The sequence below is a fragment of the Leucopleurus acutus genome, assembly GCF_964270905.1.
Source record: "Leucopleurus acutus genome assembly, chromosome: 12".
In the NCBI taxonomy this organism is placed as follows: Eukaryota; Metazoa; Chordata; class Mammalia; order Artiodactyla; family Delphinidae; genus Leucopleurus; species Leucopleurus acutus.
In genome coordinates this window covers 69520216-69592304 of record NC_139154.1, presented here as the reverse complement: position 1 = coordinate 69592304, position 72089 = coordinate 69520216, and positions in this window count along the sequence as shown.

The window sequence follows — 72089 nt, the reverse complement described above, 5'->3', positions numbered from 1 at the left end:
TAAAATTTTTTTAACATCTTTATTGGAGTATAATTGCTTTACAATGTTGTGTTAGTTTCTGCTTTATAACAAAGTGAATCAGCTATATGTATACATATATCCCCATATCCCCTCCCTGTTGCACCTCCCTCCCACCCTCCCTATCCCACCCCTCTATGTGGTCACAAAGCACTGAGCTGATCTCCCTGTGCCATGCAGCTCCTTCCCATTAGCTATCTATTTCACATTTGGTAGTGTATATATGTCACTGCTACTCTCTCACTTCGTCCCAGCTTACCCTTCTCCCTCCCCATGCCTTCAAGTCCATTCTCTACATCTGCATCTTTATTCCTGTCCTGCCCCTAGGTTCATCAGCACCATTTTATTTTTTTGATTCCATATATATGTGTTAGCATACGGTATTTGTTTTTCTCTTTCTGACTTACTTCACTCTGTATGACAGATTCTAGGTCCATCCACCTCACTAGAAATAACTCAATTTCATTTCTTTTTATGGCTGAGTACTACTCCATTGTATGTATGTGCCACATCTTCTTTATCCATTCATCTGTTGATGGACACTTAGGTTGCTTCCATGTCCTGGCTATTGTAAATAGTGCTGCAATTAACATTATGGTACATGACTCTTTGAATTATGGTTTTCTCAGGGTATATGCCCAGTAGTGGAATTGCTGGGTCATATGGTAGTTCTATTTTTACTTTTTTAAGTAACCTTCATACTGTTCTCCATAGTGGCTGTATCAATTTAGATTCCCACCAACAGTGCAAGAGAGTTCCCTTTTCTCCACATCCTCTCCAGCATTTACGGTTTGTAGAATTTTTGATGATGGCCATTCTGACTGGTGTGAGGTGATACCTCATTGTGGTTTTGATTTGCATTTCTCTAATGATTAGTGATGCTGAGCATCCTTTCATGTGTTTGTTGGCAATCTGTATGTCTTCTTTGGAGAAATGTCTATTTAAGTGTTCCACCCATTATTGGATTGGGTTGTTTGTTTTTCTGATATTGAGCTGCATGAGCTGCTTGTATATGTTAGCCACAGCAATCAGAGAAGAGAAAGAAATAAAAGGAATCCAAATCAGAAAAGAAGAAGTAAAACTATCACTGTATGCAGATGACATGATACTATACATAGAGAATCCTAAAGATGCTACCAGAAAACTACTAGAGCTAAGCAATGAATTTGGTAAAGTAGCAGGATACAACATTAATGCACAGAAATCTCTTGCATTCCTATACACTAATGAAAAATCTGAAAGAGAAATTAAGGAAACACTCCCATTTACCATTGCAACAAAAAGAATAAAATACCTAGGGATAAACCTACCTAAGGAGGCAAAAGGCCTGTATGCAGAAAACTATAAGACACTGATGAAAGAAATTAAAGATACAAACAGATGGAGAGCTATACCATGTTCTTGGATTGGAAGACTCAACATTGTGAAAATGACTATACTACCCAAAGCAATCTACACAATCAATGCAATCCCTATCAAACTACTAATGACATTTTTCACAGAACTAAAACAAAAAAATTCACAATTTGTATGGAAACACAAAAGACCCCGAATAGCCGAAACAATCTTGAGTAAGAAAAGTGGAGCTGGAGGAATCAGACTCCCTGACTTCAGACTATACTACAAAACTACGGTAATCAAGACAGTATGGTACTGGCACAAAACCAGAAATATAGATCAATGGAACAGGATAGAAAGCCCAGAGATAACCCCATGCACATATGGTAACCTTATCTTTGATAAAGGAGGCAAGAATATACAATGGAAGAAAGCCTCTTCAATAAGTGATGCTGGGAAAACTGGACAGCTACATATAAATGAATGAAATTAGAACACTTCCTAACACCATACACAAAAATAAACTCAAGGATTAAAGACCTAAATGTAAGGCCAGACACTATAAAACTCTTAGAGGAAAACGTAGGCAGAACACTCTATGACATAAATCACAGCAAGATCCTTTTTGACCCACCTCCTAGAGAAAGGGAAATAAAAACAAAAATAAACAAATGGGACCTAATGAAACAAATGCTTTTGCACAGCAAAGGAAACCATAAACAAGATGAAAAGACAACCCTCAGAATGGGAGAAAATATTTGCAAACGAAGCAGCTGACAAAGGATTGATCTCCAAAATAACTGTAAATATTTTTATTTATTTCCCTCAGGTAGCAAAACTTAAATTTTATTTTTGCTTTTAATCTGCTTTGTTTATTTACTATCTTGTGATATATTTAACCATGCCACTAAATAAGTATAAAAAACATAGTTTTTAATAACTGCTAGTATACCATTTAATTAATCAATTTTCTCTTGTTAGAAAATTACATTGTTGACATAATTCTATTGTTACAAATAACATTATGTGAAGAATAATTTGTATGTGAATCTTTCAGAAGTTTTATGGGTTTTTTGATTATTTTTAAGTTCAAATATTTAGAACTAGGATTTCTGGGCCAAATTTTATGAATATTTTAATATAGCCTTTAAAATATTCATAAAATTATTGTTATTACTGTTATTCTACAAAATTACAATAACAGGGCTTCCCTGGTGGCACAGTGGTTGAGAGTCCGCCTGCCGATGCAGGGGATATGGGTTTGTGCCCCAATCCGGGAAGATCCCACATGCCACGGAGCGGCTGGGCCCGTGAGCCGTGGCCACTGGACCTGCGCGTCTGGAGCCTGTGCTCTGCAACGGGAGAGGCCACGACGTGAGAGGCCCGCGTACCACACACACAAAAAAAAATTTACAATAACAATTTACCTGTCTAGGAAATTACCTTTTCTCCTTTACACCAGTTAATACTTTTTCTTGGAAATGTCCAGAGAATGCTTTGAGGTGGTTGTGTGTGTGTGTGTGTGTGTGTGTGTGTGTGTGTGTGTTTGTAGGAATGTCATGGCATTTTCCCATCTTTTGCCTTACTTGAAGCCTTTACACACCGAGAATATAATAATCAGTACAGTGTATCAATACAACCATGATAATCCAAAAGAAATTTCAAAAATCTCCTCATTCATTTCCCTCTACTTTACTGAATATAAGATCACCTTATATTGTAGTAGTTCTGCTTATATCTTACTTCCCCAGCAAATAGTAATCAATGAAACCTATCTGTAATCGGTTACATATTCTCTAGATATTAAGTATGTTTTAAGCTGGGAACCACAAGGTCCACATGCCACAGTAACATCCACTGTTACTTGGGTAACCCCATCTTCTAATTGAACCTGCCCATGCTTATTTCTATTTATGATGCCTATTCCAATTAGCTATCAGGCTGTACTTTTCAAGAATCAGTTGATCTGTACTTTTTTAATCTTCTTTCAGGGAAGGGCAACCAAGCTTTGAAAATCTCTATATATACTTTTTTCCCCATCTTATAACAAGGAAAATATCATCAAGAAAGGGAGAAAAGGAAATATAAATCACTGCTTGATTTTTAGCATGATGGCAAATTTGTATCCTATTCTTTCTATACCAATCTAGTAAATGTATTGATATCAAGAATCATTCTCAGGTTTCTAAGAAATTTATACTGTTTGATTTTCTCATAAATGAACTTAGTTTCCAATTAAACATCATTCTATAGAGTGATAGGAGTTGATCAAGTTAGGATTTCCCTTTATTTTTCTTATGATCGTATCTAACTTTGGGAGCTAATATGGTTTCAAAAAAATTAATGTAGAGAGGAGAAAAGACAGTGATGTTTGGTCCTCAGTGTTGTCAGCTTTTTTGATAGAGATAGCTGTGATATCTGCATTTACATCTGGACTTCACTTATTAGTCAAGAGTGGCCACTCTTCTCCTGACCACAAGAACTCTTAGGTTTCTTCATGTCCTGGACCATATCAGTGCCAGTCTGGACAACACTGAAGAGCTCTCACATCTCCTGAGCCACACTAAAGTGTTGTCTCAGGCCCTTTTGTCTAGGCATCCATACCATTTACACATTTCATCTGTTCTTGCCCATGAAGGGAGCCTGAGGTCTTGTCACTACCCTGGGCTTTACAGAGAAATGGAATACAAACTCCTTCTACTCCCAGGTTCCCAAATTTTCCCAGGCATTTCTCTTGCTTTCTCACTTCCAGGCCTCAGTCAGAGGAGGAATGGCCATTTCCAATTTTATTCTCTTCCCCTTTTCTCCAGTTTAGGAAAAACTTACTAGTTTCTAGAGCAGCAAAAACTAACTCTGACATATTTATCAAATCTTTTGTCTTAGATATTTATCAAATCTTTTTGTCTAATCCGCAGTTTTTGAAACTCGGAAGTAAATAATTGGATTCTTTTTATCTCTGTGTTTTTGCTTTGTTATCTCTTCTTCTGGAGAATCCTGGCTGTTGACTGAATGGTGGTGGAAAGAGGGGCAGAAAGAATTGTTCATAGAAATTCTGAGTAGAAAACAATCACATACAATAAAAAATGAAATTTTTATCACACTACATCTTTTTTGACAACATCCTTTTAAACTCTGTTCCTCCGTGAGTTCGATTCTTAGCATAAAGGATTTGGGCAACATTTCAGTCACCTCATCTCTGAAAAGGAGGTAATCACAGAAATTAAGTGCTAAGATCATGATAAACGTTAAATGAGATAATGCTTGCAAATAGAATTTCAAGTTTGAAGCACAGAAGTAAAGGTATTAATGTTAGCTACTGCTATTAGTTAATATTTTGGAATAAACCAAGCTATTTCCCACCTCAATTCCTTACTCTATGATTCTTCACATACTTAGATCTTTCTAATTGCTTCAGGGGCTGAACAATACTAGTTGGATGGATAGGTGAATGAATGAATGAAGAATTAATGACTTACCATTTTACATTTTATTAGTATTAATATTAGCAATAAGCTTTACTAATTTAATATCCAGGATTTTTCACAATTTCTTTTTTAAATATTTAAAGATTATACTCATGAATCATTATTATTTACTCACAAATCTGCCATTGACATAGGAGGAAATTGTAATTGAGTCCATTTTGCCTATGGTAAAACTCATTTATCTCCTTTTCCAAAGGACAATTAATGATGAATAGGGAAACATTACATGCAGAAGAGTCTGTTTTAAAAGTCTTTAAGCAGAATTTTTAAATCTGAAAATAATTCTCAGGCAACATTTCAAAGTGAAAACACTAAAACATTCACTTCAACACTGCAGACCTGACTTTTGCAGCCCTTAGACTGATTCAACAACTGATATTTGACCCAGATGTCTTTGTATGATTTGTCTTTACAAAGGCCGTAAATAAGACTATTCACTATTAAAAAATGAATCATCAAGTAATTATATCTATTTAATGTTTAAAGAAGAATTTGTTGTGGCATTTTGTTTATTTTAATATAGTTACTTATTTTCTATATCTGCCTTATTCAAACAATTCTTTTCTTTTTTTCTTCAAACAATTCTTTAAATCAACTTCTTCAAAATAATATATGAGGATAAATGTGGCATGATTGCAATATCTGGTACAAAATATGGAAAAAGGAAAGGCAAAACATTGTGGTGAAAGAAGCACTAGATTTAAGTACTGATTCTGCTATCAAACAGCTGTTTAAATGTTTGAGAGTCACTCACATTAGGTAACTGAACCTCTGTTTCGATATACTTAAAAGGGCTGTTCTAGTTAGTATAATCTTAGTTGCAACTAATAGAAAATATCACTGAAATTAAGCAGTGTAGAAAGTTTAGTTGTTCATATACCTGTAAATTTCAGCCTTAGCGTATAGCTTCAGATGAGGCTTTTTAAATAGTCAAACAATGGCATGAAACAATGGTTTTCTTATCTTTTTTATGGAAGTAAGGGTAAGACAGTGGTACTTGTAGTTCCACTGAGGTGGTTTCATTGGATTAGGTGTCCTCATAGACTCACAGTGGCAAAAGCAATTTTAGACACTCATTTTCTCACACTACATTATTTAGAATGGAAATTTTTTTCTTTGGAGTATAGACAGTTTCTTTGGACTCAGACAATGATTCTAATCATATTTTTGTAGTTACTTGTTTGCCTACCTGTGGTGGATTAAAGATGGCCACAAGGGCTCCCCTGGTGGCACAGTGGCTGAGAGTCCGCCTGCCGATGCAGGGGATACGGGTTCGTGCCCCAGTCCGGGACGATCCCATATGCCATGAAGCGGCTGGGCCCGTGAGCCATGGCCGCTGAGCCTGGGCGTCCGGAACCTGTGCTCCAGAGCGGGAGAGGCCACAACAGTGAGAGGCCCGCGTACCAAAAAAAAAAAAAAAAAAGATGGCCACAAGCACTTTGACATTGCTTGCACTGAAAAATGGGATTTATATCCTTGTCCCTTAAATCACAAATGGAAGCTCTGTGACTTCTTTGACCAGTAGAATTGTACAACTGATACTGAGCCAATTTCTGATCCCAGTCAAGAAGATACTGGCTGTTTCTACTTCTTACCACTTGTAATACTCACTCTTAGACCTAGCTGCCAAACTATAAGTAAGCCCAATTAGCAAAAGGCCCACATGAAGAGGACCTGAGGGCTGCTGACAGCCTTGACTGAGCTACCAGCCAACCCCCACTAACAGCTTTGCCATGAAATGAGGAAATTATTTTGGAAGTGGATCCTTCAACCCTACTTGAAATGCCCCAGCTACTGCTGTGTGGAACAATGAAAGCCATCTGTTATGAACTTTACCTATATTGCAGATCTGTGGGGAGAATAAATTATTGCTGTTGCTCTAAACACCGCTAGGTTTCGGAATTGCTTGTTTTACAACAACAATTCACCAGAACACCACTGTGTCAATAGCTCAAGCTTCAATATTTATTTTTTTCCTGATTGTATATGCTTCCTCCTGATATATGCTGTAGTAACTTCCCTGAGTGGTGTTAGAATAGCATTTCAATTGTCAGTTTCAATATTTACCGATATAATGTTTGGTAACATTAACTTGTTTTATTTTCAATGAAAGAAACCAAGAGACATTTTTATGTTCACTATGTTTGCTTCAAAATGACCTTGTTGTACCATGTCAGGTATCTTGGATCTATTTTTCAAATGTGTAGAATAAAACATACTGAGAATTGAATTTTTTATATGGCATGTAATTCAGGTTGCCTCTAGGGTATGTGGGACCCCTGACAAAACTTTTTGTAGGGATCTTATCTAATTAAACAATTTGAGCACCTAAATTAATGTCTTCAGCACCATACTGTTGACTCAATCTTACATGATTCCATGAAGAGATATTGTGCTGCAAAGGGGGGTCTGGCTACATGGCCCTGGGACAACTCCAAAGGCATGAGTCTCAAAACTTCCAACAGTATCTGGCCAACATCACACATGAGGCAAGGATTGAAGAGCTCTCCAAGGCCCACATGGGCCCAAGCCCAAATCTGGGACATCCTATCCAGATGGCACCAACAGCCTAGCCTATCCCAGACACCAGAGGGGAACTCAGAAAGTTTCAAGGAAGGTAGTCTAAAACATGGAGTCCCCAGAGTCAAAGGACCTGAGGCAGAGGCCCCACTTGCCCATGTCTCAGAGCAGAACTGCTTATAATCCATACAGCACACATTCTTCCTTTGAAAGACTGTATGGAAGTATGGGTTCTACTGCTTTCTTGCATTTTATATAGTTTTCTGCTCTATCAAATCATTGAAGAATTAGCTGGTCTTGGTAGTGTCATTTCATGTGAACCCTGATTGATCTGTCATTTTTTAAATATCTTGTTTAAGGGAAATTGTTTTATTCACCTATGTAAAATATGGTCTTTTAAAAGTAACTCAGTTTACCTAAAATAAAATAATACTTATACAAACATATTTAGATAAGACAGAACCACAGGGCTTCCCTGGTGGTGCAGTGGTTAAGAATCCGCCTGCCAATGCAGGGGACATGGGTTCGAGTGACCGGGAAGATTCCCACATGCCGCGGAGAAGCTAAGCCTGTGCACGGCAGCTACTGAGCCTGCACTCTAGAGCCTGTGCTCCGCAGAGAAGCCACCACAATGAGAAACCCGCGCACCTCAATGAAGAGTAGCCCCCACTCACCACAACCAGAAAAAAGCCGACGCACAGCAATGAAGACCCAACGCAGCCAAAAGAATAAATAAATAAAATAAAATAAAATAAATTAAAAAAAAAGAAGCAAACACATAAAAGTTCTGAAACCTTATATAACAGTACCTTATTACAGCACATAACAGTAACACTTGTTATTTTACAACAGACCAGTATTCCACCCAAGAACATGCAGCAACAGATGTACATTAATCTTGTCTGGCATCAACTGAGCCTGGAACCAAAGAATGGATCAGTGTCCCTGTTTATGCAGGTTGGAGCACAGATGCATGTTCAAACCTAAGTTTAAAAAATCATTACAGAGCCATAAACGTCTAATTGTTGACCACTTACAAGCCATTTAAAAGTGTGAGCAGAGACGGCAAAACATGTTTATTTCAAGGATTATATTAACATGAGTAAACCTTCTAGTACAATTAGTGCATTTATATTATTCAAATAGGTTAATATTTGGTAACTGGTGTGTATTGGGGAACATGCTTATTAACATTAAAAATTATTAAAATTTGGGCTTCCCTTGTGGCGCAGTGGTTGAGAGTCGGCCTGCCAATGCAGGGGACGCGGGTTCGTGCCCCGGTCCGGGAAGATCCCACATGCCGTGGAGCGGCTGGGCCCGTGAGCCATGGCCGCTGGGCCTGCGCATCCGGAGCCTGTGCTCCGCAACGGGAGAGGCCACAACAGTGAGAGGCCTGCGTACCGCAAAAAAAAAAAAAAAAAAAAAAAAGGTTTTAAAAATGATTAAAATTTATATTTTTTAAAAAATTCAAACTGAACAATTGTATATTGTCCTGTATACCTCTTTACAATTTTCAGAATATACTCTGAATTCTTCTGCAAAAAATAATATCGGATACTATCAGGCTTTAAAAAGACTATTAATCCCTTTGATATGTTGAAGGGCACTAGCATGAAAAACCCTCTTGATTGTCTTCATCTTTCCACTTGCAGTTCATGCAGAGGGAGCACGGATATCTCCACAAAATATCATTCAGAGAGAAAATTCTGCAAACCATAAAAATAGTCTAATGTCAGGAGTTCTAATTTCTAAGTTTCATTACAAATATGATGAAAATGATTCAATTCTGGAAATATTTGTGCCTGAGCAAGATGTTGAATTCGATAGCATTCTGGTTGCGATTTACAGCAGTTAATAGGAATTATCCTATTTAGATGTTTAAGAGCCTTTTCTCATTTCCTTCATCAGGTTCAATCATAAATGGCTTAATCATTCAGAAGACATTACTGAATTAGATTGCATTAACAGCATAATAACAGAAAAAAAAAGGGGGGGCAATATGGAAACAAACTGAAATGCTGTTAGGAAGGAACTAAGTTCATTCCCTTTAATTCCTTTGTTGATTTGTTGAAATTGTTGATGTGACCTCAATCAGAATTTTTGTTCTGTTTTGTTCACCAGTTTTTCTTCACTTTACGAAACATACATTTATATTTTTGAAAGAGAAATATAAGGGTTATACATATGTTAGGACAGGGATTCCAGGTAACTATGGGAGTTTAGAACTTAGGTCAGGTTTAAACTTTGATATAAGGGACCAAAAAAACAAATATATGGTTATATAGTAGGCATAGAATTATTTTCTTTGTCTTAATACCAGCCATGAACAGGAAGATGCCATTTTATGGAGAAAGGGAGGAGTAAAACAGTTGATAAACATTAATGACATAAAAGAAGTGACAATCTGCAAGGATGGTTAAGAGTAGACAGAAGAACCATCATCATTTATTTGAAATATTAGTTTTTGCAGGGAGTAACAGTGGAACAGTGCTAGACTGATATATTTATGTTTCTAATTTTAAAGCAGAAAAGGAACCTAGAAATCACCTATTCAAATGCTCATTCTTTATAAATATGTCTACATTCCTAAAGTGACATATTCAAAATCACTTGGTTTGTGTCCAGCAGGGCCAAACCCATATTCCCAGGTCTTGTGGCTTCTGGTGTAACCGATGTTCTTTGCACCTCTCTTTGTTTCTTCTAAAATGAACACCTTACAGCTGAATCATTCTTTATCTTATTTGAAGTTATTTTAACATCTATTATTTGATGCTCACCGGTAACACCATGACCCTCATTTCCCTCAGCTTATTTCTCTAACATTATCTTGCATTACTCTCCCTCTCCACTCCCTGCTTCATCCAAGCTAAATTCCCTTTGGTTTTTCATACTCACCATATACTTTCTCATCTCTCCTGTCTCCAGAAAAGGCCTTTGTAAATGCTTCTCCTGCTTGGGACACCTCTTTCCTTCCCTTTGCTCCATTACCCTCTTAGATTTTTACTGTTCCTTTTGGTATCATAAAATTAAAGGAGTAGGATGCTTCTCAGTTCAAAATGCTTCATATTCTGGGGTTATAAAAATCTGGAGTGTGCTCTGCATCTCTTCACTTGAGACATTTGGTAGTTGTTGTCATAGACTTACTTTTTCTCTTTACCTTTTTCAAAATAATATTAATGGAAAATCCCTCTAAGAAAATTTAGGGCAGAATAAAAATCAATAAACAAATAAGATGATTACAGATTGTGATGTGTACCATGAATGTGATAAAGGAGGTGGCAAGCTAGAAGAAACTGGGAAGCCACTTTGTATGCATAGTCAAGGAAGACATTGCTGAGGAGGTAATATTTAAATTGAGATCTAACTTTTGAGAAGGATCCAGCTATGGAAAGGGCTAAAGAAAGGACATTCCAGGCAAAGAAGCAATGAATGCATAAGTTCCAAGAAGTGAAAAGAATTGATACAAAGCACAGAAATCCAGTGAGGCTATAGGACAGTGTATGGAAGAGTGTTAGATAGGTTTGGTAAGGTAGCTGGATATCAAATCACATAGATCATTGTAGGCAGGATAAAGAGTTATTTTGTTGTAAGCATCAAAGGATGTCAGCATCATATTTGAAACTGCAGAGGACTATTTGGCTTACATTATTTCCTTATTCCAAAGAATAGATTAGGAGTTTAACAATTAATGGGCTTAGATGGAGACAGAGTAACAGTAAAATATGTAGTACATATTGAGAAATTATCATGGTGACTCAGTCTGAAAAAACAATAAAAGGTAACTACCAAATCTTAAAACTTTGAGATGGGAAAGAATTAGAAAGGGAGGCATCAAATTGATATATAATGTCATTTTTTACTTTCTGGTAAAAGTTTTATATTTCTTTACATATAAGAGTATATATCCATACATGTATATCTATATAGTAACTGTGCCATTCATATAACTATTTTTCATATAACTTTTTCTATATGAGTAAAGCAATAGAAATATGTCTTTACTTCCTAATTATTTTCTTATTAACATGAAAAATGACATCAGGCAATTCCAAGTTATAAATTTACACAGCCTATATTCCTTCAACTTATTGATCCAAAGCGTATGGCATGTTAGAAGTATTAGGTGAGAATAATCATTTTGTGTGGCAGAGGAAATCATTTTAGCATAGAAATTGGAGGTGGATAAAACATCCATCTAAATCAGTCATATAAGCATATAGATGGAAGTGTTTAGGAAACTCTGGCGAGCATTAAATATTCCTAGTTCTAAGTTTACTTGCATTGCCAGAAACTGGTTTTCTATTCATAACCCTCTTTTCTGAAACTAAATATTTTTTTCTATTGTCACTAGCTAATCAGAGTGTGGGAAAGCATAATATAATTGTGGTAATTTCAATCGTATCAGGTAATAGTCATTGAAATGCTCATAAGACCATATGTTGTAAAGAAGACAATCAAACCTAATTGTCTTCACTTTTGACTTTCTCCTTGCATTATTTATATACTAGTTTGGGAGAACAGTTTGTCAATATAAGACTATGGAAGAAAAATACACTTTCTGTTTAGAGAAAGATCAGGGTCAGTGGTGTTATATTGTAGAGCAAGCCACAAGTTTTGTTTGTTTTGATATTCACTTCAGTTATTTAGGAAGCAAAGGACGCATTGTATCACATTTACAAAGGTCTGTAAGTAAAATAGAAGTTTTGTACAGGTATTGATATAAGCATCAAAAAGTTAAATAAAAGACAACTTTCCATTGCATCATTTTGTTTTGCCTCAAGGTATATCTTCTGTAGGAATCCTTTGCTAATTTAAATCACTTATGGTCAGTTCAAGTCAAATCAACAGCAATCAGTGTAGCACTCTGTTCTGCTTTGTGAATCTATGTATATAAAACTTAGACTACATACTTATAACGAAGGTTATCTCATAACTGTTTGTTTTCCTATTTAATTAGTGTTAGAAGGTTGCAAGTGAACTGAAATACCTTAGCACGTTGTGTGTCACATAATATGCTCTCTACTCCCTCCTTGCATTTACTCATTCCTCTTTCCCTGCATTCTTCTCTCCCTCATTTCCTTCTCCATTCTTCTTTAGTTCCCTCCTTCCCTTTCATCTTAAATCTAAGCTGCTCAAGATCAAGGACTTTTACCCTATGGTACGGCCCACAATGCCTAGCCTAGTGCAAAAGTAGGAATTCAATAACTGCTTGTCCGTGGCTTTGGGAAAAAATAATATCTCTGTTCAGCCTAAAACTTTACCTTCCAATTTCCCCACAGAGAGGCACAAAAAAGTGACATTTTCTGAGTCTCTTTCTATATCTATTTAAAGTACTTCCGTCTGTATACTCCTGGATCTCTTCAATCTGAGTCATTCTATCCTATGTCTTTGTTGTACACACCTAACCACTGTTACTCAACTAAGCTTTTCCTTCTCCCTTCTTTTCCCTTTCCCTCTCCCTCCCTCTCTTTCTTTTTTTCTTTCTTTTCCTTCCACCTTCTCTCCCTCTTCTTTTAGCTCATAAGCTCCAAAAGCCCTCTTTAAGGGAAAATGGGAGAAAAACACTCTCCATGCTATACTTTTATTCAAACATTCAAATTGTCATAGCAGTATGACAGAGTTTTTAAAACTAGGAGTTGTTTTCTTTTTCACAGCAAGATTTTTCTTCTATTTAAATGTACACACATACTTGAATGGAAAGATCTCATGAAAAATTGTATGCAAGAGTTTAAAAAGCTACATACAAACAAGAGAAACCTTAAAATACTAAAGTTCAAATTTTACTTTAAAAATTTCAAATTCAGCTTCTTGAATTATAACAACTAATAGCCAACATGTTTTCATTCAGTCATTTCTTGATGTCTAGTACTATTTTACATACCAACTGGATTCTGAAAGAGCATCATAGAAATGGGCTTTGAACTTGATTAGACCTTAGACCCAATTATTTAATTCCCTCAGATAAAAGATGAAAAAATTGATATTCAAGGAATTTATGTGACTTTTATCATTTTATTTTAAGACATAGTGCCATCCTACAAGACTTTCAATATAAAAGGGGGGGCAATAAGATTTTATACATAAAATATATATATATGTATGTATAATAAATGCATAGCATATATGTATATATGTAAACACAAAATGTTCAAATGCCTTCCAGTAAATAATAAAAGCTATTATTCAATATTTTTTAAAATTGTGCTAAGAACACAACATGAAATATACCCTCTTAACACTTTTTTTTTTTTTTTTTTTTTTTTGCCGTACGTGGGCCTCTCACTGTTGTGGCCTCTCCTGTTGCGGAGCGCAGGCTCCGGATGTGCAGGCCCAGCAGCCAGGGCTCACGGGCCCAGCCACTCCGCGGCATGTGGGATCCTCCCAGGCCGGGGCACGAGCCCGTGTCCCCTGCATCGGCAGGCGGACAGACTCTCAACCACTGTGCCACGAGGGAAGCCCTTAACACTTTTTTTAAGTGTACAATACAGTATTTTAACAATAGCCACAACGTTATATTCAATACATTAGATCTTTAGAACTTAATCATCTTACATGACTGAAACTTTATACCCCTTGAATAGCAACTCCCCATTGCCTCATCCTTCCTGCTGCCCCTGTAAACCACTATTCTACTCTCTGCTTCTACGTGTTTGACTATTTTAGATAATTCATATAAGTGGAATCATGCGGTATTTGTCCTTCTGTGACTGGCTCATTTCACTTAGCGTGAGAATATAGTCAATAATATTGTAATAACTCTGTGTGGTGACATATGGTAATTAGAATTGTAGTGGTGATTATTTTGTAATATATAAAAATATTGAATCCCTATGTTGTACACTTAAAACTAATGTGATATTACATGTCAATAATAATTCAATAAAAAATAAGTAAAGACATATTCACTGCTTGACATCTCCAGTTGCATTTACCAATACATTCTTGTTTCTGTTTAAACTATTTCAAGTTGAGTAACTTGTGATTAAAGTTGACAATTTGCTCTTATTTATGCTATATTCCCAACACATAAAACAGTGTATAACACATAGAAGGCTCTAAATAAATGTGTTAAATGAATTGCTAAATAATAAATGCCTGAGAGCATTAGCCTCTCCAGAACCCACCTGTTTGTTTCTTAAACAATTGACAGCTACATCAGGCAGTCATTCTTACCAGTTTAGTTTTAACTGAAGCTGTACTACAGAAAAATTGATTCACTGCTTTTAGCTCTCTGGCTCACCTTTTCTCCAAGTCACAGAAACCTTTTAGGATCCAAGATGAACTCTGGTAATAAAAATGATAGTTCATTAGCCCACCTTCAGAATAATACAATCATTTCTGAACTTACTCCTTTGTATATTGATTACCTACTGCATATAGGCATTATACTATAGGTTCCCTTAAAACCACCTCTTTGATTTCTGCTTTGTAGTGATAGTCCTTAGGTAGAAAACAAACAAAAAAATAAATAATTTAAAAATTCTATAAATACAATAGTATAATAGTAAATTATAATAAAGTAGTATAAACAATACTAAAAATGATTTATTCCTGACCAAAAGAACTAGGCTAACACAGTGTGTTTGGTGTGTGTTAATTATATATTCCCTTACAGAATGATTTCATGAATAAAGGACCACCAAAATCACCTTGAAAGTAGGAATTGGGGCAGAACGTTCATGAATGAATGCAGCTCCTAAAGAATCAAATAGGCCTAATCCAGTTGAGGTTTTAACTGCTTCTTGGCTTGATGGGGGTTTAATTTGTAATCTTTTCAGTTCAGAATGTATCAAAATTAGCTGTCAATCACAGGGCAACATTCAGTTTTACAGAATAGAATTTACTTGCTTGACAGTGAAATTCATCTTTTTTTCCTCCTTTCTGAGTTCCACTGTAGCGAATGATTCCTCTTTTGCTTAGCATCCATGTCATCCAAGTTGTGATTGAGATTTCCAGTGGGATTCGTTGTGAATGAAGGCAGACAATTGTAGCAGATTGCCATCTTAAATAACAATAGAACCCTGGGATCCCAGATGTTCTGTGTACTTGTGGTAGAAGAGGAATCCTAGTGGGAAAATAGGAGCATAGGTTTGGATGGGAAGAAAATAATCAGTGACTTTCTTATTAGGCTAACCATAGACATCAGCCTAGTTTATACTGGCGAACAATTCATATACCCAATATGTTGTCCTGCTGTCTTGGGAGGAATCAGCAGTATCTTTGAAAGTAGCATAATAAGAAAGATCTTATGAAAAAGGAATATAGGAAAATGCTTTCCCAGAGCAAAAGTCTCGTAAATTCTGTTACTTCTGGTTGACAGTTGATTCAGAGAAGAGATATTATAAAATATTTATTAAAATACTACTAATAGTAATAATACTGATGGCTAGCATTTTCTGTACATCAAAAAATGTGCTAACTTCTTTATATTTGTTAAGTCAGTGAACTTGGAATCAGAAAACCTGAATTCCAAACTGAGCTCCTCCTTTTACTTGTCAGTGACATCAGTATTCTCATTCTTATCTTATAAAATATAGATAAAACCTACTCTGTAGACTTCACTGTGTTTCAGTGAGGTTCAAATATATACAAGTAAAAAACTATACACGATAAATGTCAAAGTATGTTACCAATAAAAAGAATTGTTGTCCTTATTGTATTATGTTTCAAGCAGTTTGGGGTAAATTCCAAAGAAAAAGAAACTCCATGTCACAAATTCTGCCCCCCAAACAATCCTCTATAATACTAACAACAATAACAAAAACCGCCTCAGAGTATGCACTCATTATTTCAAAGGTTTCTTCTAGAATGCTCAACCTCTCAATCATGGGTAGTTAGAAAGGGTTCTCTAGGAGTCTGCATCCATACCTTTGTAGGATAAAGATGTTTTGCCTTGGCCAACCTTTAAGGTATATTATCCTTTATAGAACTTATCATATGAGGGCCATTTTTTGATAGGTGTTTTTGTATTCACAAATGAAAATGGATTAAGGCATGAACATCGTTTTTTTAGGAATTTAGCCTGATAAAAATATCAAAAATATATATTTCTGTGTCTTAAGATTTTACACACACACACACATACAGATATTCCCAATCAAGTTTATTTTACCCCACCTCTAGCTTCCTGGAGTAAATTAAGCCATCACCGAAATCACTAAGGATGTTCTTTCCTTTCTGATCTGAAGTACACTGATATAACTCAGTTGCTTCTACCCTGGCATTCTTCATTTCAGTAGTCCCTGGATTTGTTGTTATTACTCTGAAAGGCTATAGCGTGCTGAGGGAAGTTATGTGTAGCAGCAAGGATTTCTAGAAACAGAGATTCTAGTTTTCCATACGTGCATATTGGAGGTAGCTGCAGTTCAGTGGTAGTACTTGGTCGTTCTGAGTTAATAGTGGTTTAGGGTAGTGATTTAAGATAAGGCCAGCCTAGAGTAGTTTTTGCAGAAATAAAGGATAGTTATGTTGAGGACCAAGCTTATACTTTGCATATTTTACTGCAATCCAATATAGAGGCCCTATTTCTTACAAGTTTATCATTTCCTTATTCTACAATGTTAGAAGAATTACACATTTTTTGGCATTCTGTCAATGGGGTAGTTGTGAAAAGAATCTAAACTATAATATGAAATAATGCTTTCAGTAAAACTGCAAAGGGAGTTAATAACCAATGGAGCTGTAATTAGATTTTTGTTACTGCCATTTTTCTAAATAGGAGTGCTGAAAAGAATTCAAATTTTCTTTATCAGTATCTCTAAGACAAACAAAAATAAATTTAGCCTGGGACTTATTTGTCCTTCAAATTAAATACATTTAATCCAGTTATATATTTGTACCTTTAGAAACATCTCTATTTTTATCCTCAGGTTATTTGAGACAACTTTGAGTAAGATATTGTCCAAAAAGTTTTGATGGGGGAAAGAAGGAAGCTAAAAGAAGTTTCATGACTTTCCATTGTGTTTATTCAAATACTTAGTCATCTTTTACCACTGCTGTATTTTAAAAGTATGGTGATATACTGTTTAGGAGGGAAAGAGATAATAGTACAATATGAACTGAAGTCTTGTAAAATTTTCTGTCTGTTTAAAGAACTAGAACATGAACATTCTAAGATCAAGAAGGCCCTAGCATTTTCCTCAGCTTGACTGAACTTTAGACAGTTGTCTTCCTGGTTGTAGGTCCCTGCCTTCTCTTTCCTTAGAGCATTTATTTTAGAACAATTTTAATCCTAAATTATTTTTCTGCCCCTTTATGATATGATCTTCTCCCATCCTTTTGCCAATTTCGCAACTCAGGGATGTCTCTCTCAAAGACCTAAGAGCCAACCCTTTGAAGTGTAATCATTAAGAAAGACAGGGTCCCTATATCCTAGTCTTTGTGGGAGGGTAGGAGTTTAACTTCGATAAGTACCAATTAGTAAATCAGATGGCCTAATCCCAATGTCCAACCTCCCCTCTAACTTCCTCTAGTACTCTTCCACTGCCTCGTCCCAGCACTTAAAAACTCACCTGGAGGCTTCCCTGGTGGCGCAGTGGTTGAGAGTCCACCTGCAAGGAACACGGGTTCGTGCCCTGGTCCGGGAAGATCCCACATGCCGCAGAGCGGCTGGGCCCGTGAGCCACGGCGGCTGAGCCTGCACGTCTGGAGCCTGTGCTCCTTAACAGGAGAGGCCACAACAGTGAGAGGCCCGCGTACCGGTTAAAAAAAAAAAAAAAAAAAAACTCTCCTGCTTTTTGAGTTCAAGCTTTCTCCCCTATTGCAGTAGTCTTAAAGTCTTCCTTGCTTGTGTAACTTATCCAGGGAACTTTTTGTCAATAAAATAAACAATTTAAAAACGTTTAGTGGACACTTCTCAATTGCAGCTACCCAATCTCTGAATGCCTTCTGCTTAGGGAAATCTCTAGAAAGAAAGGCAAAGTTTTATCTCCCACTATGAAAACTAAAAAGGAGGCATATTAGTTGTCTTCTAGGTCCTTGGCAGCTGAAATGTGGGCCTCTGACCTAACCTCACCCTGGGCTACCCCCTACTGGGACTTTGACTCTTGAGCGTTTATGCAAATAAGCGGGAGCCAGTCTGGAAATCATTTCAGGAGCAGTGGTAGTAAAGGCTGCATCCTATCTTGAACAGCAGTGCCACTAGTAACACTATGGCCATAGCTTTCCCCACAGCTCTCTACTGTGGTCCCGAAGGATGAGAGCACTTTGGCAGTTGTTCTGGGTGCCCAATCTCTCTCAGCCCCTGCTAATTTTTTGAATTTGGTTCTTCAGGATTCCACCAGCTTTGTGCAGTTTGAGGTACTTTTCAAATATGTTCAATTCTCTTAAAATTGTCCAGTCTATTTGTTTATTTATGCATATGTATTTATTTATTGTAACCAAAAACATAATTAATAAAGATGACCAAACCAGTATAGACCAAAGTGGATATGTGAGATGCAGCAGATATATCACTGGGCTTGTGACTGAGAAACCCCAATTCTAGTTCTTATTCTGCAGTCCCCAGCTGTATATGGGGTGGATCATTAGCTGAGATCCTTTATCTCCAACCCTCAGTTTTTTTATCTGAAAAATAATGGCAAAGGACAGAATTCCTTCAATCCCTAATAGTCTTAGAAGGCAAATCAGTGACATTATTATAGAAAGAGTATTACAGGAGGTTGAAAGTGGGAGAAATAACTGTGAGCACAAATGGACAAGAAAAAGCTCCAAATCCAAGCTTTTCTACCATATACTCATATATTTTATTAGATGCTTATTCAATAATGTTTTTGGCTATATACCAGAAATTTTAAAAAATAAATAGAAACATTATTTATAGATGATTTTTACATTGAACCATTTTAGGAAGGTAAAAGGAGAGGCTACAATTTAGGCAGTTGCCCTGGCAATGGCAGTAGAGGCTACATCCATGGTTCCAATTATTAATCAATCAACTTGTTATTAAGAGCCTGCCACCAGTAAGACATTATGTAATGGGTGAGACCAGGATATAATGCAGTGTTCTCCCTGCCCTTAAAAATAAATAAATAATGATAAATGCCATAGTCAAATTTCTCCCTACCTACCAATGTATATCTCTCCCATGTATTCTCTGGGGCCCCACACTGAGGGAACCTGATTCTCTTCCTGCCTCCCCATGTGCCTTGATACAAAGATATCAGATGAACACATAGCTTTGTGTTTCTGGTGTAGTATATTGGCCCAGGGCATGAGTCTGGCATTTACAGACACGGACTGAAGTCTCGACCTGACAAATTTATGACTTTAAGTCATTTACCTTCATGAAACTTCAGTTTCCTCACCTACCAAAAAGAAATGATTGACATGTACACACTGCTATATTTAAAATGGATAACCAACAAGGGCCTACTGTATAGCACAGGGAATTCTGCTCAATATTATGTAACAACCTAAATGGGAAAAGAATCTGAAAAATAATAGATATATGTATATGTATAACTGAATCACTTTGCTGTACACCTGAAACTAACACAACATTGTTAATCAACTATACTCCAATATAAAATTTAAAAAAAGAAATGATAATCATATTTAGTGTCTAGGATTGCTATGCAGATCAAATGCAATAATTCATGTAAAAGACAAAATGCTTCATATTCAGTGAATGCACAGTGAATGGTTTAATATTATAATTTTCATTATATATAAAATTTTAAATCATTCCTATGACTCATTAGGTAACATAAGTTAGGAGTGTTATAAAGCTAGAAATAAGCTCCTAAGGGCTTGTGGGAAAATTGAAGAACAGCAAATCCTGCTTGAAGGTTGATAAATATAGATCTTGTGAGGATGCAGGTGGCAAGAAGTAGTGGAGGATGAGAGGGAAATTTCTGATCCTGAGATTTATATATATTTTAGAACTCCCTCCCCCCCTCAAGTATGAGCTCAAGGAAATAGAAATTTTACAACCAAGTCAACACACACTGTTACCTAGGAAACCAAGTCATGCAGCACATTTGACAAACATCAATTTTAAGGAAAGTCTGGAGTGTTTCCCAAACCTAGAAGAAGAGCTATTGGCCTGAGACACATGACTTCTCACAGGTACTTCGAGGAAAAACAAAAATGTGAGAAGTTATCTTTGCCTTACAAAAAAATATAAATTGCTACAAAGTAGTGGAACTCATTGATGTGACCTTGATAAAAGAACCCCCAAATTTTCAAAATTGGCTGTCTTTTTAGATAAGTGAAACTAAGAACTGGAAAGCTATAAGAAGACTAACAAATATCTCCTGCCCACCCCTCCCTTCCTTTCTATGTCTTTCTCTTGCTCTTCCTCATGCTTTTCTGCTTCAACTGTACATGTGTTCATTCTCTGTAATAAACTGGCTTTATCCTCTTTTCCATGTATAAAGCAGCTCCTCCCCACCTGCACCTATCAGGTTTGCATAACTCAAGTCCAAGCAAACAGCTGAGGCTGAATTAAAATCTTTCTCATTTCATATTCCTAGGAAAGAATCTCAATAGCTTGGTTTAAGGCAGTCAACTATCCCTGATCAGCTATCACCGGGAAGCAGGACCCTATAGGACAACCCTAGTTATGCTATGTTTTATCTTTATAGGATGTAGGAATAGTGAGAGGTTGGGAGGATATATTCTCAGAGGAAAATATATTATTAGGACCTGGCAGGCACCACAAATTATGCTTATTTTTTGTAACTTGAGTAAAATAATTACATTTTTAATCATGTCAGGATACCAGGAAGAAATTCAACAAATGGCCAAATGCCAACAATTTTTGACACACAAGAATTCTAATTTTAGCTGGGAAGATTAAGGAAGACAGATTACAAGGGTAAATTATGTATCTTCACAATTAGAACAACAATAAGCATTTAAGAGAAAAAAATGATACTTAAAACTAATTTATCAGAAGATACAAAGCTTTCACTATCTCTTGCCTACTTTACCCTTACAATCAAGTGTGAACCTTCTGCTGATCCAACAACACTCTAAAGTAGAAAATGAGGAATTTAATGTAAATTATGTGCCTATATTAGGGCTCTGGCCATTGAAAATTGAATGATGCTGACTTACTTAAAAAATTAGGTGGAAAGTCTCCCTTGGGGATATATGTAAAGAGAAATTCCCTCAAGTCCATGAGGATCAATTAAAATGAAAGGAAATTGCGTTAAATTTCATGAAGTATTTATTCTTCATTAGACCACAAAATCATAAGAAAAAGTAAAAACCCAATTTTATAACAATACTTTTTCCTTTTCTAAAAAAATTTTTACTCAGGAAGGCTTTCTCAGGATCAATTCAGTTATAAATTCCAGTATTACACATGTTAAGCATAGACCATATAAATTTTGGCAAACGTTTGCATTATATGTCATATTTAGTTAGGAGAGCAATTAAAATAGAAAGAAAATAAACTGTATACCCATATCCCTCTGTGCATACATACAAGTGAATTTATTCCCATTCTGAGAAGAAATTTAGAAGAGACATTTATATAAAAAATTAGGGCTTCCCTGGTGGCGCAGTGGTTGAGAGTCCGCCTGCCAAAGCAGGGGACACAGGTTGGTGCCCCGGTCCGGGAAGATCCCACATGCTGCGGAGCGGCTGGGCCCGTGAGCCATGGCCACTGAGCCTACACGTCTGGAGCCTGTGCTCCGCAATGGGAGAAGCCACAACAGTGAGAGACCTGCGTACCGCAAAACAAAAATTAGAAAAGCATTGAAAATTATTTCAAAGAATATTTATGTTTCTTTGAAATGATTTCTTAATGGGATTTTCAGAACTCTGTGATTCTGAAGATGATCTAAGGCCCGAGATAGTAATATAATCACAGTGCTACATGCACAGGCATTTGCTTACAAAGCGGGAAACAGGATGTCTGTTCATCATTATCCCTAGTAGGAAGATAATAAGATTTCTGTGAAAGTCCCATTCAGATGACAGCGACTGTGTGTGGTTTCCTTTCATCACTTATTGATTGGTGTTGTAAGGCCCTCATTTCTTTATAATGTGTAAAGGACTACTTGAGAGCAAGAATTGTAGTTAGTATTGTTTCTACTTACACTTACCAAGTGGATTTAATGGACATTAAAGATGGAATACACTGTAATAACATGTTTCCTCATTGTTTAATCATTATTAATACTTGATAGAACTTCATACATGTTTTAATATCCAGCTTAAATTTTTAATGATGTGAGCATTCTATTAAGACCCAATAGTATCTTAAATAATACTTAACTAATAAGCATGGGAAAGTAGTATTTACAAAAGAAAAACGAAATGCTATGCTGGCTTTACACCATTTTATAATCTTCTTGATCTTTGCTAACTACACAATTCTAATTTAGAATAAATGAGCAGATAGTTCATCTTGGCAAGAAGGCAATAGCAGGAGCTATAAAAGTTTTTTTTTTAATTCCCAGTCAATAATTATTTTACTCTACTTTTATCTGTAAAAGAGATTTGTACTACATTCTGATGGGGACTTGAACCTCAAACTATCTCAGCTTTGAGGTATATGACAAAGTTATCCTGAAGAAATTGTGTAAATAAGGAGTTTTGTGTCATTGAATATCTCTAAATAGTGCATAATCAGTACTATAAGAGCATAGCAGAGGTGGTACAAAAGCAGAACAGTTTGCCAGTGATGAGTGAAAAACAGTTAAAACATACCTTGTTTAAAAAGATATTCTAGACATAATATAGATATGGATGATTCACTAAAAAATTCCACTGATGATACTCCAGTTTTGTGACTTCAGTAGTTTCAACATGCCACTGAAGATCAAGGTCAGGCTACACCAGTGGAGCATTTGGGTATTACCTTGGTCACCTTCAAAGCAACACTGCACTGATATGTTTCTACATTCAGGTATGACATGTCATGACTTAGTATTTTCTGAAATAAAGTGAAACCCATTTTCACATAAAAATGCAAGTATGCTTATTAGAGACAATAGGATCAAATATTTAAAATAAAATATATTGTAGTTTGTGTCCGTGTACTCATAGAGTACACAGGGAACATACTTATGGGAGAGTTCATAACCTCAAGAAGACCAGCCTCTCCACCTAGTGACCAAGCACTATGGAATTTGACCACAGTGCTGGTTAGCTTTTAGTCAATTGAGTTTTCTGCAAGAGTTTTTAACCTGGAGTCCATGAAATCACAAGATCTCTTTTGATAGAGATTTAAGGAGTTCATGAACTTGAAGAAGAAAATATTTGCATTATTGTTTTCTGTATGTTGCTCATTTACTATGTAAATGCTATGCACCCAGCATATAATACAGAATAAAGCCATGACAAATTGTAGGGTTTACCCTATAGGGTTTGAGGATGCTGATATAAGTATTTAAAGAGCTTACCACAATGCTTGTCACGTAATGAGAATTCTACAAATGGGATCTATGCTTATAATTTATAATAGTAGTAAACCTATCTAGAAACTGTTTTTACAGATGCCACATTCAAACATATTTAGGGATCTCCAATAGGCACCATGTTACCCAACATGGATTAAGGAATGAAAAATACCAGTCAGTGAAAACTATAAATGTTAACTGTTTACCTCATAATTTAGGGGATTAGGCTACTATATTCTCTTAAAAAAATTACCATAATCACAGAGATAATTCATATGCAGTTATATCCTGGCTTATTCCACTTGCTGAGACAGCCATATGAGTGGGTATAAAACAATTCCCAAAGGAAACAAAGGTTAAAGTAGGTGAGGATTAATCTGTGGTGGTATGTACACATAGATTAAAAATTGAGGGCTTCCCTCGTGGCGCAGTGGTTGAGAGTCCACCTGCCGATGCAGGGGACACGGGTTCGTGCCCCAGTCCGGGAAGATCCCACATGCCATGGAGCGGCTGGGCCCGTGAGCCATGGCCGCTGAGCCTGCACGTCCGGAGCCTGTGCTCTGCAACAGTAGAAGCCACAACAGTGAAAGGCCCGTGTACCGCAAAAAAAAAAAAAAAAAAAAAAAATTGAGCTATGGCCATAGTTACAGGAAATTTCATATACCACTTTTTATCATTTTTATCAGAATAAGTGGTATTTGCAAAGAAGTCAACTGGCTTAGTATGAAACCAGCTCTTGACTGAAATACTGTCAGAGAAACTTCCACATAAATTTGAAAAATATTAAATAGGGAGAATATCCAGTCTTAATTAGTTCTTGACTTTCTTGATCTACACCAAGGAAAAAAGGATCCAAACTTATTGTCTCTTTGGACACTTGCAGAAAGCTAAGAACACATTTTTCAAGTAACTGTGCTTTTTATTTTCAATATTTAATAAGTGAAAATTAGAGTTAAAAAGTATTACCTTTATCTAGCAGCAAAATAAATGTATCCATCTGAAAAACTATCCAAGTTTTCATACATTTAAGTGGCTTTTGAGATTGAATACCAGTGAAGTCCTTTCATGTAAACAGAATGCATCTGTAACATATTTTATTAGAAATGGTGAAAATTTTTCATGGCATTATTTTAGGTATATATCAACAATTTAAGGGGACATGAATGGAGGCACAATTTTCTGGGAACATGTGTCAATATAATAGTCTTTGGGTACTTTTCTTCACTTTTTATGATTTGCATTCATTGTCCAATTTATTTCTTGTGTCTGCATGATAAACACCATGCTCACAATTGACCATAAATCATACATATAAAGTAGCCATCCTTAGATAACTTCAAAATCAATTTATTTTTTAAAATTTACATATAAATTGTTCCACAAATATGGCTGCTGCTAGATAAGTCATAGATGTACTGTTAACGCTGCTTTAAATTTTTTGATGAAGTGATTGATCACACTGGAGTGAAACTTATATGTTCACATGATTACTTTAATACTCCTTCTTTAAAAGGAAAGCATGCATTAAACAATTAATTTCCACTCTTACCACCTGAAACCCATTTGAAAAAGTAGACAGTCAGTGAATTTGAAGATGACAATGAATAATTAAATTTTAGCTTGCTATTCTATTGTAACCTTTCTATCTTCCTTTTTTGTTTTTATATTCATATACATTTTATGTAATAGATAATATATTCTAGGCCTATAAAATTGCTATTATTACGTAAAATGAATTCATTCCAGATTTGACGTGTAAATAACATTTTCAGTATCTTCCAACATAAAATGTATAGTTGCTAAAGAACTTTATAGTAACTCTGATTTAATGAACGATTCTGTGTTGAGTACTGTAACGATTAAGCCTAAAGACTCAGGTCCCTGACTTCTTGGATTTGAAACTTTCCCCTGTCATTACTGTCTCTATGACTTCAAGGCTATTACTTAACATCTCCATGCCTCAGTTTTCTACATCTCTAAACTGGGACCTGTATTATTACCAACCTCATGCATTTTTGAGGTAATATTTGTGAAGCACTTAAAACAGTTCTTGCTCACAGTAAGTGCTAAAGAAGTACTTTTTAAGTAAATAAATACACTAAGCCTCAATTCATAGAGCCGTGATCTACAAACCAAAGGGACACATCTAAGGAAGAGGTATTTGTCTTACTATATGAGAATCTAACTGAAATTAAGAGCAAATTGCTTTAATTGACAAAGTGTCCAAGATACCATTCTTTTATTCTTAGGAGTGTGTGAAGGCCTCAAGCTTATGGCAACTTTAGTGTAAAAGATAATCTCCAAATTTTCTGTACTTCACTTTCCACTAAATTAAAATCAAAATCCCAGTTATAGGAAGGACTTGCAGCCTTTCTATTCTAATGTACCTAGATCTAAAAGCTATTGAATTGCCCCCTAGTCTATGAGTAAAAACTTTAGGTTTGGGAGAGTCACTGTATCTCCAGGCTGTCATTCCATCTTTCCATAGCTCAGGCTTCACCCTATTTAGTCAAACTGACTTTATTCACTTCAACAACTACTAATAAATTAAATCCCTTTGCACTTGACACCCTCTCAAATATATGAAAACTGTTATTCAGCACCTTCCAGTCGAAGCCTATTTTTTCCTGAGCTAAACACCTTCACAGTGTTTTCAGTTCTTCAAATAGCATGCTGTTCATATTCAGAATATATTATTACTAGACAAATCATGGAAGTGGAATATGTGTCCAAAAGTCTGAAAATCACATTTCAATAAGCATTGAAAAGTAAAGTGAGAGAGGAATTCTGCTCAAGATGATATCATGAATTTCCACTTAGTCATCCTCCCACCCCATGCCCTACTCCAAATGCATACTATTTTTATATAAATTTGTTTATTTTATTTATTTATTTTTGGCTGCATTGGGTCTTCGTTCCTGCAGGCTTTCTCTAGTTGCAGTGAGCGGGGGCTACTCTTCGTTGTGGTATGGGGTGGCTTCTCTTGTTGCGGAGCACGGGCTCTAGGCGCGCGGGCTTCAGTAATTGTGGCTCGTGGGCTCTAGAGCACAGGCTCAGTAGTTGTGGCGCACAGGCTTAGTTGCTTCGCAGCATGTGGGAATCTTCCCGGTCCAGCGCTCGAACCCATGTCCCCTGCATTGGCAGGCGGATTCTTAACCACTGCGCCACCAGGGAAGCCCGCCAAATGCATACTATTGAAAATGATACAGAAAAAGAGAAAAAGACAAAACTGAGCTCAAAAACTAGATAAATATTGTTTTGGACCAAGACTATACAAAAACACAAAATACAGATTAGATATGTTACTGTGGGCATGGAGGGCTTTGAGTCTGGAATCAGACAGCATTGAACAAGAGTTAAGTTCCCATGATATAATGTCTATTTCCAGTAAGGGAACCAAAAGTAGACACACTTCTCAAAGCCATGCAGTAGGATAGGAATTCTAGGGAAAGGCAAAGATAAATATTTTTTGATTGACACATACAAACCAAAAATCTGTTAGCTGACCTATTTTGTTACATAGGAAACTGTGGATTGAGTGAGGGAGGTAGGAGGGAAAAGACCCTACTTTTTGACCAGAAAGTGAACCAAACAGCTCACTGACTCAGTGACTTTGTCTGCAATATCCCAGACAGTCATTACTGAACAAGATACAGAAACGCCATTAAAGGTCTAGTTCAGGTTTAGGAGTTCCTAAGACCAGTTAGAGGCTGCCCAAAAGGTGCTTGGTAGGGCTGGGTGAGTACAGACATAGAGACCAAAATTCACCGTGCAATCCAAAAAAAAAAAAAAAAAACCCAAAAACAAAAACAAAACAAAAGTTTGGTAATATGCAAGAGAAAAGTACAAGATGCATGATCAAATCTTATATTTAAAAAAGGAAAACATCATGAAACTAAAACAAGCACAGAACACCAAACAACAAATGATCAGGACTTGCAAATGAAAAAGTGCAGTTATAAATAAAAATGGGATAAACTCCAAACAGGGTAAGACTGAAGAGATCATTAGGAAAGACACACAGAAATAGATAGGTAATAAAAAGGAATGATAAAGAATCATGGTTTCAAAAAAATTAGTGTGTGTCTGTGTGTCTGTGTATGTATGTGTATACATTGACCTATGCACAGAATGGCTATGTAAAGCATCTGTAGCCACACAGTTAATGATCAGCCAGAATTTGGTCAGTCATTATGATCCCAAAGCTTGTCTCTGGAGAAGAAAGAGTAATATAAAAGCAATATTTGAAGATACAACAGCTCTTAATTTTCCAGAACTGAAGAAAGACAGTATGCCTCAGATCAAAAGTATACTCTGTGCAAAAAGAAGAATAAACTCAAACCCCTAACTAGATATCTTGCAGTGAAACTGCAGAATAAAAAAGGTTAAAGAAATCTTAAAAGCCAACAAGCCACAAAAGAGATTACCTGCAAAACAAGCAACAATTAGGTTGACACAGGCTTCTGGAAAACAACCATGGAAGCCAGAGAGAATGGAATGATACCTTCACAGTGTTGAGAGAAATTAACTAACAATCTGGAGCTTTTACTGAGGTGAATTCTCATTCAAGAGTAAAAGCAAAATAAAGACACTTTCAGATTTATAAAGACTCTGAGAGTTCGCCAGTATTTTGTATACATTTTCACAAAAAGCAAAGTGAACTCAAAAGAAAGGCTAAACACACACAATATAAAAATAGGACAAAACCTTTAAAAATATAGGGAAATAATATTCTGTAAAATATAAAATTAAGTCTACTTAGTAATAACATGGGTCATTTGAAACATAATTAAATTTGTTAAAATCTGTCATATTTAGAAAGAGATCACCTTGAATAACTTTCAGTATCTCAAAAATAAGTAGAGGGCTTCGCTGGTGGTGCAGTGGTTGAGAGTCCGCCTGCCGATGCAGGGGACACAGGTTCGTGCCCTGGTCTGGGAAGATCCCACATGCCGCGGATCGGCTGGGCCCATGAGCCATGGCCACTGAGCCTGTGCGTCCGGAGCCTGTGCTCCACAACAGGAGAGGCCACAACAGTGAGAGGCCCGCGTATTGCAAAAAGAAAAAAAAAAAAAAAACGTAGAGGAGTTAATCACAGGGAACAGGTCATGGCTGTCCATAGCCATCTATCTGGACCATGGCCCTTATTTATTTTATTTTATTTTATTTTATTTTATTTATTTATTTATTATACAGCACATTCTTATTAGTTATCTATTTTATACATGTTAGTGTATATATGTCAATCTCAATCTCCCAATTCATCCCACCACCATCATCCCCGCCTCCACGCTACCCCCTTGGTTTCCATACATTTGTTCTCTAAATCTGTGTCTCTATTTCTGCCTTACAAACCAGTTCATCTGTACCATTTTTCTAGATTCCACATATATGCTTTAATATATTTTTTTTTCTCCTTCTGACTTACTTTACTCTTTATGACAGTCTCTAGGTCCATCCACGTCTCTACAAATGACCTTATTTAGTTCCTTTTTTCGTTTCCATTGTATATATGTACCACATCTTCTTTATCCATTCGACTGTCAATGGGCATTTAGGTTGCTTCCATGACCTGGCTATTGTAAATAGTGCTGCAGTGAACACTGAGGTGCATGTGTATTTTTGAATTATGTTTTTCTCAGGGTATATGCCCAGTAGTGGGATTGTTGGCTTATATGGTAATTCTAGTTTTAGTTTTAAGGAACCTCCGTACTGTTCTCCATAGTGGCTGTATCAATTTACATTCCCACCTACGGTGCAAGAGGGTTCCCTTTTCTCTACACCCTCTCCAGTATTTGTTGTTCATAGATATTCTGATGATGCCCATTCTAACTGGTGTGAGGTGATAACTCATTGTAGTTTTGACTTGCATTTCTCTAATAATTACTGATGTTGAGCCTCTTTTCATTTGCCTTTTGGCCATCTGTATGTCTTCTTTGAAGAGATGTCTATTTAGGTCTTCTGCCCATTTTTTGACCTTTTTTTTTTTTTTTTTTTAATATTGAGCTGCATGAGCTGTTTATATATTCTGGAGATTAACCCTTTGTCCGTTGATTCGTTTGCAAATTTTTTCTCCCATTCTGAGGGTTGTCTTTTCGTCTTGTTTATAGTTTCCTTTGCTGTGCAAAAGCTTTTAAGTGCCATATGTTCCCATATGTTTATTTTTGTTTTTATTTCCATTACTCTAGGAGGTAGGTCAAAAACAATCTTGCTGTGATTTATGTCAAAGAGTGTTCTTCCTATGTTTTCCTCTAAGAGTTTTATAGTGTCTGGTCTTACATTTAGGTCTCTAATACATTTTGAGTTTATTTTTGTGTACGGTGTTAGGGAGTGTTCTAATTTCATTCTTTTACATGTAGCTGTCCAGTTTTCCCAGCACCACTTATTGAGGAGTCTGTCTTCTCTCCATTGTATACTCTTGCCTCCTTTATCAAAGATAAGGTGACCAAAAGTGTGTGGGTTTAACTCTGGGCTTTCTATCCTGTTCCATTGATCTATATCTCTGTTTTTGTTCCAGTATCATATAGTCTTGATTACTGTAGCTTTGTAGTATAGTCTAAAGTCAGGGAGTCTGATTCCTCCAGCTCCATTTTTTTTTACCTCAAGATTGCTTTGGTTATTTGCGGTCTTTTGTGTCTGCATACAAATTTGAAAAATTTTTGTTTCAGTTCTGTAAAAAATGCCATTGGTAATTTGACAGGGATTTCATTGAATCTGTCGATTGCTTTGGGTAATATAGTCATTTCCACAATGTTGATTATTCCTATCCAAGAACATGGTATATCTCTCCATCTGTTTGTATCATCTTTGATTTCTTCCATGAGCGTCTTTTAGTTTTCTGAGTATGTGACTTTTACCTCCTCAGGTAGGTTCATTCCTAGGTATTTTATTCTTTTTGTTGCAATGGTGAATGGCATTGTTTCATTAATTTCTCTTTCTGATCTTTCATTGTTAGTTCATAGGAATGAAAGATATTTCTGTGCATTAATTTTGTATCCTGCTACCTTATAAAATTCATTGATTAGCTCTAGTAGTTTTCTCATGGTATCTTTAGGATTTTCTATGTATAGTATCATGTCATATGCAAACAGTGACAGTTTTATTTCTTCTTGTCCAGTTTGTATTCCTTTTATTTCTTTTTCTTCTCTGATTGTCATAGCTAGGACTTCCAAAACTCTGTTGAATAATAGTGGCGAGAGTGGGTATCATTGTCCTGTTCCTTATCTTACAGGAAATGCTTTCAGTTTTTCACCATTGAGAATGATGCTTGCTGTGGTTTTGTTGTATATAGCCTTTATTATGTTGAGGTAGGTTCCCTCTCTGCCCACTTTCTGTAGAGTTTTTCTCATAAATGGGTGTTGAATTTTGTCAAAAGTTTATTCTGCATCTATTGAGATGATCATATGGATTTTATTCTTCAATTTGTTAATATGGTGTATCACATTGATTGATTTAAGTATATTGAAGCATCCTTGCATCCCTGGGATAAATCCCACTTTATCATGTTGTATGATCCTTTTTTTGTGCTGTTGGATTCTGTTTGCCAGTATTTTGTTGAGTATTTTTGCATCTGTATTCATCAGTGATAATGGTCTGTAAGTTTCTTTTTTTGTAGTATCTTTCTCTGGTTTTGGTATCAGGGTGATGTGGCCTCAAAGAATGAGTTTGGGAGTGTTCCTTCCTGTGCAGTCTTTTGGAAGAGTTTGAGAAGGATGGGTGTTAGCTCTTCTCTAAATGCTTGATATAATTCACCTGTGAAGCCGTCTGGTCCTGGACTTTTGTTTGTTGGGAGATTTTTAATCACAGTTTCAATTTCATTACTTATGATTGCTCTGTTCCTATTTTCTGTTTCTTCCTGGTTCAGTCTTGCAAGGTTATACCCTTCTAAGAATTTGTCCGTTTCTTCCAGAATGTCCATTTTATTGGCATAGAGTTACTCGTGGTAGTCTCTTACGATGATTTGTATTTCTTTTTTTTTTTTTTTTGCGGTACACGGGCCTCTCACTGTTGTGGCCTCTCCCGTTGCGGAGCACAGGCTCTGGACGCGCAGGCCCTGCGGCCATGGCTCACGGGCCCAGCCGCTGTGCGGCATGTGGGATCTTCCCAGACCGGGGCAGGAACCCGTGTCCCCTGCATCGGCAGGTGAACTCTCAACCACTGCGCCACCAGGGAAGCCCCTGATGATTTGTATTTCTGTGGTGTCTGTTGTAATTTCTCCTTTTTCATTTCTAAATTTATTGATTTGAGTCTGCTCCCTCTTTTTCTTGAAGAGTCTGGCCAAAGGTTTATCAATTTTATTTATCTTCTCAAAGAACAAGCTTTTAGTTTTATTGATCTTTGCTATTGTTTCCTTCACTTCTTTTTCATTTATTTCTGCTCTGATCTTTATGATTTCTTTCCTTCTACTAACTTTGGTGGGGTTTTTTTTGTTTTGTTTTTCTTTCTCTAATTTATTAGGGTGTAAGTTTAGATTCTTTGAGATTTTTCTTGTTTCTTGAGTTAATATTGTATTTCTATAAACTTCACACTTAGAGCTGCTTTTGCTGCATCCCATAAGTTTTGGATCATCATATTTTCATTGTCATTTGTCTGTAGGTATTTTTTGATTTCCTCTTAGATTTCTTCAGTGATCTCTTGGTTATTTAGTAACATATTGTTTAGCCTCCATGCGTTTGTGCTTTTTACAATTTTTTCCCTGTAATTCATTTCTAATCTCGTAGTTCTGTGGTCGGAGAAGATGCTTGATATGATTTCACTTTTCTTAAATTTACCGAGGCTTGATTTGTGACCCAAGATGTGATCTATCCTTGAGAATGTTCCATGTGCACTTGGAAAGAAAGTGTAATCTGCTGTTTTCGGATAGAATGTCCTATAAATATCAATTAAATCTATCAGGCCTGTGTGTCATTTAAAACTTGTGTTTCCTTGTTAATTTTCATTTTGGATGATTTGTCCATTGGTGTAAGTGAGGTGTTAAAGTCCCCTACTATTATTGTGTTACTGTCTATTCCTTATTTTGTAGCTGTTAGCATTTGCCTTATGCATTGAGATGCTCATATGTTGGGTGCATATGTATTTATAATTGTTATGTCTTCTTCTTGGATTGATCCCTTTATCATTATATAGTGTCCTTCCTTGTCTCTTGTAACATTCTTTATTTTAAAGCCTATTTTATCTGATATAAGTATTGCTACTCCAGCTTTCTTTTTTTTTTTTTTTTTTTTTTTTTTGTGGTACGTGGGCCTCTCACTGTTGTGGCCTCTCCTGTTGCAAGCACAGGCTCTGGACGCGCAGGCCCAGCGGCCATGGCTCACAGGCCCAGCCGCTCCGCGGCATGTGGGATCTTCCCGGACCGGGGCATAAACCCATGTCCCCTGCATCGGCAGGCAGACTCTCAACCACTGCACCTCCAGGGAAGCCCCCTCCAGCTTTCTTTTTATATCCATTTGCATGGAATATCTTCTTCCATCCCCTCACTTTCATTCTGCATGTGTCCCTAGGTCTGAAGTGAGTCTCTTGTAGGCATGATATATATGGGTCTTGTTTTTGGATCCATTTATTCAGCCTTTGTGTTTTGGTTGGAGCATTTAATCCATTCACACTTAAGGTAATTATTGATATGTATGTTCCTATTACCATTTTCTTAATTGTTTTGGGTTTGTTTTTGTAGATCCATTTCTTCTCTGTCTTTCCCACTTAGAGAAGTTCCTTTAACATTTGTTGTAGAGCTGGTTTGGTGGTGCTGAATTTTCTTATCTTTTGCTCATATGTAAAGCTTTTGATTCCTCTGTCAAATCTGAATGAGATCCTTGCTGTGTAGGGTAATATTGGTTCTAGGCTCTTCCCTTTCATCACTTTAAATATATTGTGGCACTCCCTTCTGGCTTCTAGAGTTTCTTCTGAGTATCAGCTGTTAACGTTATGGGAGTTCCCTTGTATGTTATTGTCATTTTTCCCTTGTTGCTTTTAATAATTTTTCTTTGTCTTTAATTTTTGTCAGTTTGATTACTTGTGTCTTGGCATGTTTCTCCTTGGGTTTATTCTGCCTGGGATTCTCTGAACCTCCTGGACTTGGGTGGATGTTTCCTTTACCGTGTTAGGGAAATTTTCAACTATAATCTCTTCAAATGTTTTCTCTGGTCCTTTCTCTCTCTCTTCTCCTTCTGGGACCCCTATAATGCAAATGTTGGTGTATTATTGTTGTCCCAGAGGTCTCTTAGGCTGTCTTCTTTTCTTTTCATTCTTTTTTCTTTATCCTGGCCCTTGGCATTGAATTCCGCCATTCTGTCTTACCCGTTCTTCTGCCTCAGTTATTCTGCCATCAATTCCTTTTAGTTTATTTTTCATTTTGCTTACTGTAATGTTCACCTCTGTTTGTTCCTTAATTCTTCTAGGTCTTTTTAAACATTTCTTGCATTTTCTCCATCTTTGCCTCCATTCTTTTACCAAGGTCCTGGATCATCTTCACTATCATTATTCTGAATTTTTTTTCTGGAAGATTGCCTATCTCCACTTCATTCAGTTGTTTTTCTGGGGTTTTATCTTGTTCCTTCATCTAGTACATAGTCCTCTGCCTTTTCATTTTGTCTATCTTTCTGTGAATGTGGTTTTCATTCCACAGGCTGCAAAATTGTAGTTCTTCTTGCTTCTGCTGTCTGCTTTCTGGTGGATGAGGCTATCTAAGAGGCTTGTGCAAGCTTCCTGATGGGAGGGACTTGTGGTGGGTAGAGCTGGTGTTGCTCTGGTGGGCAGAGCTCAGTAAAACTTTAATCTGCTTGTCTGCTGATGGGTAGGGCTGGGTTCCCTCCCTGTTGGTTGTTTGGCCTGAGGCAACCCAGCTCTGGAGCCTTCCCAGCTTTTTGGTGGGGCTAATGGCGGACTCTTTGAGGACTCACGCCAAGGAGTACTTCCCAGAACTTCTGCTGCCAGTGTCCTTGTCCCAGCAGTCAATCACAGCCATACCGTGCCTCTGCAGGAGACCCTCCAACACTAGCATGTAGGTCTGGTTCAGTCTCCTATGGGGTCACTTTTCCTTCCCCTGGGTCCTGATGCACACACTACTTTGTGTGTGCCCTCCAAGAGTGGACTTTCTGTTTCCCCCAGTCCTGTCAAAGTCCTGCAATCAAATCCCCCTAGCCTTCAAAGTCTGATTCTCTAGGAATTCCTCCTCCCGTTGCCGGACCCCCAGGTTGGAAAGCCTGACGTGGGGCTCAGAACCTTCCGTCCAGTGTGTGGACTGCTATGGTATAATTGTTCTCCAGTTTGTGAGTCACCCACCCAGCGGTTATGGGATTTGATTTTATTGTGATTGTGCCCCTCCTACCATCTCATAGTGGCTTTTCCTTTGTCTTTCATTGCTGAGTATCTTTTTTGGTGAGTTCCAGTGTCTTCCTGTCAATAATTTTTCAGCAGTTAGTTGTGATTCTGGTGCTCTCACAAGAGGGAGTGAGCCCACGTCCTTCTACTCCACCATCCTGAACCAATCTACTTGGCCCTTATTTATTTTATATTGCTATTTTTTTTTCCCTTCACCTCCAAGCCCAGCTCATACACCCTCCCCCCACCCTATCATGATAACTTTATGAAAATCAAAACTGCCCCCCCTTATTTCCAATCTTTATCAATTTCTCCTAATATCAAGACCCTTGAGTAAACAAAACCAAGGGTTTAGAAATTGCATTTCCAAATACACACTTGGGATGAATTTGTCTGGGCCAAGAAAAATTTTCAAACACTCTATTTTTATTATTGCAAACAATAGATGGGAAAATAAAGCATAAACTTGTTTATTACAATAAATGTAGAGCTTAAAAAATGAAAAGACTTTTCCTTATTAATGACATTATTTTTAACATCTCCTTAATATTTGCCTATTAATGGATATACAATATGAAGCCTATAGATATACATTTATTTAAAGTATTCAGTACTTTCTTGCTTCATATTGGCCTATTTTTTCTTTCAGCCAGTACTGTTTGACCTCTTTCCTCAGAAACTATATTTTTTACTTTTAGACTTACTATGAGTAGTGAATAGAAATATACCCACTGAATTTAAGACTAATTATCTTCATCTCAGGTAATTTTCTCAGTATATCAGTTAAGTTTATTAACATCTGTATGCCTTAGTTTATTTTTATGTAAAATGAGGATAACCTTCTATGGAGATAAATTAGGGGACAAGAATAAAAAAGCCCTAAGTGGAAGGTCTGGATCACAGGAAATACTCAACAAAGTGTTTTTATCTTCATTATTTCCTTCATAGAATAACAGCAAGAAGTTAAATACTTGAGAATTTTTCCCTTCTCTAAGACCATCCCACAAGTTTATTCCACAGTGATAATCAGCACATCAGACCCTAGCTCTGTATTAAATATCTTGTTCTGAACATAACCTAAATATTTCATTCCTATTGATTGTTTTTACTATGAATTTTGTTACAAAATCACTTCTTTAAATCAAGGGTCATGCATGCAAATGCTATGAAGCCCAGGCAGGTCTAAAATGGATTTTGTGGCCCATTTTGGATGGAACATTCCTACTGAAAAGGGCAGGTCTAGCCAAATCAGTTCCATGTAAACAGGTACCATGCTCTATAGTTTTCTGTTGTATTTAGAACAGTTACTGGCCCAAAGGAAGCTCTTAATAAATATTTCTAGATTGAATAGACAGATGATGTGTGAATCAATAGATCATTGTATAAATGGTACAATATTTATATATGTGTAAATTGTACAGTATTTATATTTCTATGTTTTATAATGAATTAGTATGTTTTATTTTATATTTTAACTACAAATGTGAAAAAGTTATTATAAAACATAAATACATGATTCAAAGGCAGACTATATTAAAAGGTATTCTGTCTGACTTAATTCACTTAGTGTAATGTTCTCCAAGTCCATTCATGTTGCTACAAATGGCAAAATTTCATTCTTTTTTATGACTGAGTAGTGTATATAAATACATATGTATACACACGCACACACCACATCCTCTTTATCCATTCATCTGTTGATGGACACTTAGGTTGCTTCCATATCTTGGCAATTGTAAATAGTGCTGCTATGAACATTAGGGCACACGTCTTTTCAAATTAGTGTTTTTGTGAAATAAGTCAGATAGAAAGACAAATACTGTGTGATATCACTTATATGTGGAATCTAAAAAATACAACACAATAGTGAATATAACATAAAAGGAGCAGATTCATGGTTATAGAGAACAAACTAGTGATTACCAGTGGGAGAGAAAATGGAGAGGGGCAATAGGGATAGGGGAATAAAGGGTACAAACTATTAGGTATAAAATTAGCTACAAGGATAAAGTGTACAACACAGGGAATGTAGCCAGTATTTTATAATTACTATAAATGGAGCATAATCTTTAAAACTTGTGAATTATTATATTATACACCTGTAACTTACATAATATTGTACAGCAAATATACTTCAATTTTTTTTTCAAAAAGTATTCTGAATTTTGCATTCATTCCTTTTCCTTCTACTCCAATCCCTATCCTCAGGGAAAACTATTTATATGAATTAATTTCTAATTTATTCTTACAGTGTATCTTCTTTGCCAAGAAGCATATAATTGTGCATATGTGTTTCACTTTCTCACACAAACAGTAATGTACTATATGCAGTGCTTTGAACCTTGTTTTCCTCACTTAAAAATATATCCTGGAAATCACATTACATTATTAGATAGAGACTTTCTCATGATATTGTAAGGTAGTATAATTTAATATGCCATCATTTATAAAGTGTGTTACTTAATACACATATTTGGATTTATTACCACCATTTTACAAATAACACTATTGCATTTGCAAATAGCATTTACAAAGGCTATTTTTTGTAATTTTTAGAGATACTAAAATCATACACTTGGATTGTACCATTTTGTACTCTTACCCATAATATATTAAAGAGTCTGTTTTTTAACAGCCACAGCAACAGAGATTGTGTACACCTTTGTATTTTGTATTTTTCTTATTTTGAGCTAGATTATATTTTGTATGTTAAAGGAGAATTTTTTCATCTTTGAATGTCTATTTATATCTTTCCCATGTTCTACTAGATTTTAATTTTTATTTTCAATCTTAAGAGCTCTTTATACATTAATGAGATTAATTCCTTGTCATTGATACAAGTTGCAAATATTTTTTCAATATTGGCATATTACTTTTAATTTGGTTCATATTTTATCGTGTGTGTTAATGTAGTTGAATTTATCAATTCTTTCTTGTATTGTTTCTGAGCTTTGGTTAAAAAGCTTTCCATAACTCAGGTTACAAAGGAATTTATTCCTGTGGTCTATAAATTGTGTTTTAAAATTTTAAATCTGTGAACTATTTATTTGGTATACGGTACAAGAGGTATGATACAATTTTATATTTTTTATAAATGAGTACCTTGTCATAAAGCCATTTATTTAGAATATCTATATTTTTTTCTTTTTTTAATTTATTTTTTTTATATTTGAGTATAGCTGATATGCAATGTTGCATTAGTTTCAGGTGTACAGCAAAGTAATTCTGTTATATATATATATATATATATATCCATTCTTTTTCAGATTCTTTTCCCATGTAGGTTATTACAGAATATTGAGTAGAATTCCCTGTGCTATACAATAGGTCCTTGTTGATTATCTGTTTTATGTATAGTAGTATGTATATCTTAATCCCAACCTCCAATTTATCCCTCTCCCCCACGTTTCCCCTTTGGTAACCATAAGTTTGTTTTCAAAGTCTGTGATTCTGTTTTGTAATTAAGTTCATTTGTATCATGTTTTTTTTTAGAGTCCACATATAAGTGATATTATATGATATTTGTCTTTGTCTGACTTATTTCACTCAGTATGATAATCTCTAGATCCATCCATGTTTCTGCAAATGGAATTATTTCATTCTTTTTTATGACTGAGTAATATTCCATTGTATCTATGTACCACATCTTTATCCATTCCTCTGTTGATGGATATCTAGGTTGCTTTCATGTCTTAGCTATTGTAAATAGTGCTGCAGTGAACATTGGGTGCATGTATCTTTTCTAATTATGGTTTTCTGCAGATATATGCCCAGGAGTGGGATTGCTGCATTATATAGTAGTTCTATTTTTATTTTTTTAAGAAACCTCCATACTCTTCCCCATGGTGGTTGCACCATTTTACATTCCCACCAACAGTGTGGGAGGGTACCCTTTTCTCCACACTCTCCCTAGCATTTGTTGTTTGTAGATTTTTTGATGATGGCCATTCTGACTGGTATGAGGTGATAACCTCATTGTAGTTTTCATTTGTATTTCTGTAATAATTAGTAATGTTGAGCACCTTTTCATGTGTTTTTTGGCCATCTATACGTCTTCTTTGGAGAAATGTCTATTTATATCTTCCACCCATTTTTTGATTGGGTTGTTTGTTTTTTTCAGGTAGAGCTGCATGAGCTGTTTGTATGTTTTGGAGATTAATCCCTTGTTGGTCACATTGTTTGCAAATATTTTCTCCCATTCTGTGAGTTGTCTTTTCTTTTCATTGATGGTTTATTTTGCTGTGCAAAAGCTTTTAAGTTTAATTAGTCCCACTTGTTTATTTTTGTTTTTATTTTCATTACTGTAGGAGGTGGATCCACAAAGATATTGCTGTGATCTAGATCAAAGAGTGATCTACGTCAAAGAGTGTTCTGCCTATGTTTACTTCTAAGAATTTTATAGTATCCAGCCTTACACTTAGGTCTTTAATCCATTTTGAGTTTCTTTTTTTTTTTTTTCATTTTGAGTTTCTTTTTGTGTATGGTGTTAGAGAATGTTTTAATTTCATTCTTTTACATGTAGCTGTCCAGTTTTCCCAGAACCACTTATTGAATAGCCTGTCTTTTCTCGGTTGTGTATTCTTGCCTCCTTTGTCATAGATTAATTGCCCATAGGTGTGTGGGTTTATTTGTTTTTGTGCCAGTCCCATACTATTTTGATTACTGTAGCTTTGTAGTATAGAATATTTATCTTTTATCCAGCAATTTAGATGCTTCTTTTATAATACACATATAGATTTCCATTTGCTCTTGAAGATGATTCTGGATTTTTTATTGTGTTCCATTATTCTATCTTCTTATTTTTTACTAATACCATACTGTTTTAATTACATAGGCCTCTTAGTATGTTCCAGTATCTGAAGTTAGCTCCCGGATTGCCATACTTTTCCAAGTTTTCTTATGTATTTCACAGATCCACAGTTAACAGCTTGTTATTTCCAATACAATGTTAAATGGTAGTAGATATATAAAGCATTTTTGTCTTTTCCAAATTTCACTGAATATATCCTCTGTATCTCATTTTTAAAAAAAGCTGTCTTTGGCTAGGGTATAAATGTATATTATATTTATATATGATTTTATATAATATACAAAATTTATTAATACATATTATTGACATAAGTATATGTTAAAGAACAATACATTGATTTCCAATTCTCCGGGCCAATATTAAGGAATGCAATTACTAGATTGTATGGTAAAAAATTATGTTTAGTTTTGTAAAAAACTGCTAAACTGTCTTCCAAAGTGACTGTACAATTTTGCATTCCCACCAGAAATGAATGAGAGTTTCTGTTGCTCCACCAACTATTATCTTTGACTTGTCTATTCCTCTCTTCAATTCTGTCAATTTTTGCTTCATGCATTTTGTCTCTTGTTAGGTGCATGATATGTTTATATTTATTATATCTCCCTTGTGATTGACTTTTTATCATTATGTAATGTCCCTCTTTATTTCTATTGTTATTTTCTTATTTAAAGCCCCTCCTGTCCCATTTTGCTGGAAATTGCATGTTTTATTTTTCTTCCATTCTTTTGCTTTCTGGTCTTACTTGCTTTCAGCTTGAAGAATTTCCTTTAGTATTTCTTGTAAGGGAGGTCGGCTAGTGACAAATTCAACTGTTTCCCTTCAATAATTGCTAGCTGATTGTTCTAATTGTTTTTGACAATAATTTATCCCTGAGGCATAAATTACTCCACAGTATAATCAAATTAAATTTGAACTCTTTGAAGGAGTAGTCTTTGAGACCCGTCTTTGATGCTGTTCTGAGCTCAAAATAACTCTTTTTATCTGTCTCTTTTTCCTGGTTCTCTCCATTAAACTTCTGGCAGCACTGTGGTTTCACTTGTTGCTGTCATGTAACTGACAACCCCTTCTTAATTGCTTCCCATCAATGCTTCCATTGTTTTTGACAGTGCCCTTAGCATCGAACTTTCCCATCTCTTTGAAAATAAAGTCAGTCCCCTTAGTGAGAGCTGTGAACTATGGAGCTCTCAGTGCTTAGGATTTGCCTCTCTTCCTGAGGTGAAACTCTGTGTCACTGCTTTTAAGCAGGGAATGGGGACAGACACCTCTGATCTATAGGTGGGTCACTGGGTCAGAGCAGTGGCCCTTGTTCTTAACCCAACTTCCATTATGAAAATTTCTGTACTATAAAACAAGTGAGGGTGGATAATTGGGATACAATATTATCTGCCTGTCCTGCCTGGAATAGAACTTCTCTTCTGTGATTGGTAGCTGAGTTTGAAAGAAATAAGCCCCAGACCTCTCAGCTGGTTTTGCCTGGAATAGAGCTCCTGCAACCAAAAGCTAGTGGGATATAGATGAGAAATGCTGGTGGTCTGTCCCTCTTGGAGAGAAACTATAGCCCTCGGCTGGGAACTAGGAGAGGAGAGAAGCCTGTTTTCTTGGCAGCACTCACCTTTAATAGAACTCCTGTCTCTATAGTTATTTTTCCTTCATCATATTCACTTAAATGTATATTTTTCTCATTTTTTAATTAATTAGGTTAAATAATAATTTATCTAATTAATTTTTATAAAGCACCAACTTTTACACTTTTTCATTAGTCTTAAAGCTTTTATTCTTACTGTTACTCTCTGCTTTTTCCTTTATTTTATCATTTCTTCTATTTCCTTTTAGTATAGCTTTTTAATATTTTTCATTTGCATATTTAATGTTTATTTTCATTCATGTATTTTTATTTATCTAAGTAATTGATACTCTGAGTTTTCCTATATAATATCTTTTAAGTATTATCTTATAGATTCTGCAATGTACTGACTTTTATTATCATTATTGTTTTTAAATTACTTTTGAAATTTTAGTTTGCATTTCCCCCTTGACCCAAGAATTTATTTCTTTCAGTGTAGAAAAGTCTTATTGTTTTTTGACCTTATTACTAATGTCTAGTTTTATTGCATTGCAATAAGAAATTGTTAGTATTAATCTTGATTTATGAAACTTATTAAATTTGCCTTTGCAAGCTAATATGTGGTCAATTTTCATGAATGTCTTATGCATATATTTGAAAATGTGTATTCATTACTATCTGATGCCAATTTGGATATTTTATCATCATATATACATTGTTTCTTATGTTAGTTTTTCTATATGCTCACTTATTTTTATCTGTTTACCTGTATTGGATTAAAAATGGAGTGTGAAAAGCTACAAATACTATGTATTTCCATTTATTTATTCTTGCATCTCCTGTGGTTTCTACTTTTGGAAAGAAGATGCTATGGGGTTTTATACATAGATGCCTCATTCAGTAAATTAACCAGATACTGCATTGTGATTTGCTCTATCATTGCCTTGTATAGTCAGTCATTTTACTCTTTTCTTTTTATCCATTTTCAGTGTTTTTTCTTATTCTCACAAGTGGGGACCAAAGAGTGATATTCCCATTTTGTATTCTTCATAGAATCTATTTTAAGGTATTCCTAAATAAAGGCTAAAAGAAATATTTATCTATTATTCAATTTTTGGTTTTATTCTACCAAAAATAATTTCCATAAAAGAGCATATGATATCTGTCGAATAATGTCTACAGTTGAAACAATCTCCAAATATGATTGTAATGTTAGATGTCTTATGTTTAAACAACTGAACTGTTTGCTAATATAGCCAACTGGTCTAACCATCCAGGTAAACCAAAACAATCAGTTTATTACATCAAAATGCATTGCAAATATATGCACTCAGGACTCAAAAGCCACAGAAACACTGCCAAATCCATTCAGTGCAGAGATTAAAATGAACTTTTGATCTCACTCTTTGAAATATGGGCATTGTTATAATTACCATCAAAATCATGGTAATAGTCAGATTGACACTTCAAAAGAAATACCTCTAGCTTCTAAAAACACTAGGCAACAAACACTTTAAACATAGTGTTTAAATAGAAGTCTTCATAGAATAGATTCTCTGTCTCTTATTTTTTAAAGTTAGCTTATAAAAATTGACTTTTTCTAGGAATCAGAGGTGTCTGACTTTGTAAGCAAAAAATGCAGAGGCAAAAATAGAGTCACTTCACTTTTAGAGATAAAACAAAACAAAACAATAGAAACAACCTCAACATGTTTTGTTGACCATACTATCAGGGAAAAAATCAGACATTGCAAGCGAGAAAGACTATGTATTGATTTGGTGTGTTTGTTCTTATACAACTAAGTTGTTTATATGAAAGTATCAACACCTACATAGCATGGTTCACTGGAATTGTAATATGTTTACTAAATGTCACTGGTGATTTTATGTGAATTTTCCATAATTATTTGGGTTCATTCATACATGTCATCCATATTAGCAATTAGAATGTCCGAGTGAGCTTATTAAATCTACCACTTATATAATGACTTTCATTTCTCTGAGTATCTGTGATAGACTACTGTCAAGCATTTTTCAAGATCCCACTAACAACATTTACTTGTAAATAATCACATTTTTCCTCACAAAATATCTATGTCAAGGATGAATATTCCTTTCTCATGTATGATTTTTTGTAATTTTTAATTAAATAATTTTCATTATTTGATTTACTACCATTTTTTCAATCCAACATCTGCTGAACAGGATTAACCCCAATGGATTTTTACTGATTGGTAAGAATGTAGTGCCCATACGGAATGTGATAAAGGCTGATGGTTTGTCAGGTTATGATTATAACAATGGCATGTTAAAAATTTGGAATATAGCCTTTAAGTAGTATTATAGTTGGAGTAGAGAACTATAAGGTAGCAGCTAAGAGTTGGAGGACAATATTGAAATGAAGAATATTGAGGAACAATGATCATATTAAAGGTGAAAACAATTCAGTATAAAAGAAGAAATGCAGTAGATAAAATCTTCAATTAACCATTCAATAAACATCAAATGAATCCCTAGTATATGCTATGTACCATGCATTAGAAGGATAAAGACTTCTTCATTGCTTCATTCAACATACGTTATTATCATTATTATTTTTTAGAAGCTACTGTATGCTTAGAATTATGCTAGACTTAGGCACTGAAGATATGATAATGAGCGCACCCAGGCATAATCCTGCATTTACAGAGTTTATAATCTGGTTGAGGAGATAGACATTAATAAAACAGTCACACAAATAGATGTAGAAATGTGAACAATGTAAAGAGAGAGGAAGGAGTACGTGATGACCACTGTGCATACAACAGGAGTGTCTAGATTAGTCTTGAGTTCATTAGAGATCAAGAAAGACTTCCCTAAGAAAATTTCAGTAGAGCTGAGATCTTAAATTTGGCAAGGTTGAAGCAGAGAGATGTTCCAGAAGGAAGGAGTAGCATGTGCAAAGTCCCTCTGTCTAGAGAGCATAGCATTTGAGAAACTAAACAAAGGCTCAGAGTCGTCAGTGGACAGTCTAGGTTAACAACAAGGTCAAAGGGGACAGATGAAGCAGGAACTTAAAGTTCAAGTTTAGGAATATTCCACTATCTAGTGGTGTTCTAGAGTTAGCTTACACTGGCTCTCTCCATGGCTGATTGTGCACATGTTTTTCCAACTGCCCAGTCAGAGATGTCACATTGCTAGCTAGAAATCAGCCACTATAGGACTAAACTATGGGAATTTGGAAAATGCTACAAATTGTGGGGGGGGGGGGGGTGGATTGTCAATCATTTAACAGCATAACACTGCCTTTATCTAACAGTAAAAAACTTGAATTTTTTTGAAGTGGAAGCAGGGCTAACGATGTGGAACATGATTAAATTTACATTTAAAAAAATACTCTGTATGCAGGATGGAGAATAGGTTAGAATGAAAAAGGGAATTCAGAGAAAAACAATATAAAACTATTAGCATTCCAGCACAGAGATGATGGTAATTGGACAGGGTGATGAGGTTAGAATGAGAAGAGATTTTCAACGTTATCTTATTTTAAGATTAAATCGAACAGCTCCAAATAGCGATAGGTACAAGGACTTGATTTTATGATTTGAAGAGGTGAATTAGGATAATTTGAAATGAATAGGCTAAGTATGTATAGGATGTTAGGTGAATCTTCACTGCAAGAGCTGATGTTAACCACCAAACTGTCAAATGCTTGGATGGAAATAAAGTAGGTTAAATGGATTCTGAAGTTTTCGATAGAAATAGAATTCTGGAAGACAGTAGATACAATAAGGATAGAAATCCAAGTAAGTAAATATTATAGACTTCAAAATGGAAGAAGTGCTTAAATTATATTAAACAACTAGAAGCAAGAAACAAAGAAAATGCTGGTTTTCTCTGAATCCATAAATTGGGAGAAGTGACCCTGAAGCATTTGGGAAAGAAGAGGTACCTTTAAGAAGAAAATGAAAAGGCAAAAAATACTCAATTCAGACAAATGTGCACTGGAAGAAAAATATCAAGGGTGTCTCCATAGCAGCTAAGTCCTGGCCAAATTCTCCATTTCACATTGAAGCAAAGCCTTTCAGAATCTGTCCAGTGGTTGGCACATTGAGGGCTGGGAAAAGGGACAGCCATTATTGAAAATTGGCTGGGAGGATATGCAGGTGGAGAGAAGAGAGACAAATAAGCAGCTGAAAACACTAATGAAGTGTTTGTAATGAGGTGGTAGCTAAGGCTTAAGAAATACTGTCTTACATTTCCCCAGATGGTGACTCTAAGAATGAAAAGTGATTACTTTTACTTCCTTTACCATGCCAGGCGTTTATTACTAGAAGTTCTCTCTATAAACATATCTAATCTCCAGCATTCTATCAATGGGAATTTTAATAGAAAGTACCTTCTTATTTAAGTTGGCAGAGTAAGAGATGACACATCATCAGTTAGTAGAGCATACAGTGTCCTTGGTTAGTAGTTACTCTGTTAGAATCACAAGTTACATGTCTGGCATTTCCCTAAATGAAAACGTTGTTTCCTCAGTCTTCTTCTTGAGTACTGATTTTTAGTTCAGAAATGTTTCAGGCAATTTAAGGTGAAATCACACTGCATAGATGATTTGAATTAAAAAGTTGGATTTTTAAAGTATGGCTACCAAATGTCATAAAATATTTAATTAATATAGTATATAATATTATAATTACCTCACAAAATTGGCCAGAAATGAAATTTGCTATACACAAGCTAGAGCCATTCTTTCTTTCTAAATATCATGTATGTATGCATGTGATAGATAGATAGATCGATAGATAGATAGACATATATACATACATACATACATATATCGAGATACAGAAAGAGAATATGAGACCTTGAGTTTTTTACATTATATTTTGCCATAACAATAGAGAAAACAACTGCAATAGATATTTTAAGTATGCACTATTACAACATATATGAAAGAGGATTTATTAACATAAGACTGGTAGGAGAATCTCCCTCAAAAGATCGCAATGATTTGTGAAAAATTGATGAATGTCTTTCAGGAACACTTTTTTATTTTTTTAATTCTTCTTTTTTCTCCAAATATTAGATTGTTCAATTACTAAGGGGAGACTCTGAAAGTTGGCTAAACTTGGTTAATCTAAATATTTCTGCCTTCCAGGGGGAAGTGTGGATAAGCCTTTATATCCCTTCACAGACCTAGCCAACACAACACAAACGTCCAATCATTTTTTTTTCTTTTTCTTTTTCTCAACATCTTTATTGGAATATAATTGTTCTACAATGGTGCATTAGTTTCTGCTATATAACAAAGTGAATCAGCCATACGTATACACATATCCCCATATCCCTTCCCTCTTGTGTCTCCCTCCCACCCTCCCTATCCCACCCTTCTAGGTGGTCACAAAGCACCGAGCTGATCTCCCTGTGCCATGCGGCTGCTTCCCACTAGCTATCTGTTCTACAATTGATAGTGTATATAAGACCATACGACTCTCTCACCTCGTCCCAGCCCACCCCCTCCCCCTCCCCGTGTCCTCAAGTCCCCTCTCCACATCTGCATCTTTATTCCTGTCCTGCCCCTAGGTTCTTCAGAACCTTTTTTTTTTTTTTTTGGATTCCATATATAGTGTTAGCATATGGTATTTGTTTTTCTCTTTCTGACTTAACTCTGTATGATGTACTCTAGGTCCATCCTCCTCACTATAGATAACTCAGTTTCATTCCTTTTTATGGCTGAGTAATATTCCATTGTATATATGTGCCACATCTTCTTTATCCATTCATCTGTTGATGGACACAGGTTGCTTCCATGTCCTGGATATCGTAAATAGTGCTGCAGTGAACATTGTGGTACATGACTCTTTTTGAATTATGATATTGTCCGGGTATATGTCCAGTAGTGGGATTCCTTTGTCATATGGTATATCTACTTTTAGTTTTTTAAGGAACCTCCATACTGTTCTCCGGAGTGGCTGTATCAATTTACATTCCCACCAACAGTGCAAGAGGGTTCCCTTTTCTCCACACCCTCTCCATCATTTATTGTTTGTAGATCTCTAGATGATGGCCATTCTGGCCGGTGTGAAGAGATACCTCATTGAAGTTTTGATTTCCATTTCTCTAATGATTAGTGATGTTAAGCATTCCTTCATGTGTTTGATGGCCATCTGTGTATCTTCTTTGGAGAAATGTCTATTTAGGTCTTCTGCCCATTTTTGGATACGGTTGTTTGTTTTTTTGATACTGAGCTGCATGAGCTGCTTGTAAATTTTGGAGATTAATCCTTTGTCTGTTGATTCGTTTGCAAATATTTTTTTTCCCATTCTGAGGGTTGTCTTTTCGTTTTCTTTATGGTTTTCTTTGCTGTGCAAAAGCTTTTAAGTTTCAGTAAGTTCCATTTGTTTATTTTTGTTTTTATTTCCCTTTCTCTAGGAGGTGGGTCAAAAAGGATCTTGCTGTGATTTATGTCACAGAGTGTTCTGCCTATGTTTTCCTCTAAGAGTTTGATAGTGTCTGGCCTTACATTTAGGTCTTTAATCCATTTTGAGCTTATTTTTGTGTATGGTGTTAGGGAGTGTTTTAATTTCATTCTTTTACATGTAGCTATCCAGTTTTCCCAGCACCACTTATTGAAGAGGCTATCTTTTCTCCATGTTATATTCTTGCCTCCTTTATCAAAGACAAGGTCACAAAAAGTGCGTGGGTGTATCTCTGGGCTTTCTTTCCTGTTCTATTTATCTATATTTCTGTTTTTGTGCCAGTACCGAACTGTCTTGATTACTGTAGCTCTGTAGTATAGTCTGAAGTCTGGGAGCCTGATTCTTCCAGCTCCATTTTTCTTTCTCAAGATTGCTTTGGCTATTAGGGGTCTTTTGTGTTTCCATACAAATTGTGAAACTCTTTGTTCTAGTTCTGTGAAAAATGCCATGGGTAGCTTAATAGGGATTGCACTGAATCTGTAGATTGCTTTGGGTAGTATAGTCATTTTCACAATGCTGATTATTCCAATACAAGAACATAGTATAGCTTTCCATCTGTTTGTATCTTTAATTACTTTCACCATTGTCTTACAGTTTTCTGCATACAGGTTTTTGTCTTCTTAGGTTTATTCCTAGGTATTTTATTCTTTTTGTTGCAGTGGTAAACGGGAGTGTTTCCTTAATTTCTCTTTCATATTTTTTGTTGTTAGTGTATAGGAATGCATGATATTTCTGTGCATTAATTTTGTATCCTGCTAGTTTACCAAATTCATTGATTAGCTCTAGTATTTTTCTGTTAGCATCTTTAGGATTCTCTATGTATAGTATCATGTCATCTGCAAACAGTTACACCTTTACTGCTTCTTTTCCATTTGGATTCCTTTTATTTCTTTTTCTCTGATTGCTGTGGCTAAAACTTCCAAAACTATGTTGAATAATTGTGGTGAGAGTGGGCAACCTTGTCTTGTTCCTCATCTTAGTGGAAATGGTTTCAGTTTTCACCATTGAGAATGATGTTGGCTGTGGGTTTCTCATATATGGCCTTTATTATGTTGAGGTTGGTTCTCTCTATGCCTACTTTCTGCAGGGTTTTTATCATAAATGGGTGTTGAATTTTGTCAAAAGCTTTTTCTGCATCAATTGAGATGATCATGTGGTTTTTCTCCTTCAATTTGTTAATATAATATATCACATTGATTGATTTGCATATATTGAAGAATCCTTGCAATTTCTGGGATAAACCCCACTTGATCATGGTGTATGATCCTTTTAATGTGTTGTTGGATTCTGTTTGCTAGTATTTTGTTGAGGATTTCTGCATCAACGTTCATAAGTGATATTGGCCTCTAGTTTTCTTTCTTTGTGACATATTTGTCTGGTTTTGGTATCAGGGTGATGGTGGCCTCATAGAATGAGTTTGGGAGTGTTCCTCCCTCTGCTATATTTTGGAAGAGTTTGAGAAGGATAGGTGTTAGCTCTTCTCTAAATGTTTGGTAGAATTTGCCTGTGAAGCCATCTGGTCCTGGGCTTTTGTTTGTTGGAAGATTTTTAATCACAGTTTCAATTTCATTGGTTGTGATTGGTCTGTTTATATTTTCTATTTCTTCCTGGTTCTGTCTCAGAAGGTTGTGCTTTTCTAAGAATTTGTCCTTTTCTTCCAGATTGTCCATTTTACTGGCATATAGTTGCTTGTCATAATCTCTTGTGATCCTTTGTATTTCTGCAGTGTCAGTTGTTACTTCTCCTTTTTCATTTTTAATTCTATTGATTTGAGTCTTTTCCTTTTTTTTCTTGATGAGTCTGGCTAATGGTTTATCATTTTTGTTTATCTTCTCCAAGAACCAGCTTTTAGTTTTATTGATCTTTGCTATTGTTTCCTTCACTTCTTTTTCATTTATTTCTGATCTTATCTTTATGATTCCTTTCCTTCTACTAACTTTGGGGTTTTCTTTTGTTCTTCTTTCTCTGATTGCTTTAGCTGTAAGGTTAGGTTGTTTATTTGAGATGTTTCTTGTTTCTTGAGGTAGGATTGTATTGCTATATACTTCCCTCTTAGAACTGCTTTTGCTGCATCCCATAGGTTTTGGGTCATCGTGTTTTCATTGTCATTTGTTTCTAGGTATTTTTTGATTTCCTCTTTGATTTCTTCAATTGTCTCTTGGTTATTTAGTAGCGTATTGTTTAGCCTCCATGTATTTTTATTTTCTACAGTTTGTTTCCTGTAATTGATATCTAGTCTCATACCCTTGTGGTCAGAAAAGATACTTGATACGATTTCACTTTTCTTAAATTTACCAAGGCTTGATTTGTGACCCCAGATATGATCTACCCTGGTGAATGTTCCATGAACACTTGAGAAGAAAGTGTATTCTATTGTTTTTGGCTAGAATGTCCTATAAATTTCAATTAAGTCCATCTTGTTTAATGTGTCATTTAAAGATTGTGTTCCCTTATTTATTTTCATTTTGGATGATCTGTCCATTGGTGAAAGTGGGGCGTTAAAGTCCCCTAATATTATTGTGTTACTGTCGATTTCCTGTTTTACGTCTCTTAGCAGTTCCCTTATGTATTGAGGTGCTCCTATGTTTGGTGTGTAAATATTTACAATTGTTATATTTTCTTCTTGGATTGATCCCTTGACCATTATGTAGTGTCCTTCTTTGTCTCTTGTAGTAGTCTTTATTTTAAAGTATATTTTGTCTTATATGAGAATTGCTACTCCAGCTTTCTTTTGATTTCCATTTGAATGGAATATCTTTTTCCATCCCCTCACTTTCAGTCTGTATGTGTCCCTAGGTCTGAAGTGCATCTCTTGTAGACAGCATACACATGAGTCTTGTTTTTGTATCCATTCAGCCAGTTTATGTGTTTTTGTTGGAGCATTTAATCCATTTACAGTTAAGGTAATTATCAACATGTATGTTCCTATTACCATTTTCTTAATTGTTTTAGGTTTGTTGTTGTAGGTCTTTTCCTTCTCTTCTGTTTCCTGCCTAGAGAAGTTCCTTTAGCATTTGTTTTAAAGCTGGTTTGGTGGTGCTGAAATGTCTTAGCTTTTGCTTGTCAGTAAAGGTTTTAATTTCTCTGTTGAATCTGAATGAGATCCTTGCTGGTTAGAGTAATCTTGGTTGTAGGTTTTTCCCTTTCATCACTTTAAATATGTCCTGCCATACCCTCCTGGCTTGCAGTGTTTCTGCTGAAAAGATCAGTTGTTAACCTTATGTGGATTCCCTTGTATGTTATTTGTTGCTTTTCCCTTTCTGCTTTTAGTAACTTTTCTTTGTATTTATTTATTTTTTTTTTTGCGGTACATGGGCCTCTCACTGCCGTGGCCTCTCCCGTCGCGGAGTACAGGCTCCAGACGCGCAGTCTCCGCGGCCATGGCTCACGGGCCCAGCCGCTCCGAGGCATGTGGGATCCTCCCAGACTGGGGCATGAACCCGCGCCCCCCGCATCGGCAGGCGGACCCCCAACCACTGCGCCATCAGGGAAGCCCTGTATTTAATTTTTGATAGTTTGATTAATATGTGTCTTGGTGTGTTTCTCCTTGGATTTATCCTGTATGGGACTCTCTGTGCTTCCTGGACTTGTTTGACTATTTCCCTTTCCATATTAGGGAAGTTTTCAACTATAATCTCTTCAAATATTTTCTCAGTCCCTTAATTATGGGACCCCTATAATTCGAATGTTTTTGCATTTAATGTTGTCCCAGAGGTCTCTGAGACTGTTCTCAATTTTTTTCCTTCTTTTTTCTTTATTCTGCTCTGCGGTAATTATTTCCACTATTTTATCTTCCAGGTCACTTATCCATTCTTCTGCCTCAGTTATTTTGCTATTGATTCCTTCTAGAGAATTTTAAATTTCATTTATTGTGTTGTTCATCATTGTTTGTTTGCTCTTTAGGTCTTCTAGGTCCTTGTTAAATGTGTCTTGTATTTTCTCCATTCTATTTCCAAGATATTGGATCATCTTTACTATCATTACTCTGAATTATTTTTCAGGTAGACTGCCTATTTCCTCTTCATTTGTTTGGTTGGGTAAGTTTTTACCTTGCTCCTTCATCTGCTGTGTATTTCTCTGTCTTCTCATTTTGCTTAACTTACTGTTTTGGGGGTCTCCTTTTCACAGGCTGCAGGTTTGTAATCCCTTTGTTTTTGATGTCTGCCCCCAGTGGGTAAGATTGGTACAGTGGGTTGTGTAGGCTTCTTGGTGGAGGGGACTGGTGCCTGTGTTCTGGTGGGTGGGGCTGGATCTTGTCTTTCTGGCGGGCAGGGCTGCATCCGGTGGTGTGTTTTGGGGTGTCTGTGAACTTATTATGATTTTAGGCAGCCTCTCTGCTAATGGATGGGGTTGTGTTCCTGACTTGTTAGTTGTTTGGCATGGGGTGTCCAGCACTAGAGCTTGCTGGTTGTTGAATGGAGCTGGGTGTTAGCGTTTAGATGGAGATCTCTGGGAGAGCTCTTGCCAATTGATATTATGTGGGGCTGGGAAGTCTCTGTTGGACCAATATCCTGAATTCGGCTCTACCACCTCAGAGGCTCAGGCCGGACACCTGGCTGGAGCACCATGACCCTGTCAGCTCCATGGCTGGAGAAGATGGGCTATGAATTGGGTGTCAACCACTGCCCTGTGTAGCTCTGTCTCAGCTGTCTCCAAAGGTGCCCCAGATACATTGGGTTATTCCACCATTCCTCAGAACTTGCACATGCCAGTCTGGGATTTGTAGATGTCCTCCTGGTACTCTTCATTGAAATACCTTGCCTTCATGGTGGTGAGAAATATGCTAATAGTGTTGGTTCTCTTCAGAGGCTGGGACAGTCTGAGCCTTCATGTGGCCAAGTCAGGAGCAGCTGGCTAACGGTCCCAAAGTGATAACATGTCAGATTCCATGAAGGCTTTCTGCAGCACGTGAGCAGTAGTCCCAATCAGCCGCTCTGCTCAGCTGCAGCACTCTCACTATGGAACTCGATGGGACCCTCAAACAACGATTTCTGCCAGCCCTAGAGCCTGACTTGCCCACCCAGGCAAGGAGCTGTGGAGAGCATCTCCCGGCCCAGTCTCACCAGAGGAGCAGACACCTGGAAGTTGTGTGGCCAACTGTGGGGGAGCTGAGACATGGGTGGGCAGGGCTGACAGCATCTGGAGAAAAGCCAGAACCATGGAGGGTTCCTATGCTACTGCCCAGGTGGGGGGAATTAATTCAGAGCTGAGGCTGAGGGTAGCTCCTGGCCCACCCTGCCTGGAAATCCTGGTGTTACCCAACTCGGTCCTGCTAAGGCCAAAATGTCCAATCTTAATATAAAATATCCAATATTTTTTTATGGGAGAAGTATCTTTAGTTAACAATAAACAGTTGATTTTGAAGAGGGGACCCTCTTGAATGTTTGTATACTGTCTTTAATATACTGAATATCACTTTTAATAGATTTCTCTGAATTTTTTCTACACAAATATCTGCTAAACACAGATTTTATCCATATATGATGCAGACTTTTCAGGAATATGTCCCTGAAGTGTTGAAATGTTATTATACAGTTAAATTAGTAGTGGTTCATTTTTGGCAGGATGGTTATATGGCTAATTGTTTTTAATCTTCCTTTTGTTTAATAGATTTTTTTATTTTTCTGTTATAAGCATTTTCTACTGGTTTGATAAAGTTTATTATATAACAGAGTAATTTAAGAAATCAATTAAGATGCCTCTTAAATTCGTATGTTATTTTCTAGGACCACACTTAGGTCTACAGGTTGTTTCCCACATCCTTAATTTGAATAATTAAAATCAACAATTATGTTGCTCCTATGTTTTAGTACTTTTTCTAGGCTAAACATCCACAAACCTCTGAATCCTAACATGTACTAGTGTTTATCAGCCATTCTTAATCATAACACAACTTGGGAATATATTAAAGTATAGATTCTTGAGCCCTACTTTATATCAAGAATTAAAATATCCAGGAGAAGACCTGGCCATTTGTAAAAAAAAGAAAAAAATTCCCTATTCTAGGTAATCTTTATAATCAAACTAGTTTGGAAATACAACCTTACAAGATTCTCCATACCCCAAGCCAGTATCTTCCTCACCTGCTACCACCTGCAGTCATATTCTCTTGGCATCTCTGGTCAGTTTGTTCCCATATTTCTTGTCTTCTTGAGGATGCAGAAACTCAAACTGGTGCATTCTTATCAAACAGGGAGTTGTGGGAGAAAAGGCAAGCACCAGCAGGTTAGCTGGTGTCGTAGCTCCTGAGCAGCAGGAGTGGGGTTGGAGTATAACAGGGTCAGATAAAGGGAAAGACATTCTCACCAGGCCTCTAACAATTTCACTGTCTGTGTCACCTTTCCTACTGATCTTTCTCTGTTTTTGGTGCTCTACACTTTGTGACCTATGAATCTTCCTTCTATAAATCTCTTCTCTGTTTTTGACCTCTGATTTTCTATCTGAATGGGATAATCTGATTCTGGTTTCTGATTCCTTTCTTTTCTTGATTGTTTGGGATTGGAACATAAGACCCTCAAAATCTCCCTCTTATAATGAATATTCCAAAGAGTTTCTGCCAAAAATTTTAAGTTTTCTATTCTGGACAGAGAGATAGTAACAACATGAATTGACTCAGGCAGGGAAACACCCTAATTGGTCTAGATGTTCTTCTTGACCAGATTCATTGAATTCTTGCATAGATACATAGAATCAGGCTGTCATGGAATATATTTAAATTAATTTGTCATATATTAAGTAGATACACCTTATTTTTAATTGTGTTAATTTATGGAAAATGAGACAGAGAATAATTTCTATTAATGAGATACCTAAACTACGCAGCCTAATTCCCATTAGTAGCTGGAAGTCATAGCACTGAAAAATAAATTCTCCTTTAGCAGTATGTATTTCAAGGGTGACACACTAGCATGTTTACAGCATGGAAATTAAGGGTTCCATAGAAACAATTCTAGCTAGAAAGTACTATATTTCTTCAAATAAGCTCAAATAAAAATATTTCATTTATGGTAGTTTGTTTATGATAGTTTACCATATGATGGAGAAAAATAGACCTATATGTGATTTTAGAGTGATAAAATGATAAATATGGTTATTATAAAGGAACAAATATTGCATTCATTGAAAACTATTTAGAGATTAATATTTTAAGCTTTCTAGACATATAGTTTAATGAATACTTAGAATCAAATAGTCCCTTGTTCAGAAACTGTTTCTGCTATTTACCTGCTATTTGCCCTTAGAAAAAATAACAACCTTTCCAAGCCTGAAAATTAAATAGAATCCTATTTATGAAGGACTTATCTTGGTCTACATTAGGTACTATGATGATGATTATTTCCTGTATGGTTCTAATTATCAATTTTGTGTCTTATATATGTGTACATGATTGCTTAAGATTTACATATTGAAGTATAATATTTAATTTAGAAATATATATTTTGGTGCTTCATAAGAGGGGAAAATAATTACCTATTTCCTAATGAAGGTAATAATTAAGGAAGATAAGAATTCAAAATTTATGCTTATTCATTTCATTGTAGTCATATGTAACAATCCATGGCTGTAATTTGTTTAGTTATTTTATTTATAAACAAATAACAATTTACTACTTAAGTTTAAAATAAATTAAGGCATATCTCCTGTTCTATTTTAGCTTCTCTTAATGCCCCTGTGTAATATCATTTAGAGGATATTTTTCCTAGGTTTAGAACCATACTTTTGGAATCAATAACATAACCTGCAAAACTCTAAGGAATCTTATAGGCACATCCAATACACTACAATAATTAAGTGAATGTTGGTAGACAAAGTTATCTGCCACCACATTTTATAACCCTTGAGTGATTATTTTCTTAAAAGCTGGGACTAGTTATACATACATAGCTTACCTTTGCATGGGCTCCAATAGAAGATCTCTTGCAGGTGATCAAATGAATGCTTTGCATCTAAGCATCACTACCCACTCCTTTTTATCCCCTTTATACAAGAGAGCCCACTTTCATCTGCTGCATATTATCCCAGCCTTTCTGGACCTGGGGTCTGCCATCTAGCTCATTAATTCAACCAGGAAATGGAGTGTTTCCCCTGCTCCCTGACACCCACACTAATTTTTCCTTTTCTCTTGACATCTCTCTCTATTGTCTTGTCTGTGAAATTTGCAGTCTCTGGGTTCAGCTTTCCCTTCTTCTGTTCCACTGCCAAGTCATGGGATATGTTTCTGTGTTGGATAACTATCACCTGGTATATCTATTGCAAAGAACAGACAAGGAGCAAAAATGCTGTGCAAAATGGATAAAAGTTGTATCTCCCTACAAATATTACAAACATTCATCATAGGCCTGATATGTTTCAAGTTATTCTGTGCATAAGGACACAGAACTGAACAATACCAACAGAGTGTGTACTTCCATGGTGCTTACCTCATTTTAATTATTTAGAGAAGCAGTGAGATAGAGAGAAGAACCTCAAATTGAGAGTTAGGATACCAGGGTCAAATGTTAACTTCACTATCCTCCATCTCTTAACTGATGTGGCAACATTTAATTGCCAATATTCCTGTTTCAGCTAGTTCACCATTTTTAGCATATACAATAGTACATTTTAAAGTTATTTGAATACTGTATTGCCTTTTGACATTATTTTATAAACATTAGTATAAACAAGAAACATAGAACTGCTGATTCTATGATAATGTATTTGAGAGAAAAATGGAAATCATTAAGTACTTTTAAAGTGGAAAACTTTGTCATTTGTCATCATTCTGATATTTATTGAACAAAAGCTGGTTGAATTTGCTTAAAGGAAAAGAACAGATCAAAACTTAAAATGTCCCAGCAAAGTTTCTAATAGCAATTTTTAGTATAGGAAGGATAGAAGATACCTTTAAAAGTATGAAATTTAAAAAGTATTTAAAACGAAAAGTTTACAAGTCCATTGAGCATTCTATTTGAGAAAGAAGAAATTATATCTAACTCCTTTATTCGTGGAAGAAAGCTGGTATTTAAATTTCTTTTACTTACAATCTCTCACTGATTCCCCTCCTCAATCACCTGCAATAGTCTTCATTGGCCAGTTTTCTTTTGATGGTTATATTGAATTATTGTCTGTCAAGTAAGTGTCACTTCAGGCAAGATGAGAAGTAGAATTTTAGAGAAAAAAAAAAATTCCTTTAGAAATTTTGTCTTATTGTCTACAGTTCACTTTTATATAGTGTGTTTGCAAAAGTCACTCATGAGTTGTGTCATTCTTGGGAAAATATATGTTTTTCACCACAGTTAAAGATTTTATAGTATTTTTAGTTCTCTGGGAACATTCCTGACTCTAACCCATAACATATGTCTCTCTCTTGCTTTTACACATTTCCCTTTGGACATTTTTTTTTTTTTTTACAACGTGAAAATCCTGACAATACAAGTATAAAAATGTTATTAAAAGTTTAAAGTGTTAAACAAACATTGAATGTTTTTAAGTAGCTTTAAATTAAAAACAAAAACCAAAATGTGACCTGATCCAGGCCATTTAGATACTGTTCTGGACTTGCATCCTATGTCAAACTTTTCATATCTCTTCCTTGGGTAATTGAGAAAATGTACTACTCTTAGAGAATGCAAGCATTTCTCTCTGTTGAATATTCCTGTAAATTATACACACACACACACACACACACACACACACACACACACACACATATCAGCTAAGCACAAAGAAATATAGTTCAAACAAGCACAAATCTGAATGTTGTCTGTTTTTATACAGAAGTAAATCCTTTCCTTTTTTTACGCTCTTAGAGAAATTGGCAAGCTGTGATAAATGAATATAAACGTTCCTTAACTGCAGTTGAGATCAGAGAGAAGATGACTCTTCTGCTCACTCTTGGCTCCAGCCCACTTCCCTCACTGCCACACATATGTACTCACAGGACTGAAGTGATGCTGGGAACCTCTGCCCACAGCCCACCTGCAGCCTCCCACCCTCACACACTGCTGTGCTGGGTTCCGAGTCATAATAAAGGAGACAAACATGTGACCTGGAAGCCTTACTCCACTCTGAGCATTTTCTATCTCCTTGTGCAAAGGAAAAGTCCTGCAGATTCTGCAGCTACACCTTGTTCTGCCTTCCATCTCACCTCCTTAGGACTGTAGAGGTTGCAAATTATTTTGATATTAGCCAGCACAGCTCTCACATCACAACAGCTCAGAGAGAGGACGAAAGGTCTTCTACTCATTGCTGTGCCTGTTGGCTTGTGTTTATGTTGACTTAATGTCTCGAGATTAAACACATAACCTCAGTTTTCTGTGTTTATCAACTATGTTTTCTTAAGTGGATCTGAGCCTAAGAAGATGCTTCTATATTCTTCATGAAATGTTGTGGTATATCTCCAAATATAAATTGATATATTGATTTTCTGAATTATGTGAATTAAGTAATGATAATGGAAAGGCTGCAGCCACATAGCTTCATTATGGAGACTAAGAACAGAGGCCCTACATCAACATGCCTCTCCTATTTGTTCTAGGAGATTTTTGCCCATGAAGGAAATGCTCTAAAACAAGTAAATTCTTTCTAGTCTCAGGAGCTCACCCAAATTCCATTAATCCAAACAATAGATCATTAAGGCAGTTTACTTCTCAGGAGATTAAGTTTCACATCTGGGTGGAGCCCTTCTTGGGACAATAGATGACTCTACGGAGCTAACTTGCTTGTTTATCAAACAACTGTTTACTCATAAAGACTATGTCCTCACTGTGTCCATCAACCATAAGCCATTAGTAACACAGTGTTTGGCCAATGCCAATAAAATCCAACATGGAAAGACCCAACTTAAACTTTTCCAACCAAAAACTTTAAACCTTATGATTATCCACACTTAACCTCCCCCTTCTAAGGAACTACTAACACCATTCAAGTTAACTACTTTCTTACTGCAGTAATAAACTGGATTTTGTTTGATTAACAGTTATTCTGGTAGTTTTGGGGAAGGAAATCAATATATTTATTTTCTGGATCTTTTCAATTGATAGTATAAGCAACTATTCTTAAACTAATCATAAATAATGACACTCAGCTGATTTTCAACATTTTAATGTTTGAGTCTAAATTTTCAAGAATAGGGAAAAAAATCAGTGATAACCCTATACAGAAGATCCTACTCCAGGCCAAACCTCTTAGATTGTTTTATGTGATCATGGTTTTATCTTGTTTTTCAAGAGCAGATAAATAAAAAATATGGGAATTTAGGTAAGATTTTATAAAAGTGTTCTCTAAATATTAAAGTCTGTGGAGCCTAACCAAACAGAATAAATTTAGGCAGAAGGTAAAAACAAAGCTCTTATTCATTAAAGGAAATCTTACTGAGAGGGAAAATGACCCCTGGAAATCCTTTCCTGACCTAGGATTTTCTTTTTCATACATAGCTTGTGAGCACTGACCATTCATTGAATTAGCATCTCTGACCAATATGCTAAGCTTTATCTCTATTGGATTTTGAAGATAGTTTGACAATCTGGTAGTTTATTATTTATTTGTAGCAGCCTGAGGTTCTTTACATAGACTCTGATATTATAAAGCAAATGCCACAGCAGTATCAATTTCTCCCTTAATATCTCAGCTCTTTGAGTATTTTATTTCTTGTACTATCCTGGAGGCTTATTGTTTATTGTTTCCCTGGATAGTAAAGATGCATTTTTACTTCTTATGTGTGTTTGCACATGCGCGCACGTGCACTAAGAGGCTATAATCCTATGCTTTCCAAATCTAAAATATCTGTATTGAGGTGCCCTTGTGAATGGTAAGAAGCAGCTTACTTATATGTTTGATTTATTTTGTTTTTAAAATCGTCCTTATATTAGGTAAACTATAGTCCCATGTTCTGTTCTGCCTTAAAAAAAAGAAACTATTTCCTTATGTCTTTCTGAATAATTTTCCTTGCCAAAGAAAATTAAATTATTTTAATTTCTCTTTTATCTTCTCTGGAAAACTAAAATGATCTGAGGGTGGAGACTCAAGGAAGATGTATTATTAACTTTGTCTAGATCACCACTGATTTAATTCTTTAATAAATTGCTGGAAATATTTGGACTTCTTAATGAGTTGTATATTGATCAGTTTACATGAGCAGTATGTTTTGTTGTTTTGCTAGAATGATATTGTGGTCTCAAAGTCTGTTGCTAGGAATTCACAGTTTCTACCATCTGCTTCTGTCTTCTGCATATAAAAACATAATCAAGTGTGTGCGTATGTACACACGTACATGCCTGTGTCTCTGTGTTCATGTGTCTCTGTGTTCATGTGTCTGCATGCGTTTAATTCTAGAGGGGGAGGGAAGATAAAGTTAAAAGAATCTATTCTACATTCCTATAAATCAATACCAAAAATATGGAATGAAAAAGCTTACAATCATTTTCACATATATTCACTACCATTTATTGAACACATTCTGAAATCATATTCAAAAGAAGAGTAAGCATTCCCTTCTATGCTCTCTTCTGTATCTCAGGGGCTAGAAGGCTAGTAATTCTATATCCCAGAATTCCTGAGGACAAGGTTTCTAGGTTCGATTTTACCAGTGAGAGACACTCATGAGAATTCTAGCAAGCAGAAGAAAACTGAAGCCTCTGTTGCAAGAAGCAGCAGCAGGCATAGGGGCTTTGCAGACCAAAGACACAGGGTTTCCCCAGCACATTCTGATTTCCTGGGTCAGCTTTCTCTGGCCTTCACTCTGCCTGCCCTTCCTATTCCCCCATACTTAATGTTTTTCTACATGAACTACTTGGAACTCTGAACAGTTTTTGTTTTTCTGAGGGATCCTGAATGCTACCAATGTCCCAGTAGAAGCGAATTTTGCCATCTGTAATGATTTTATCATATAAAAAATTGACAAACCTTCACGTTGATTTCTACTGAGTACTCAAAGACAAGATGTCAAGGCTATGAGATCACACAATTTGCTGAATTAGGCAAGTTTTATTTATTTTTTACCCAATAGGAATCTAAGGAAAATTCCATAATATATATATATATATATATATATATGTATTTTTTTTTCATGTAGAACTTCACCAATACGTTTAAGTATTAATTCTTGTTATGGGACACTGAAACAAAATGTGAAGAAAAACTAAAAACTTAATACAGATATCAGGAATATATAGTTCAGTCCATAAATAAATTCTGTCTGTTGCATTTGCAACTGATGATGCATTAATGAACAGTGATAATCCTTTCGTGTTGCTTTTATCTAAACACAACAGTGAGTATTAATAGCATAATTGTGCCTACAGCTTGCTTACTATTTATACTAAGCAGTATGAACTAAGTATTTTGTTCAAATATTTTTCCATTCGTAAAGAAGAAATTGGAAATAGAAGGACTAATTAGTATTTATTATTGGTCACCTCCATGTGTCCCAGGTACTGTGCTTCACATATCTTAAATTGTTTAGTCTGGACAAATGACTTACATAGCAGTTGCTGTCATTCTGATTTTACAAATGGAGACAGATTAAAAGAGATAAGTGATTTCCCCATGTCACTTAGCCACATGCTCCCTTCTGTGGTTTTCTGTGATATTTTGCCATAGAGTTTAGGATGAATGTTTAGCAAGTTAATGTGTCTTTTATTTTTTCTGGACATCTAAATGAAAAATAGCATTCAAACCTTGGACAGAAAGGATTTGATGAATTGTAATTATTTGTATTTTAAATTTAGGCAAGAAAATTACACTATTCAGTCTTTAGTTCCTAAATTCTAACTTGCTCCAAAACAGGATATTTAGTCATGGAGTTATATAATAGAGAAGATTAGAAAAGTTGTATGTATATTCTAAGCCCTGGGATTTCATGATTGCATAATGAACATGTAGCTGATACCCTGAGGATTGAGTGGGCACTGATCATCGTATCAGAAAGAATGCAGTAGATGAGGTAGCTAGGAATTTCACAGCCTTCTTCATCCTTCATCTGGAACTCATTATACATTAGGAAATGTTCTATACACAAAGACTAAAGAAGTGATACTAAAGAAGAATAGGCTTTAGAGCCAGAACCTTTAACCAGGAAGGAATTCTGGAGAAATCTGTGGGATTGGGGTGAATTGGTGCTGCTAGATGACAAGAATGCTTTTGTATCACATTCCTTTGATATGGGAAAGATTTCTAAATTGAGCTGACTGAGGAAAGAACTAAGTGAAGGCTTTTGTGGCTTGGGAGCAAATTGTAACATAAGCTTCTATAGTGAAAATGATGTGTTAAACCTTAGGTGTTTTAACCAGCCAGTTTGTTTGAAATATCTCAGGTCCACTTTTTTTTTTTTTTTTTTTTTTTTTTTTTTTTTTCGTTACGCGGGCCTCTCACTGTTGTGGGCTCTCCCGTTGCGGAGCACAGGCTTCAGACGCTCAGGCTCAGCGGCCATGGCTCACGGGCCCAGCCGCTCCACGGCAAATGGGATCCTCCCGGACCGAGGCACGAACCCGCATCCCCTGCATCTGCAGGCGGACTCTCAACCACTGCGCCACCAGGGAAGCCCTCAGGTCCACTTTGAGTTACCTCCTAATCATTTTAAGGGAGATTATGAAAAACTGTTCCAAAGATCATTTTTAACTGGCAGCTGGTACTCAACAATTGCTATGGAGAATGTGGCCCTTGCTCTGACTGGATCAAGTGTGTAAGGCTCATCAGGGACACTGAGACTTCTAACTGGTCTTGATTTTGACCTAATGCTTTAGAATTTGCCAGTGGGCTAACCCTGTAGCATCCACTCTGATGATAACTTTGAAAATTTGGCTGTTTGGCTGACTTCTCATTTGTTTTCACAATGAGTTAGGGGAATTAGGGAATTCCTAAGAAGGAAGAGAAACCTGGTAAAGCCTCACCTTGCTGAAAGATGAATCAATTGTCCGCAGTTGTGTCTCAGAGCCAAGCTAGGGTCAAAGAGATTCTGCAACAGTTACATATATAATTAAACTGGTTATTCACAAACAATGTGGAACAACAGCAATTATAGTATACTCCTGGCCTGCCTTTTCACCCATTTTTCTTCTGTTATATGATGTCTATTTTGTGTAGGTAGATAATATCAGAAAGATTTCTTTGGGACTCTTGGCAAATCACTCTACTTCTTTTGGACTCAGTTCCTTTTTTCCATGGACTGAGAGAATTAGAATCTATGATGTATAAGTTTCTCTCAGTTATAAAAGTTCTGTGGCTTTATGATTATATACATTGAAAATAATTATATAATTATATGTCTTCCTATTCGAGCTAACTATAAAGATGTGAAAAGAACTAGGACTGTGTTTTCTTGAGTTGTCATAATGCTTTACATATATTAAGCACACAATGGCTATGCTTTTTTAATTGAATTGAATTTTATTTTCTTGGAAAATAACTTTAATTTGAAATCCATTGCATTCATTGAAGCCTGGGCTGAGAGCCAGAGAACTGGCAAGCATCTTCCCATTATCCTCTCTCTCTCTCTCTCTTTCTCTCTCTCTCTCTCTCTCTCTCTCTCTCTCACTTGCACGTGCGTGCGCACACGCACGCACACACACACACACACACACACACACGCCCCTCCAAGAGTTTTCTATTGTTTCCTCATCCCCACACATTGTTCAAAGACCCTAATTATGTCACACTGTCCAGACTTGCCAATCTCCCAAAATACTTTTCATTCCAAAATTCCTTGCTCCATTCTCTGCCATCAGTTAAAACTCAAAAATAAATTTTCTCAAAAACCAGAGGGAAATAGTCTCATTCAGTTAATCAATTATATGAAATGAGTGATAACCCTTTAATCTTCTACACATACTTAATTTTAGAAACCTTGCTATCATTGGTGAACATGAACCTGAGATTGGTGACAATCCTGCTATATAACAAGGTAAACTGACAAATATATTGGAGTATAGTAAAAACTGGAGGGCAGTCTGGGTGTCTAGATTCAGAGTTGGCTTCACCAGTATGATTCTATCTCCACCTCACCTCCAGCTCCTTCCCTGTTTCAATTGTGAATCCACAGAATTTTTAAATGCTCAAAGTTTCACAATGCTTTTCAAACTCAAAGTGAGAGATATTGTATTAGGATGACATCACCTGGGTGGGAAAGATGTTTTCAAGGTATTATTTTTTTTAGTCATTTATTTATAAATATGGAAGGCCTCTGTTTTTAGGAGAATCTTTTTAAAGCACAACTCCTCACAAAAGAGATACTTTTTTGAATGCTTTATCACACTTTAATGCAGTGAATTTCTGAATTATTGCATGTTTCACTATAATAGAGCTATATATCAGGATAAAAGATTGATGATGTGAAAACAGAAGCATTGCCATTCAGTGAAATAAAACCAAATAACTTTGAAGTTCAAAAATTATTTAAACTGTAAGCAAAATCTACTTAGAAATATGGAAGCACAACTAAAACTAAAGCATTAGACATGTGCAATCTAAATTATTAAAAGTTGCATATAAAATAAAATGAGATTTAAGTACACTAAGGATGGCATATGGAACATTGCAAGTGCTAAAGAAAAATGATACACTTTATATTGATTTTATTTTACTGGATACAAATCAAAATGCAATCTTATCAACTAATCTCTTTTAAAAGTCCTTGGATTCCTGGATTCATTCCAGGAATGAATCAAAGTTTTGAAAAGTCGTGGTTATCTGCCTTCAAGATGAAACCATGATTATAGGAGATTGTCCTAAATTTTAAGAGCTTTTTACAGAGAGTGTTTCAGTATTTGCTAGATTCACAAAAAACATGTAGGCAGTATGATACACAGGAAAGATCACTGGAGTTCTAATCTTGAACATTGTTTGTAAGTCATCATCACCCCACTAAAGATCAGAATGACTTTGTCATTTAAACATTCTAGGCCTCACTTTTCTTATCTGTAAAATAAGAAAATTGGTCTAAGTGTTTTATAAAATCTTTGCTGGAACAAAATGTTATTAATAATAACATCACCCTAAGGTGAGTCAAAAACAGAACCTATTATTTAGCAGTAGACCTGGACATTATGCTATTAGAACACCTTCCAAGCTAAGAAGGATGATTCACAGTTAAACCCTGAGGTTTAATCCATTTTTCTAACTCTCTGTGTAGGATTTTAAGTAGTCAAACTTTATGATAAATAAATTGAAATGAATTAGAAATAGTTTCTCCAAACCAGTGGAGATTAGAATTATTTAGGAAAGTTGTTAGAAATGCAGACTGATTCTTGAAGCCCATTCATAGAGTATCTGATTTGGTATTTCTTTGAAAAGGCCAAGATATTTGCATTTTAAGAATTATTTTCAGATATTCTGATCCAGATAGCATAATGGACACCAATCTGACAAACATTCTCCTAAACCATTGTTAGAGCAGCACCTATGTTATTCATCATGGGAAGACAGTGAATTATCACTGATATTAAATCTTGTTTTAATGTCTGGCTGAGTGACAATCCTTTTCTTACCTAAATCTGAACACTCTAATGCCTCATGATAAGTCCAGGGAAAAATATGGTAGCCACCATTTCTGAACTTGTCTCTCTGCTTTGCCCTTACCTAATATCTAGATTCTAAGAAAAATCCTTCTGATTTATGAGTGCTTGATTTTATTTCACCCAGTTTCTGACTCCAGCTCTGTAATAGAGAAAACCCTGATTTTTTTAACGCTGTGTGAGAAAAGCACTCAGGATTTTGGGAAAGAATCTCAGCTCCAGGCTAAGGGGTATAAACATATGTCTATAGAATATGTGTTGGGACTTTTGTCTGGACTCAGGATTGTCACACTCCTTTGGATTTGGATACTGGTACTCATCAAAGACAGTTGCAGGATAAGCACAAGAGGATTTCCTTACAGAAAAGTGGTAGAAATGGTGAACGGCTTAAGCGACTGTATCAAGCAGAACATTCCAAATGCTACTTTATTGAGTACCCTAGCAGTGGGGAACATTGAATAACCCTGTGGTAGGCAGAATTCTAAGTTGGTTCCTTAAGATTCCCTCCTCTTGATGCATATACATCTTTACCTAGTTATTCAACCAAATACTTATCCAGGTGCTACTATGAAGAGATTATGAAGATGTTATGAGTTCCCAAATCAACTGACTTTAAAATTGGGAGATTATTCTCAGTGAATCTGAGCTAATCAGGTGAACCCTTAAAAGAGAAGTGTGAGAGAAATTCAACATTGAAGATGGAGTTAGCCACGTGGCAAGAAATGCAGCTGGGCTCCAGAAGCTGAGAATATCCCCTGGCTGCTATTCCACGAGGAAATGGGGACTTCAGTTCTACAACTTATAAGGAACTGAAAAATACCAACAACCCGACTGAGCTTTAAAACAGACTCTTTCTTAGTCAAGCCTCTGGATGAGAAGCCAGTCACACCAAACCCAGACTTCTGACTTACAAAACTTTGAACTAATAAATCTGTGTTGTTTTAAGCTGCTAAATTTGTGGGGTTTTGTTGCAGAAGCATTAACAAATTAATACGACTTTTCATTCAATGTTCAATCACATTATCCCTCAAGGATTGTAAATTCATGGTAAACTCCCAAGTCACAAGTCTGATATTTCAGTATGATTTTAGTGATAAATTGTCTTTCATCACCCTCTAAATTTGGGGGAATGTATAACTTGTCCAAAGTTAAAATTATTAGTTAACTAATAATTAGTTAACTAAAACTGGCCTATCATCTGGCCATTTGTTGCTGTTAATCACTGTCATTTACATGTAAGATCTTATTTAACATTTATAACAATGTTGTGAAAAAATTATTATCCCAATTATACATGTGAGAAAAATGGAATTCAGCAAGGATAAGAGAATTAAGTTTCATTGTCTCACAGCAAGTTAATGAAAGGATTTGGTTTCAAAACATGTCTTTTGATTCCAATTTCAAGATTCTTTGTACTTTTCCACAGCTTTGGCACAGTCTTCCTGTTTCAGATCTTTTATTGACTTGTTTAAGAAGAAGTGATTGAAGAGTAATGTATAAGTCTCTTTTCTGTGTGCTTTGGAAATTTATGTAAAGAAGAAACTCTGAACTTAGTTTTCATTCATGATCATCTTGGGGTTAGAGCAGAAGCTTGCTAGCAAAGCAGATTAAGTGAGGTTATTCTTTTGTACCTTCTCACCTCATTCTGATCTCTGATTTGCTAGACCCACCCCCCAACTCCCAGAAACATATACACCCTTACCATGCAGTCTAGCAGCCATGCTTCTTAATATTTACACAAAGCAGTTGAAAATGTATGTTCATGCAAAAACCTGCACATGGATGTTTATAGCAGTTTTATTCATAATTGCCAAAAATTGGAAGCAACCAAGATGTCCTTCAGTAGGTGAAAGGATAAAGTGGCATCTCCAGACAGTGGGATATTGTTCAGCACTAAAAAGAAATGAGCTATTAAGCCATAAAAAGATATGGAGGAACTTTCAATGCATATTAATAAGTGAAAGAAGTAAATCTGAAAAGGCTAAATACTGTATGATTCTGACTATATGACATCCTGTAAAAGGCAAAACTGAGGAGAAAGTAAAAAAATCAATGGTTGCCAGTTGTTGGCAGGTGGAGGAGGAGAGGTGATTAGGCAGAGCATACAAGATTTGGAGGGAAGTGAAAATAGTCTGTATAATACTATAATGTTGGATACATGTCATTATACCTTTGTTCAAACCTATAGAATGAATAATACAAAGAGTGAACTCTAATGTAAACTATGGACTTTGGTTGATTGCGATGTGTCAGTGTAGATTCATCAGTGATAACAAACATACTACGCTTATGGAGGATGTTGATAATGGGAGAGGCTATGCATGTGTGGAATTGGGGGATACACAGGAAATCTCAGTACCTTCCTCTTAATTTTTGTTGTGAACCTAAAACTACTCTTGAAAAAAAAAAGTCTTTTTAAAAAGAAAGACGTCTAAAATTAATCAAATATTAATGCCAGTCATGTCTCTTTCTCATCAATTAGGTTTTTATGGATTAGTAGCTTGATTCCATTTTGGTTTTCATAGCTTTTTAGTGGTGACAGGTGGGGATGGGACTCACTTTATCTTAATCCATCATTGTATCAGAACCAGAAACCTTGTGAAATGGCACATAATGGAGTCACTATCTACCAAGTTACCCAAACCAGACTTGTAAACAAGTTATTCCAGACATTCCCTTCTCCTTGCTCTCTGTATTCCACATGCAATAATTTTACAATTTAAATGAGCCTTAATCCTATTAATGTTCTCTATTCTAATTGCTACTGTCTTAATATAGTACCAATGGTTCTCAAACTTTGGCTTGCATTAGAATTACCTGGAGGGCTTTTTGAAACACAGATTTGTGGGCCCCATCTCCACGGTTTCTGATTTAGTATGTCTGGGGTGAGGCCTGAGAATATTCATTTCTTTTATGTTTTAATATATTTTGTACATTTATTTTGCAAATAAGTTTATAATTGTATAAACAATTATTTATTTTTACTAAAAAAGGGTTTCAAAAGATTAAGAATTCTAATTAATATATGTGGTTAAAGGTGCCGGGTACGATAATCGGAATAGGATAGTTTAGGGGACTAAGAAAAGGTATACGGTAAGGAGATGATTTTTTAAGGAAAAAGAAAGTGATTCCATCCCAAAGCTGGTTATTTCTAATAGGAAAACAAACAATCTGACAAACAAATGAAAAATAAAGGGACAAACTAAACTGGAAACAAAAAGTTATAAAAGGTTTGTGAAAAAAAAGGAAATCTTTAGAAAGAAATTTTATGTGTGGTCATGTTACTCGAAAACTGGGTTCACCTCTTGTTGTGTGTTGAGTCAACAGACACAACCAAGACAAAGATTGGAAGAAGGAAGGATTTACTATTTGCAGCAAGAAGGAGAATACCGGGGCATTGTGCCAAAGCATTGTCTCAGAATATTCATTTCTAACAAGTTTCTAGATGATGCTAATGCTGGTAGTCCAGGAACCACACTTTGAGAAACACTGATTTAGACCTTCAACTCTCCGTCTTCTGATGCCTGCACTGGTCTCTGAAATACCACAGTACCCTACAGTATTTCTTCTCTTATTCATTCTCTCCATTTCCTTCAGACAGCATTTTCTAAAATACAATCTGGCAAAGCCATTTCCATATTAAAACTTTGATAACTCCTTCCATATCCTAGAGGATAAATTTAAAACTCCTTAACAAAATTCCTGCTTAACACTAACCTTGTATATTGCAACTTTTTCTCTTACCCTACGGGTGTTCCAACTCTACTGAAGTACCTTCAGTTCCCCAACTTCAGGCTCTCTCTTCCCAGGGTTTTCACATATAGCATTCCATCTCCTAACTTCACTCCACTCCCCATCTCCAGCCTCCTGAATTGACCAGCATCTATTTGGTATTCATGGCTCAGCTTAGGTATCACCTCTGGAAAGCCTTTGTTGATTACTCCTCTTATGTATTAGGTTGTCTCTCCTTCATGTTCCTATACCAGCATGAATTTATCTCATCACAGCATAAATTGCATATTGCAATTGTTAGTCCATCTCAACAATCCGAAAACTCCTTCAGCCAATGATCAGCCTACTTATCTTTTTCTCACTGGTGCCTAGTGATGGTCAGGTACATAGTAGATGTTCAATAAATCCTCCTTGGATGAATGATTCAGTAAATAAGGGAATGAACAAAGGAGTGTATTAAAAATGATCTGACTACTCATTTATCTGGAAGTCTAGAGATCTTCAACATCTCAGAATTCCCTTTTTATCAGAGTAAATAATTTATACTCTTGTGTTCTTCAGTTTGGCTGGCATGATATGTTTAGCTCTCTTAGTCCTTTCAAGGCTTCACAAATGCTGATGAAGCCAGGAGTAGAGAACATTTTAAGAGAATTGGGTGAGCAATTCAGTTTTATGGTGTCAGTGAAATGACATCTCTCCCTAATGTAAGAGAGTTGGAACAACAACTGAAGATGAAAGAAAACACACAAATACACACACATGGACATAAGTTTAGCTAATCTTTGGAACCACTTCCCAGTTCTCTTCTAAATCTTAAATCAAGTAACTTTGTTGCTTCTCCTATAAGTATCTGAGTTCCATGCCAAAAAGTTGCCCAACAAATTATTCTTTTTGTTTTGTTTTGTTTGTTTTAAACAAAGCCAGTACATCTGGCTTTCTAACAAAAGAGATTAATTAAAACAAAGGACATTTAATTTTAGAACTAGAAACATAGGTTAATTGGACAAAATAAACATATTCTAAACGCGAAAAACTGAAGGTACAGAATGGTAAACTCATGACAAATCCATGTGTGAATTCATATTTAGAAAACAACCCTATCTCTGAGTCTAGACATAGAACAATCATGTGAAGTATTAATGTGAAACAGATATTTGCTTTTATTGCATTTAACTCTGTCTTTAAAAGACCAGTAGTTCTCATAAATGGTGTGAAATTAAGCCCATTGTTTAAGAAACCTTTACATGATTCTACCTGCTCACTATGGATATTACCAATAATTTACAAAAATATCATTATAAACATACTTTTCTGAAGAAAAAAATCAGATTATATTACATGTAAGAAATATGAGTTTGTATAACTTATGTGAAGATATTTTAAAATTTCTAATGGAGTGTTGGAGAGTTGGGATTGGTATGGTCTGAATTTTGTTCAAAGCAACTTGCTAGTTCCTTTCTCCACACAAACTATCTGTGAAATACAAAGCTGTGATACCGCACAGCTATTTATTTTCTAGTATGAGGTGTCAGATCCCTGCTTATCAAACACAGGGTAAGCAGCCTCTTTGTACACACATTTTTTCTGTTATGCTGCCTTAATTAATCCCTCTGATTTTATAAAATACACCAAATATTGGATAGAAAAAATGATTATCCTCTATTTATACCTTGTAGGTAAAGTAAAAAAAACATTTAAGCATCTTTTCAGTGATCTAGAAAATTATCAGCATCCAATCTGATATGGCCTGAATTCCAAATTTCCAGTCTCCTGATTTCTAAGAAGTATATGCATATGTGTGATTCAACTAATTAAACTATATTGTAGAATACATCATTTTCAGGATTTTCTAGATTTTAATTCCCTAGGTCTTCTTGATTCAGCATTTCTTTCTGTCCTGAATCTTAGAGGAAAAATAGTTTGGTAATAAAATAAAATAAAATAAAAGACGTCTTTTAATAGTGGAAGGTTTAAAATGGATTAAAAGGTTTTTATTGGAATCTCTATTCATTAGGTGCATTAGGGGAGGACACTAAAAAAAATCAATGTTTGACTTTTACTTTAACCTTAAAATGTCATTAAATTCCCCACATGAAAAGGTTGATGCAAACACTCTTTTTACTTAATTGACAACACTTCCATTCTCTGTAGCATTTTGTAAAAGAAAGGGAGCCTATGTGAAAGGTGTAGTAAAGGTCAAAACTCAATTTGAAATATTTAGTGTTTAGATGGAAGGTCTTTATGAGTGCAGACAGATTTAATAATTAATTTTTCCACTTTTCCCATGTAACTCATCATTGTTTTTTTCAGGACATTCAGATGAATACTTTTATAGACTAAATTATATACTTCATATTTGGGCATTAAGGCACTGGCCTTCCATTTATGGTTATCCAGTAAGCTTTCACCTGTTCTCACCATGATGCCAACCAGGAAGGAGGGATTGTTTTTGTCTTGTGTTGTTTTTGTTATTAATATGCTTTTTTATCCTAGTTGTTAATAATGCAGAAGAAAAAGTTAGCTTGCGGACAGAGCATTGACTAAATTAGTCACATTTCCATACTTAGCCAAGGATACAACTTAATCTTTGTAGCTGTGAAAAAATAAATCCTACTTTTAGACGCATATACTAAAGAATGTAATACTCTGTTGCCCATTGAAGATATGTGACTGCTGCTAAGCAAATAGCTGTTAAGTTCAAGCTTTGTCTTCATAGGACTAGTTCCTAAGGCAGTTTTTAAATTTCAATGGGGGCATTTAAAAATCTAAACTCAAATAGATTTTGTTGGGAACATATTGTAAGGACACGTTTATATTCTAAAAATACTTCTCTATTTTTGTTCGAATGTCAAAAGATAGATCATGATACTGAGTTCCCTTCTAGACGTGCTAAAAAGCTAAATTTTGCCATTTACCAAATCTACAAATATCCTGTGAAATTGTGGTTGGCATTTGTAACAGCAGTTCTCTGCTTGCCAAATTCATGCACACATAAGACATTTTAT